The sequence below is a fragment of the Carex rostrata genome, chromosome 5, assembly GCF_964058835.1.
Source record: "Carex rostrata chromosome 5, lpCarRost1.2, whole genome shotgun sequence".
Taxonomy (NCBI): domain Eukaryota; kingdom Viridiplantae; phylum Streptophyta; class Magnoliopsida; order Poales; family Cyperaceae; genus Carex; species Carex rostrata.
Window position 1 is genome coordinate 818796 of NC_135922.1, and position 60948 is coordinate 879743.

At 36.7% G+C, this 60948-nt stretch overlaps 6 protein-coding genes across 11 annotated transcripts; 2 read left to right on the forward strand and 4 right to left on the reverse strand.

The window, feature by feature from the left end:
* Positions 1 to 8384: 8384 nt before the first annotated feature.
* On the reverse strand, positions 8385 to 14853 carry LACS1 (AMP-dependent synthetase and ligase family protein). Of its 4 annotated transcripts, none has more exons than XM_078302331.1 (20): positions 14708 to 14853; positions 14182 to 14356; positions 14018 to 14081; positions 13843 to 13932; positions 13671 to 13727; positions 13412 to 13460; positions 13233 to 13306; positions 13098 to 13137; positions 12699 to 12793; positions 12412 to 12579; positions 12139 to 12249; positions 11279 to 11366; positions 10962 to 11028; positions 10664 to 10739; positions 10190 to 10307; positions 9712 to 10097; positions 9386 to 9568; positions 9172 to 9291; positions 8797 to 8869; positions 8385 to 8678 (listed from the first exon to the last, which is right to left on the reverse strand). In XM_078302331.1, exons 1-19 carry the CDS (start codon positions 14826 to 14828, stop codon positions 8825 to 8827), a joined length of 2127 nt encoding a protein of 708 aa, XP_078158457.1. In that variant the 5' UTR covers positions 14829 to 14853; the 3' UTR covers positions 8385 to 8678; positions 8797 to 8824. The 4 variants fall into 4 exon arrangements, with proteins under 4 accessions (XP_078158457.1, XP_078158456.1, XP_078158458.1 ...); XM_078302330.1 differs by having other exon boundaries at positions 8385 to 8686; XM_078302332.1 differs by having other exon boundaries at positions 8629 to 8669; positions 8784 to 8869.
* Positions 14854 to 20731: 5878 nt separating this feature from the next.
* Positions 20732 to 22441, reverse strand: LOC144554431 (uncharacterized). Its single transcript, XM_078302750.1, has one exon. The coding sequence runs from the start codon at positions 22439 to 22441 to the stop codon at positions 20732 to 20734; it is 1710 nt and encodes a 569-aa protein (XP_078158876.1).
* Positions 22442 to 29636: 7195 nt separating this feature from the next.
* Positions 29637 to 31946, reverse strand: LOC144554574 (protein AGENET DOMAIN (AGD)-CONTAINING P1-like). 3 transcript variants are annotated; one of them, XR_013511652.1, is made up of 4 exons: positions 31452 to 31946; positions 31093 to 31338; positions 29793 to 30959; positions 29637 to 29761 (listed from the first exon to the last, which is right to left on the reverse strand). XR_013511652.1 is itself a non-coding variant. In XM_078302888.1 (4 exons), the coding sequence occupies exons 1-4, from the start codon at positions 31914 to 31916 to the stop codon at positions 30011 to 30013; spliced, it is 1152 nt and encodes a 383-aa protein (XP_078159014.1). In that variant the 5' UTR covers positions 31917 to 31945; the 3' UTR covers positions 29637 to 30010. The 3 variants fall into 3 exon arrangements, 2 of the variants coding, with proteins under 2 accessions (XP_078159014.1, XP_078159013.1); XM_078302888.1 differs by having other exon boundaries at positions 29637 to 30025; positions 30534 to 30959; positions 31452 to 31945; XM_078302887.1 differs by having other exon boundaries at positions 29637 to 30959.
* A 329-nt stretch (positions 31947 to 32275) lies between these two features.
* Positions 32276 to 37169, reverse strand: LOC144554097 (ATP-citrate synthase alpha chain protein 3-like). Its single transcript, XM_078302334.1, has 12 exons — positions 37008 to 37169; positions 36124 to 36254; positions 35837 to 36013; positions 35511 to 35753; positions 35364 to 35415; positions 35057 to 35171; positions 34453 to 34534; positions 34246 to 34341; positions 33849 to 33950; positions 33247 to 33363; positions 32609 to 32725; positions 32276 to 32505 (listed from the first exon to the last, which is right to left on the reverse strand). The coding sequence occupies exons 2-12, from the start codon at positions 36220 to 36222 to the stop codon at positions 32416 to 32418; spliced, it is 1290 nt and encodes a 429-aa protein (XP_078158460.1). The 5' UTR covers positions 36223 to 36254; positions 37008 to 37169; the 3' UTR covers positions 32276 to 32415.
* A 9715-nt stretch (positions 37170 to 46884) lies between these two features.
* On the forward strand, positions 46885 to 50345 carry LOC144554569 (uncharacterized). Its single transcript, XM_078302883.1, has 10 exons — positions 46885 to 47160; positions 47250 to 47480; positions 47588 to 47884; positions 48059 to 48124; positions 48586 to 48752; positions 48847 to 48997; positions 49116 to 49206; positions 49290 to 49657; positions 49756 to 49860; positions 49963 to 50345. The coding sequence occupies exons 1-10, from the start codon at positions 47032 to 47034 to the stop codon at positions 50221 to 50223; spliced, it is 1866 nt and encodes a 621-aa protein (XP_078159009.1). The 5' UTR covers positions 46885 to 47031; the 3' UTR covers positions 50224 to 50345.
* A 418-nt stretch (positions 50346 to 50763) lies between these two features.
* On the forward strand, positions 50764 to 60654 carry LOC144554099 (Carbohydrate-binding-like fold). Its single transcript, XM_078302335.1, has 23 exons — positions 50764 to 51033; positions 51156 to 51299; positions 51394 to 51458; positions 51857 to 52026; positions 52319 to 52380; positions 52473 to 52556; positions 52796 to 52952; positions 53325 to 53440; positions 53670 to 53798; positions 54047 to 54118; positions 54371 to 54466; positions 54549 to 54626; positions 54822 to 54953; positions 55466 to 55642; positions 55946 to 56128; positions 56873 to 56986; positions 57355 to 57584; positions 57891 to 57936; positions 58446 to 59020; positions 59178 to 59406; positions 59784 to 60140; positions 60245 to 60318; positions 60422 to 60654. The coding sequence occupies exons 1-23, from the start codon at positions 50860 to 50862 to the stop codon at positions 60531 to 60533; spliced, it is 3576 nt and encodes a 1191-aa protein (XP_078158461.1). The 5' UTR covers positions 50764 to 50859; the 3' UTR covers positions 60534 to 60654.
* The last annotated feature ends 294 nt before the right edge of the window (positions 60655 to 60948 follow it).

Genomic DNA, 60948 nt, shown 5'->3' on the forward strand with positions numbered 1-60948 from the left:
TTCTTCTCCATATTAATATGTGTTTGGAGACCAAATTTTACATTTTTTGAAATTTTTTTACTATTTCTTTATATTTATTGAAAATCGCTGTTTTTTTATGGTCCAGATTTGCTGAAAACAGCGATTTTCAATAAATATAAAGAAATAGTAAAAAAATTCCAAAAAATGTAAAATTTGGTCTCCAAACACATATTAATATGGAGAAGAAGATGAACGGTTCGGATCGACCATTAGAATTTTGAAAAGTCAAAATCCAAGCCGTTGCATGGAGGGGCTCTATGCTATGCATAGCATGCTAGCATATTCCATATATATATATATGAGTAGAACTAGGGTGCTCTTAAGCTCACCAAAGTTTTGGTGAGCTTAACTCTAAAACTCATTAAATCGATTTCAAATGACGAATCCGAACCGTTGAAACCCGCCTACTTTACGTGTGATGCATCTACATGTGAAATTTTTAAACATTCGAATTAATTTAGTATAAAGTCAAGCGGTCAAAATTAGAAGGTTAATAAATTAATTTTAGTGCATTCATTTTTGAACGTTTTTTGACCGCTTGACTTTATACTAAATTAATTCGAATGTTTAAAAATTTCACATGTAGATGCATCACACGTAAGGTAGGCGGGTTTCAACGGTTTGGATTCGTCATTTGAAATCGATTTAATGATTTTTAGAGCACTGATATCTTCATATTTGATCTATTGTTCCGACCAATTATTGTACCAAAATCTGCGTTTTAAACCACCAAATCGCGTATTTTACATTGAATATCCATAGAATGTGGTACTGCTGCGATTTCATTCTTATGTTGCAGAAAACGGGCGAAATCAGGGAAGTTACTGAATTCTGAGACATCTGATGCGACCCTCATCACATCTGACGCGACCCTCCTCACATCTGACGCGACCCTCATCAGAGTCGATGCGGGTAGCATCAGGGTCGATGCGGGTAGCATCAGACCTGACGCTGGTCGCATCGCGAGCTTCCAGAGCAGACAGCAAAGGCCCAATAAAGGCCCAGAATTGAAGCACCCGTTTTAAAAAGCCTATAAATAGACCACCTCTGTCACCAGAGAGAGAGTTCCGAAATTTGAAGATTCAAAGCCTCAAGAATTGGAGTGTTGATCAAGAAAGAGAGAAAGGAGGGAAGATCCTTGCAAGATTGCTTCAATTGGTTCTATCATGATCCTATCTCTTCTCTCTTCTTTTATGATGTTGTTTGAGTAGATCCTTCTTTGTTTCTAGGGTTGATGTACTCTAAAGCTTTGATTGTGTGTATTTCACTTGAATTTGATTTGTTCTTGTGATCAATTGATTGTGTATCTTTCTTTTAAAGCTTGATTGAGATTGTGTGATTGCATTTTGTTGACTATTGTTGAATGAATCTTTCATCTCTTCTAATATCTTGATCTAGATCTTTCTTGCAATTTAATCAAGCACTTGAGGTAGATTAGAAATCTGAAAAGATAGATCAATTGAACCGAAAGGTGAGATTTCCATTTATTGAGAGATAGTGGATACCTTTAGCAAACCGATCAATTGACTTAGATTGAATACAAATAAACGAGAGTTGAAAGTTGTAGATCTAAGAAGGTGAAATTGCAATTCCCTACTAGGTTACTGGTGCTAATAAACGAGAGTTGAGGCTCAGGAATCGTGGGTAGGGTCAGTAGAACCTTGCACAATCGAATAACTCAGAAACAGGTGAAATGCTGCATTCACTCGATGGCCATGCGAGTCGCATGGGAGACCATGCGGGTCGCATCACTAGGGTCGCATCAGAGATGATGCGAGTCGAGTGAAGGTCCAGAGAGGCAAAGCTGAGGATGAAATCTGAAACCCTGGAAACATCCTTTTAAACTTGACTGAAACAAACATTTACTTTCTTTTGCAATCTTTTGTTATTGAATTGAGAAATTGAAACGAATTCAAACCAAACCTTTTACACTTCTAGTACTTAACTCGGATTTGTAGAAATTTAGAATCGAATTAAACCGTCCCTGAGGATCGATACCTTATTATGCTATACGGATAGGGTTGTGCACTTGCAACCTTAGACGAGAGTAGATTCAAGGTTTAAACTGGTACAACTTGTTGTACCTGAGACTTTGTAGCATACCTTTGTAAGCGAACAAGTTTTTGGCGCCGTTGCCGGGGACGGCTATCAATTCTTTTCTAGATTTTTGCTTTTCTTAGTTAATCTAGATTTTAATTTGTATCTTTTCTTTTGCTTTACTTGCTTATTACCAAAAACTGGCTTTCATTCCCTCTCCTGCAGGTAAATACAAGCTGACTTACCAACTGAGGAGCAAAGGACTGATTTTTGACGAAACTCCTTCTACTGACATTCAGAGCTGAAGCGGGTGGCATCAGAGCTGAAGCGGGTGGCATCAGAGCTGACGCTGGTAGCATCACAACCGACGTGACTCGCGTGGAAGAGACAGAGAAGCTCAAGACGCCATGGCAACATACCAACAGTGGTCCGGCCACAACAATTCTCGAGGAAGACGAAGTGGTCGATACAGGGTTGATCAGATCACAGCTCTATATGCTAGAGCTGCCGAGCTGGAGGAGGCCATGCAAGAGGCTTTAATCAAAATGAGCATGAAGGCAATTGGTAACCATCAACCACAGCCATGTGTCATGTGTGGGGACATGAGGCATTCTTACGAGTCTTGCCCATTGGCGAAATGGGATGAGGAACCCGAGCAGGTCAACTATCTAAGCAACTACAATCGCAATTTTTACAACACTGCACCATTCGACAACTCAAACAACTGCTCATTCTAATCCGATCCACCCGAGCCATACATTGATCCCGTTGTGAGCAACTTCACACATGAGCAAGGGAAGATGAACCAAATGATGTGGGAGCAAATGCAATCAATGGCAACTCAAATGGCCGCCCAAAGTAAATTGTTGGAGCAACTGAGTCACATCGTCACCTCGAGCCAACCTCAACCTGGAAAGCTGCCCGCACAGCCAGAACCAAACCCCAGAGGAGAAACTAAGGCGATCACACTGAGGAGTGGGACCCAGTACGATGAACCAGCCTTCCCAACTGATCAGATCCCAACTGATGCGACCCGCACCACCACCATGCGACCCGTATCAAAAGAGTCTGACAAAGAGAAAGGGAAAGGGGTTGAGAAACCTGCACCTTACAGACCACCGGTACCCTTTCCCCGACGATTAGCTGAACCAAAAGCATGCTGCACAATCAACATGGAGGATCAATTGGCTAAGGGACAACTTCGCGAGGGATACGGGAGCTCAATTAAAAATTACCCTGATTATTTATCTGAGCTGCAGGTTAAAACAAGCGAGTTGGAATCAGTGTATGGAGCAGATGTGAAAGCGGCTGACCTGGGAGAACTTGGATGCGACCCGCATCAACCTCATGCGAGTCGCATGCCATGGTCTGAAGGCCTTGAAGCTGGTCGAAGCGAGTCGGATGGAGCAGACGCAAGGTCAGAATGCGAGTCGAGTCCACCCGATGTGACCCGCTTAGACCATGATGCGACCCGCGTCAAGGACCAGACAGAGAAACCCACTCCTGAACTCAAGCCTCTTCCAGTAAACTTCAGGTATGAGTTCCTAGATCCAGATAAAAGTTGTCCTGTGATCTTAAATGCAGATCTCAACCCTGATCGTACTGCCACACTCTTGGGAAAATTGAAAGCTCTCATAAGCGCGATCGGGTGCTCGATCAAAGACTTGAAAGATGTGGGGTGGATTTTCCTTTTGCAAGTGTTTGAGAACACGACGCTCCACTCAGATTTTCTCCCGTATTGCACCGCTGGACACTTTGAGGACTTCCAAACTCAGCAAAATGTGATCGCGAACTTTATCGAGAAGCTGATGGGCACGAACCCAGCCACATGCATGCACAAGACCTTACCAGCGGATGATCACAGACACACGGATCATGCAGACCATCATACGGGCCATGCACAACCAACCTGGTCGATGCATTATGTTCCTTGGTATGTTAGAAAGAAAAAACCACCCGACCCTTATGAGGATAGAATGGTGTATCCCTCCAACACATTCGACACGGCGCTCCACCAAAAACCACCCGATCCACCTCCCACCAATCAGTGAGGCGCCCCCGCCTCACCCTTCACTCCATGTCTGGTTAGTTTCCATATTTTCTTCTATTTACTTTTTCTTGTGTGAATTCAAGCATTGAGGACAATGCTTCATTCAAGCTTGGGGGGGTGAATAGAAGAAAACTGTATCTGCATTTAGGTCACGTTTATTTTTCCAAAATTTGCATTTTTAGGTGATAAATTTGTGTGATTGCTTGGGTTAAGGACTTGTTTGAACCATTTTGGTTGTGATTTGGATGACTTTGAAAAATTAGAACTAACCTCATAATTGATCAAAGAACTGATTAGGAATGGATGTTTTGAGAACTTGAAAGGATGAAAACTTGAATTGTATCAAAAATCAATTTTTGAAACTGAACTGTGTCTTTTAAATAGGGAAATGGGGATTTTAAATAAAGATAGATTTGGATATTCATTGGTATGAATGAATACCAATGGATGTGTGTATTCATGGTATGTGCAAAAGAAAAAGAATAAAAAAATAAAAAGATGGAGAAAATAAGAGTACTGGCAATAAGTCCTATTGGGCGCCTTTGAGCTCGTCTCCCAAATTTAAAAAAAAAAAAAAAGAAAGAAAGAAAGGATGGAGAAAATAAGAGTACTGGCAATAAGTCCTATTGGGCGCCTTTGAGCTCGTCTCCCAAATTTAGAAAAGAAAAATAACTTTTGCATTTATCAACACACGAAGTCCGCGACTTGCTAACCTAAGCTTGTTCTAAGCTTGGGGGAGAAAAAGGGAAAATCTCCACAAATGAGAGCTTGATTTTAGTAAAAGAATGATAGATTGATCAATTCGAGTATTTAGCTTTGCAAGTATTAAAACATTCTAGAACTTGAAGTTTGATTAGTCAATTTGTGGGGTGAATCAAATTTGATCAAGTCCAAATCATACCATAAAGATTCTCGAGGTTCTTGATTTAAGCAACTCATGTAAATTTTCACATTTAGAAACTTAACTTGCATTTAGAGTCCAACCCGGTGACAAGGAACAGATCTTTGCTTGAGGACAAGCAAGAGTTCAGCTTGGGGGAATTTGATATCTCCATATTTGATCTATTGTTCCGACCAATTCTTGTACCAAAATCTGCGTTTTAAACCACCAAATCGCGTATTTTACATTGAATATCCATAGAATGTGGTACTGCTGCGATTTCATTCTTATGTTGCAGAAAACGGGCGAAATCAGGGAAGTTACTGAATTCTGAGACATCTGATGCGACCCTCATCACATCTGACGCGACCCTCCTCACATCTGACGCGACCCTCATCAGAGTCGATGCGGGTAGCATCAGGGTCGATGCGGGTAGCATCAGACCTGACGCTGGTCGCATCGCGAGCTTCCAGAGCAGACAGCAAAGGCCCAATAAAGGCCCAGAATTGAAGCACCCGTTTTAAAAAGCCTATAAATAGACCACCTCTGTCACCAGAGAGAGAGTTCCGAAATTTGAAGATTCAAAGCCTCAAGAATTGGAGTGTTGATCAAGAAAGAGAGAAAGGAGGGAAGATCCTTGCAAGATTGCTTCAATTGGTTCTATCATGATCCTATCTCTTCTCTCTTCTTTTATGATGTTGTTTGAGTAGATCCTTCTTTGTTTCTAGGGTTGATGTACTCTAAAGCTTTGATTGTGTGTATTTCACTTGAATTTGAGTTGTTCTTGTGATCAATTGATTGTGTATCTTTCTTTTAAAGCTTGATTGAGATTGTGTGATTGCATTTTGTTGACTATTGTTGAATGAATCTTTCATCTCTTCTAATATCTTGATCTAGATCTTTCTTGCAATTTAATCAAGCACTTGAGGTAGATTAGAAATCTGAAAAGATAGATCAATTGAACCGAAAGGTGAGATTTCCATTTATTGAGAGATAGTGGATACCTTTAGCAAACCGATCAATTGACTTAGATTGAATACAAATAAACGAGAGTTGAAAGTTATAGATCTAAGAAGGTGAAATTGCAATTCCCTACTAGGTTACTGGTGCTAATAAACGAGAGTTGAGGCTCAGGAATCGTGGGTAGGGTCAGTAGAACCTTGCACAATCGAATAACTCAGAAACAGGTGAAATGCTGCATTCACTCGATGGCCATGCGAGTCGCATGGGAGACCATGCGGGTCGCATCACTAGGGTCGCATCAGAGATGATGCGAGTCGAGTGAAGGTCCAGAGAGGCAAAGCTGAGGATGAAATCTGAAACCCTGGAAACATCCTTTTAAACTTGACTGAAACAAACATTTACTTTCTTTTGCAATCTTTTGTTATTGAATTGAGAAATTGAAACGAATTCAAACCAAACATTTTACACTTCTAGTACTTAACTCGGATTTGTAGAAATTTAGAATCGAATTAAACCGTCCCTGAGGATCGATACCTTATTATGCTATACGGATAGGGTTGTGCACTTGCAACCTTAGACGAGAGTAGATTCAAGGTTTAAACTGGTACAACTTGTTGTACCTGAGACTTTGTAGCATACCTTTGTAAGCGAACAAGCACCCTAGTTCTACTCATATATATATATATATATATATATATATATATATATATATATATATATATATATATATATATATATATATATATAGGATTTGGCTAATATGCTATGGGTAGCTAAGAGGTCTCCCGTGCTACGGCTCAATATTTGACTTTTCAAAATCCTAACGGTGGATCTGAACCGTTCATCTGTTCTCCATATTAATATATGCTTGGAGACCAAATTTTACATTTTTTTGGAAATTTTTTACTATTTTTTTAGATTTATTGAATATCGCTATTTTTTATGGTCCAGATTTGTCTGAAAAACAGCGATTTTCAATAAATCTAAAAAAATAGTAAAAAATTTCCAAAAAATGTAAAATTTGGTCTCCAAGCACATATTAATATGGAGAACAAGATGAACGGTTCGGATCGACCGTTAAAATTTTGAAAAGTCGAATATTGAGCCGTAGCACGGGAGGCCTCTTAGCTACCCATAGCACCGTAGCCAAGTCCATATATATATATGTATGTATGTATAGTTGACTAGTAATCACAACCTAACTTTCAAAGTAACAAACGAGAATCATGTTTTCTTCTTTAAATTAATAAGATAATAAATCATGACAGACCAAACAACAACAAAAAATTTGCAAGTCATGCTTGTACCAGTATCATTCTCTTGCCTAATGTATATTAATTACGTTCTTAATTAGATGAATCAGTAATCAAATATTGTACCCTGGAGCAAAATAAAGTGCTTTTTTGAGATAATGAGCATCATCAGTTTGGTTTGATATCAGAAGTTGAAAGAGGGTTGAACTCTATGTTACCCCGATACGCTAGTTTAGGCCCCGTACCCGTATCACACACGTATCGGATACGGATACGCACCCGATACACACCCAATACTGCTCCGATACGCCAGCTGGCGTATCAGCTTACGTGGCGTATCCTTACTCAGCCGATACGGTCTCCGATACTCCGTTGACACTCACAGATACGGCTGGATACTCTCAGATACGGCAGGATACGGCTACAAATACGGGAGATCCTGCGCCAGCTCTCGTGGACTGCGCGCCGCGCCTGTGGACCGCGACTGTAGACCACGCGCCGAGACAGTGGACCGCGCCTGTGGACCGCGAAAATCTCTTTTTTTTTCTGCTTGAAGCGGGATTCGATCTTGGATCTTCCCCTTTGGTGTCAAAATTCTTAGCCACTACACTAGAGTATGCTATGTGATAGTTTTAGATAAATATAATATTTAAGTTATACTTAGATTAAATCTTTATTTTTTCTACAAATTTGATTTAAATTATGATTATCTAAATATAATATATAGGAAAAATTTCCAATGTACCCATAAGATAATAAAATATATATATATATATAATAGACATATCGTATCCTAGATTTTTTAAGATTGCCGTATCGCCGTATCCGTATCCATGCAACATAGGTTGAACTAGGAGCCATTACTACAGAGTGCTGGACTGAATTGTTAAATTTGGAAAATAATAATAATAATAATAATAATAATAATAATAATAATAATAATAATAATAATAATAATAATAATAATAATAATAATAATAATAATAATAATAATAATAATAATAATAATAATAATAATAATAATAATAATAATAATAATCAAAATAATCAAAATAATAAATTGTTAATTGTCTGATTTTAAATCAAATAACTCAAGGGACAAATAAGAAAGGTTTGTGAGAGTTACAAGTTAAATAAGATAAATTGAAACATTTAAGGGTACATATATAAGACACGAAAGAGTTCTTAATTGGAGGTTACATAAAAAAATCATACCTAAGCAGGGTAATAAGACAATAAATAATGACAGATCAAACAACAAAATAATTTACACAGGAGCGCCTAAATGTTCGACTTAATTCTACAAACATAAAACAAGGAACAACATATGATATATGAATTAATACACCAATATAATATATAATACATGAAAACCCTCCACTTAATTAGGACCAGAATTATCTTCATCTTACAGTCCGTATATAATATTTGCACACCTCCAACTTCTCAGGAGCATGATATATTTCTTGCATATCTGAAAATCTAAAATTGATTGAGAATTTCATTCAAACAAGTTAATTATACTCGTTGTTTTTATCAGGTCAACTTAAACTAAATTTTGAAAGAAGAACAACAGTACAGTATATACACACCTTGCTTGAAGGTACAAAATGTGATTTCTTAATATTTCCTCTCTAGCCCTTGGTAAAGTTTGTCAATCTCCACCTTCACATTAATTATAACATCAAATTTCAATTAACGTATCACAAATTCAAGGCAGCTGAGTCACAGAGGGGGAGTAAGAGAGAGACAGAGAGATAAAAAAGTTTAACATAAACCAGCCTACATTTTGACCTTAGTTGTACAATTAGTCACCAACTAAAGCCCAAAAAGACAAATGCCAAACAATAAATTAAAATGAGATTGGATCATGAGAAGTGCCAATATTTTACGATCATTTTTTTTATTTTTTTATTTTCGCAATTGCCCGGTTGTTGTTTGTTTATTTACTTTGTGTGAGTTAATACCTGGTAGTATTTAAGCATTTGGGATCGCTTCTTTTTCATTGTTGGTGTGACCAAATCTCTTTCTATGTCAAAAGGCACCGGTTCCACCACAACTCCTCTTATCATCTCAAATCCTTGCAGCTACAATTGAATCAGTGCCAGGGATTATTACCATTATCAGTTATCAGTTAACTTGGAAGGAAAAACAAAAAAACAAAAACAAAAACAAAAGTACCTTATTCTTGTCAGCAATAGCTCTCAACTCCTGAAGAATGTAACTTTTGAAATCATGAAGAGCGCAGATTTGGAGGAAATCACCCTTGTGGCCATTTTTCTCAGCCCATTTCATCGTGTTGCCTTCATGCGGTGCAACCACTGCTATCAACATTGATCTATAACTATCCCCATATACCCATGTCTGACAACCCCAAAAAGTGTTTATAGTTAGTAAGTAATGCTGTAATGGTCGCATGCACTGTCTATTGACCACTGTTTTGAAGTAACCTCTTAAAAATGATAAACCTTTCCTTATTTAAAAAATTAAAAGTAACTTGTGCTTACATCTTCAAGAATGGAACAAAAGCCATAAACTTTCTCCAAATACTCAGCTGCTACATACTCGCCTTGAGATAATTTAAATATATTTTTCTTTCTGTCAATTATCTTAAGCACTCCATCTGACCTCATCTCTCCTATATCCCCTGTGTGAAACCAGCCATTGATGATGACCTGATTGGTCAAGTCGGGATCCTTATAGTAGCCAGTGAAGAGGGTTTTCCCTCTGACACATATTTCACCACGCGAGGGCTTCCCCAGAGGATCGTAGCCCATCTCCGGCACTTCCTCCAGCCGTAGCTCGGTGTAGGTTGCAGCTACTCCCACTGTCCCTAGAAGTGACATGTCATCTGGGTACCCTATCGTGCTCACCCCGCATGTCTCTGTCATCCCTGTCCCACCATGAGGTACATAATAGCCTTTATTAGAGATTGATTCCACAAATTAAGGAGGGAAAAAATGATGATTCAAAATTAGATAATACCATAGCCTTGACAAAAGTGGGCACAGCCGGTGACACGAAGAAATTCCTCGATATCATTACTTAATGGGGCGCCACCTGATATCAGGAGCCGAATACGACCTCCAAGTCTTGCTTTTACCTGAAATTTTCATAATTACTATCATAGAGATAATTTTCTTGTTTACTCTCACAAAATCCTAAATATCAATGTATAACCTACAAGTTGAGAATTGTCTCTCTGTAACCTGTAAACCAAGAAATGTACAGATCAACTCCAACTACCCAATTTTTTTTTAACATAAATTAATCCAAAAGGAGGATGATACTTTTGGATTTCTCATTTTTGCATAAATGTACATGATACTCTTCTATTGTTCAGGGTACTAAGCCGAAATATCCCTACAACATGTGAGATGGTTTCTAGATCATATCTAGTTATTGAGTTATTATATTACTCTTTGGGGGGCATGGGATTGTAGAGAGCAAGAAGCGTACCTTACGGAAGGCTAGGAAATCGGCAAAAGGTGAAGCTTTGTTTTGTGCAAATCCAGATCTCATCCATGAAAGTTTGCTTCAATAATGATAGTTAGAATTAGAGAATTGCAAAACTGTTGAAGTACTCATTTGCTAATTTTCTTACATGAGCTTCTAAGGACACCCTTTCATCTGTAACCTTGGGTCATATGACATAAATAAAAAATAAAAAAGGAATGACGTAATAAACGGAAAATTATTGTTTGAATAAAGGGTACAAGGTTACATATAGAAATAATAACTAATATGGGTAACTTACTGGTTATACAAAGCATTAAAAATCATCCTTCTCAATGGTCGTAGTTCTGACAATGCCTTCAGTATACCTATTTTCCATATAAAATTATAAAAAGTTGCCAAAAGTTTATACTGCATATGGTCCTTCAAAGCATCTTAAATTATACTACACCAACAAGTGCAAATATAAAATATCCCCATTTTCATCACTATTTCTATCTTTTTTTTTTGAGGAGATCACTATTTATATCCGATATGGTTGAAAAAGGATAATTTTTCTTGTATTTAGAGGCTTTGCAAGTGTGGAGACAAGGTTTTGTTAATAATAAAAAAATGTACCTTCATGAATTCTCTCAAAAACTCGAGGGACCCCAACAAAAAGTGTTGGCTTTAGTTCCATTAGATCATCCCTCAAGGCATTTAGATCCTAAACATTGTGGAAAATTAAAATAATAAAATTTATTTGTCTGATTGCATTGAGTAGCTCTTTTGAGCACACAATCGAAATGGGTCCATAAGCATTTAGTGCCGAGTCAGTTCTTGTTTGGCCATGATCAGATCCCTAGGCCTGGGTATCGATACTACTACGAAGAAGGCATTATTTTAGCTAAAATGTTCATATATATCAAGCACCACTTTTACATGAGCATGAGATTGAATAATAACTAGGAATATATAGGAGAGCAGTGTTTTAAAATGCGGCCACATGGGCCGCATATGCGTATGCGGTTGGTAGCCGTGCTCAGAATGCCTATGCGGTTTTTCCATGTGGTTTTGACCATGCGGCCGCATATGCGATTCGAATATGCGGTCATGCGGATTAAAAATGCAGCCATGCGGTCCGAATATGCGGCCATGCGGTCTGAATATGGGGTCATGCGGACTAAAATATGCGGCCATGCAGTCTTCCCATGCGGTTTTGATAATTTTATTATATTTTAATTAAAATTTATATTAAAAAAGTCAAAAAATTATTGTTGGTTATGTTATTATGTGAAAATAAATTCAAATATATGAATATGAATATATATATATATATATATATATGTGTGTGTGTGTGTGTGTGTGAATTTTTATTTTAAAATCCACATATATAAATCCGCATGAAAATCCGCATATGCGGTATGCAATAGCCTTCCGCATGCATGAACAAAACCGCATTTTAAAACACTGTAGGAGAGATGTAAATTGCAAATTACCCCTTGGTAATAGCCAACAGAAGCACCCTTGTGGAAGAAGTATTCTTCAATCACTCGGTCAAGGATGTGTGCCAGGGGCAGAAATGATAGAAACACATCATCCACTGTCATCTGAAATTTGTTTAAAAGTTATGTCAAGTTTAAATAGCATTAGGTACAACTAAAAACTGTACCAGGTCTTACCATAGACTTTGGTACCAATTCCTACCCATCATAAAAAAACTGTATGTACCAGTCATGTCAGTACCAGTACCCAGATAACAGCAAGAGTACCTTATCTTCAAAAAGGTCCATGTAGAGATCAACCCCTTGCACATATGTGGCCAGGGCTTCATGAGTTATCATCACGCCTTTAGGTGTACCACTTGTGCCACTTGTATACATTATTGTGCATAAGTCATTAGGTTTTGGAGAACATGGCTCTGATGGATGCTCTTTTCCCTGTAACCACAAAAAAAACATTTAATAAGTTCATCAATTAAGACCCCTTACAATATAATTATAATATGTACTTAATTTATAATGATAATTTAGATAAAAAGAAGAAGCATATATGCAACCATTTTAAGTAACTCATTCCATGAGTATAGATTCAAGCCCTCTTTACTGCCATCTTCTACATCACCTCTTGTTGCTGAACCAAATGATACAATTGCTGTTGTGATGATGTAAGAAAGGTGAAAGTTAGTTTTTACTAAATCAAAGGAAAATAAGAGTTGATATTAATTAAACAGGTCTGACTGCTAGTCTCACAATTATAACCGTCTTTCTTCTTTTGCACTTTTAAAGGTTTACTTGTATTAGTATTCTACATTTAAGTTAAAATTGGATTAAAATGGAGGTAACATGTACTTCTTAGAGCTAACAGTGGCTTAATCTAGTTAAGTTTGTTCAAACTTATGAATGTTATTAGAGAAAAATATGTATAGAATCTCAGTTCAACAAGAAGAAGAACACACCTCTGAGCCTCTGAGCACATGCACAATCAGAGAACAGTATCTGCACAAAAAGAAATGCAATTCCTGTTCTTTTAAATACCTAATTTTTTTCTCTTCAAACAAAGTAAAATCATTTATGCATTTTTTTGGACTTACGTTGAGTTTCTTCTCATGTACAAAAACTATATCAATTTCGGCATGGTCTACTATGAAATCGATAGCACCAGCACCTAAAATTAAAAAAAATAACAATTAAAGGACAAATAAAAAAATAGTACATGTATTTTAAACTGAAGTATAGACATAGTATTTGTATCAAATTGCTGTTGGCGTACCTAAAGTGTCATATAGCGGTACGCATATGAGGTTGAACCCGTTACAAGCCTGTTATTTTGACAAGTCAGTAAGGAATTATTTTGTGGTCCCTAAAAGTGACCAAAAATCACATTATGTACACTTTTTATGCGCTGTAAATGTTGTCAGTGTTGCTGTATGTTACGTTTTTATAAGGAGTAAGCACAAATTATTTAAGTGAATAATTTAATATTATTTGTGTGCTTGTCTGTAATTAAAAAAGAAACCATTAAAGAGTACCTGCATTGCTATCACCCATTGAGGGCAATTAGTACCATAAATCCCTATGCGTGACCCCTACAGTAGAAGGAAAAATAATATAGAAGAATTTAATTGGTAGAAAAATCAAATTATTCATGTAAAGAATAAAATTAGATCCAGAAATTTATTGACAAGTAATTAATTCTATTACGGGTTGAACACCGAGCTGCCGCAAAGCAGAGCCAATTTGCAACACTTCCTCATACACCTCCTTGTATGATTTCCATATGTAGGGACCTGCCTGTGAAATTCACCACAACTTATTGAGAATAATTAAACTAGAGAAAATCTGTTATTGTTAGATTTTAATTAAATTTTTATTATACTTTTCCTTGAATAAATTCACGCCATCCGAGCATCCTATTTCCTGAATATTTCTCCGCTGCAACCCTAAAATAAAATTTAGAAAATTAAACAATCAAGTAGAAAAAAATGATAAAAACCATAATAAATAATGCAATATGTACACTGACAAGCACACAGACAGTACCTGAAACAATCCCAAGATGTTGTCATGTCGGGTTCTAATGGCGGGAAACCATCCTTTGCTAATGCATTTCGGTAAACGGGTCCTACTGATGGGTTTCCATCCTTACCGGGTCTACCCTCTTCTACTTCCACTGTATATAACTTCTCCATGTTTGCTTTCTTTTCAATTTCAATCCCTAGTCAGTCATAAAACAAACAAATTAATAAAAATAATTAAGGTAAAAAAATTACAAATAAAATAGGGGACATTTGATTTAACCACCTTTTGGTTGTTGCCACAGAAAGCTAGTATATCAGCTAGCAATGACGGTTGGTATCTAGAATTATATTATTTTCTCATTTTCTTTTTAATTCATATTTCAGGCTTAATTTTTAGACAAGAGTTAGTGTGACAAATTAATTAAGACTAATGATGAAAGTTGTAATATAATTAAGAAAAGTTTCAGGGGCACATTTACTATATATAATTGATCCCAAATAGTGAAAAATAGTGGGTAAAATTAATATAAAATATCATATCATCATACTAAGAGGAGGATAGTTGCCCGATGGTTCCTTTTTGAAATAAACAACAGCTGGCCGGTTCCGGTAAGGTTTTCGGAATGATACAAGATTATTGGGTGTTGTGGGAGACCATGCTATTTTCATTTTGGCAAAGATTATTTGAATAACAAATTAATTAAAGTAGTAAATTAACTTGGTTTGTAGCTAGAGAGATACTTAAGGCTAAGCAGTTGCTTAAAGTAGAGAAATTCATAATTAAACAGCAGTTTAATTAAGCGGGTCATGCGGGAATTGTGAGGTACCAGAGCAGAATACATGCATGCATGCATGAAGTGATTGAAATTAGAATACTGATTGCATTGCGTGTGGACTTGAGACCCAAAATGATTTGTGTGTTCGTAAATTGTAATGCCTGAAGCAATTAATTAGGCATGAAATGCATGCATCATAAATTAGTTAGTTTAATTATTTTCCTTTTGATTAATTTAATTAATTAGTACCAAATTAAAACTAGTAAGTAGTAACTGAGAGAAGGAGGGGAGAATTAGAGATCGATCTTACAAAGAGATGGAGGTGGAGATGGAGATGGAGATGGAGATGGCGATTGAGTAGTGCATGTGGTGGAAATTAAGGTTGAGGTGCAATTTGTAGTAGCGGAAGGCGTACGTCTCGATCGAGAGAGGTGAGAGAGGTGAGTATTAGGTGAGAGGTGAGAACAAGGGCGTTGGAGAAGTACATACCATTAAATGCGGAGAGAGAGATAAGAAATGCAATGCATTATGCATGCAATTCATAGTCCATGAAGAAGGAAAGAGAGACAGAGAGAGAGATGGCGCCAAAATCTGTTGGCCGGGGTTACGTTGTTTCCGGTACAGTTTCCGTACCATTCAGCGTCAAATAAAAAATCAACATTTTTTTACTTTTACATAATTAATTGCATTGCTACAATATATATATAGATTGTAAGTACTGTTAATTAATTATATATATATATACTTTCATCATTATTGTCCAAATTAATTATAGATAGATCGATCGAGGTGCATGGACAGCATATATACTTATAACTTAATTATTTCTTTGATACGTTAAGATACGTGCGATAGATTCAATTAATTAAATGAAACATGCATGAAAATATATAGTAAGGCAACGGATACCACATTTTGTTTATTTACAGTTGCGTATGACGGAAATAGAAGAAAAACTAATTATTAATTGCCGAATTTTTTATTAATAGAAATAAAATAAATTAAATATCGAAAAAGAATAATACTTTTGAATTTTTGCGAAAACTAGGTAGATCGGGTCTTCAGAACCCGTCCCTTAATATCCGATTACGCGATGGTGTTTAGCGAAATTAAAAAAAAAAGCCGGACGGGTTAAGGAATCCCGTCCCGACCCAAAAAAAAAAAATCTGGACTGGGTAAGAGGGCCCGTCCCGACCCAAAAAAAAAAAAATGCTGGACGGGTTAAGAGGTCCCGTCCCGACCCAAAAAAAAAAAAAAAAAATCTGGACGGGGTAAGAGGGCCCGTCCCGACCCAAAAAAAAAATAAAGCTTGGACGGGTTAAGAGGACCCGTCCCACAGCTGTTTTATCTCCCTCACGCTGTCTCTCTGTTGGTGTCTCCCGTCTCCCCTCCGCACGCAGTAAAAAAAGGAGACAGCGAACGAAGGCGACCCCGATCCGGAGGTGATCTGTAGGACGGATTGAGACAACCCGTCCGGCTTGGTTAATTTCGCCCCCCCCATCAAACCCGCTCCTTCAGGTTTTTTTTTTTCAATTTAATTAAAATCAATTAGTATAAAAGTATGTTAATTTTGTTAGTTTGTAATAATCTAGAAGTCAATAATACGATAAGTTAATCATAAAGCTTTGTTCATGAATTGAATGTTTATTTATATATCATTTTGTTGCCTTGAGTATTATTGCATTTGTGGATCATTTCGAGTTCATGACTGAAATTGTGAAACTCCATAATATAGATAATATATACTCTTAAAAGGTCACTGACCAAGGTAATTAGCAGGAACACTAATTACCGCTATAAGGTTAGTATGTGGATTAAAAGATGGTTAAGTTTTACAAACCACCTGACACGAGATGTCATTTTAATCACATAGATACATGTTCTAGGAACATGGTATTTGACAGACCCCGAATGAAACATTAAATAGAATTGTGTTCGTGTCATTTATGTTTTCATTCAGTGTCAAAGTTCTACAGTATGAGGTATTTATCGTTCCCACTAAGAAATATATATGAGTGAGTGTTATCTAACGCTGTCCGTAAAAAGCAGCCATAACGGTAGCATTTCCATATGTATAACTTAGCTGAGGAAGTGATAGTCTACCAAGAATACTACTTGTCCCTCGTATCTCTATACGAGCTATAGCATCACTGGGCCCCTTGATAGAGTTAGATTATCTGCATGCGGTATAATTACAAGAGTAATTATATTTGATAATCTACTCAAGATCAAGAAAAGATACAGTTACCAAGGATGACACACATCTACCTTGAAACTGATCTGATAGCTATGAGACAGAAGAACTGACACAAGTAAATTGTTTACTGGATCGTGATATTGTACAGTACAGCATCATCTGTGTAATTGGATGGTCATGATGTGTTGCCAAATGCCACCCATGACTAACAGAAGTTAAAACAGTTTTAACTCTGTTTACCAACATAACACAGATCCTATTGGGTCACACCATATAGGAGCTACTCGGAGAATCTTACTGATTAATTATAAATTGATTATAATTAATATTAAGATGGTTATAATTAATTATACGTGATATAATTAAATTATAAATGTCATTTAGAATGACAAGCAGAAACAACGGTTAATTTATAAAGGTACACGTTACGTTGTATAAAAGTTACCGAACAATAACCGAAAAGAAATATAATTGTACATGACAATTATATATATATGATTTGGAATTTTAATTGTTAATTATGGGTTTGAATTATGGATTTAAAAGCCCAAAATAATCAAATCCTTAATTAAAATTAAAGGCCCAAAGTCAAAGCCCAACACTATTCATGCCTTAATGGGCCAAGGGCAAAATGGTCTTTTTCCCTTGGTGCCGACTTCCCATGTGTTGACATGTGTCATGTGAGGTGGCAAGGGTATTTTGGTCATTTCACATGATAAAAGGATGAGGTGTCAAGGGCTTTTGGTAAATAGATTTGTTTTGAGGGGTATTTTGGTCTTTTGCAAACCTCCTCAAAAGTCTATAAATAGAGGGGTAGGGGTAGAGAGAAAGACTCACTAATTCACGTGTTAATCTGATTACTTCGTTAATCGGTTTTTCTCTCTTCCTTGATTTCGGTTATTTCGAGATTAGGAAATAATATATTTTGTGTAATCCTGCGGTTTAGATTTTAAGCAAAACCGAGTTACTTCGGGACACAAATATATGTATTTCATCATTTTCTCGGTGAATAGTGTTTCTACAGAATTCCGCGGTTTACGGTATTTCTGGCAGAATTAAATCGCTCTCCGGTTAGTCCTGGTGGATAACCAATAGAGGTATCACACGTGTGATACTGCGAGTCGATTCCATCCCTGGTGAGGCTCTACTCGCTCGGTCTGCATTCCAACTGAGATTTGGAATCAAGGTATAAATTGTTATATTAATCTATTTAATTTGTAAATAGATTTAATGCTTTAGAAAATCAATTATGGAGTAGATCTGTAAATGAATTAAATGAGGTTTTGATGCCGAAGGAATAGTGAAGGTGGACCGCCTTGGAAGGTTTCCTGACATACCTCGTTTAATTTTTAGCTTAACTTAATCGTAAAATTTTTGTTTTACACACTTCCGCTGTTAAGCTAAACTAATGGGTTTGAACCGTTCCAATAAGACCCAATGTGGGACTAGTAAATTGGTCTAATGTGCACCAGAATTACGTAAATGAGGCATCTAATCCAGGAGACCACTTGGTTGTTCCAACCGGGTATTGGAGTCATTACGACATATTGCCATATCGAAGTTGGTTCCAGGAAAATGGCATGTTCAATATCTTCTTAGGAAAGCGGTGCATAGAGGGTCTTGATGATCCCATTCCAGAATACAGAGATGAGATTGGCGAAGTAGGGTACATTCCCGGTGCCCCGAAATCGACACGTGATGTAAGTTTTATAAATTATAAAAATTTATGAGATGTTATTATTCTTTCAATGTACTTATCACTTTTTTTTATAGACATTACGAGGGATAAAGATAATATCAGCAGCTATGGGATTGACGAAATCGAGGGCACTCAAGAAAATAGGGAAATTTTTCTGAAAGCAAGTTGTGGCCTTCTCAGAGACAACGGTATGGATGCTAAATTGCAAAGTGTGTTGAGGGCGGCCGATCTTCCAGACAATATCGATGACATCTCAGACGGTGATAATCCAGAACACATCCCTGACTTGCCACAAGACATAAATCCCAACTATCATGAGAGATGGATAGAAACAAATGACGGATTAAATGAATATCTCAGAAGATTTCAAACTGGACCTAGTCAGGTTGATCTGGTAAGTATAAAAAAAATACTGTAATTAGTTGTCGATTATATTTATTAAGATAGCAAAATGTTAATTATAGGGAGCGGAGGATCATGGCACGTCCACACAAGGCAACACGGGATCTGACCAGGCCTATCAGGTAATTATTTAATACTCCACGAAATTACAAATAATCGTCGAGTTTGTTTATTACAATACTACATTATTTTTATAGAGAACGGATGACGCTGGGCAGTTCATGTCAGAGTTGTTAGACAGCTCGGTGTACCAGCAAGCCCCAGTTTATCACATAGGGCCTAGTGAGGTCCATCAGGTAATAATTTCATCACTTATGATGTTCAATTTTAATTATTTTTGTAATAGTTTATTGAATATTAAAATAATTATTGTAGGAATTAGAGGTTCCTATCACGCTCGCACAAGACAACACAGGACCTAGTCAGGTCTATCAGGTAATTTTATCTCTCTTGAAATAATTATTAAATAATTGTTTATTATGTTTCTTACAAATAATAAAATATTTATTACAGGGAGTTAATGTGTTTGTCAATTGGGACCAGACATACGATCAGGCCTATCATCAGGATGCGCAATACACGGGTGACACAGGACCTAGTCCGGTATATCAGGTAGTAATTTCAAAATTTTAAATTTTATTTAAATAGTAATCGATCATGTGTACTAAATACTAAAATGATTGTTGTAGGATTCGGATCATATTAGGCTGGCCCCGCTAGATGTTATTGGTGCAGAAGACAACACAGGACCTAGTCCGGTCGTTACGCCACGTACACAAGCAGTGAATCACTTTTTCCCGTCGTACAATAATGTTTACGTCAGGCGTAGGAGAGTGGACCAACAGGAAGCTAGACCTGAACAAAGATACCCACGACGAGAGCACCGAGCACCAGACTTGTTCACTTTTGACTAGGTATTTAAATGGACTGTAATAAATGGACTGTTGGATAAATGGACTATTGGATAAATGGACTGTTACTTTAATTTAGTTTTTGTTATTTGTATGAATGATACTTAGCTTCATGAATGCTACTTGAGAATATTTGTTTTTATTTTTATGTTTCTTTAAATGCCAAAATAGTTTTTTTAATGCAAATAAGGATTATTATGATGTAAACATGGATATATTACTTACAACATAGAAAAAAATTCAATGCATAATACAAACTACAAACATAATCTCCAATGACAAACCAAATAACAAAAATAAACTACTTAAAAAGAGTCTTGAACGTACGACTTCATCTTCGAATGTAACCAGAAGATGTTCCTGATTTAAAAGCATTAATTAGAATACACAATTTTTGGATAAGGAAAAAAAAATTAATCAATATTAAAATATTAAGAAATCTGTTGTATATATGTCAGACACAGAATGTCTAGCTTGTTGTTCCTGATTCCTATTGAAGGAAGCCTCTAAACAAATAACACAACAACAAGGTCATTAATATATTATGTACATACATTTCAAATGAGAATGACACAAAAATAATGCAACTAACCTGCTGCACGTCTGTCGGACGTCGAACGTCTAGCCTGGTGTCCCACTCTCCTCCCTTGCATTTCATCCATCGTCATGACTATACGAGCGTGCTTTCTCCTACCCTTCTTGATTTTGTTATTATCCGGAACAATAGTTAGACCGTCATAGCGAGGCCATTCACATTGGTTGGCATAGCCGTGAAATTGGCCACTCCAAGTCTCGGCAAGTGTCTTTGCGGAATACAAATGATTCACGAATATGTTGTGGTTGTATCTCCGTTCTCGACACACGGCAAGTACATGAGCACACGGTATACCGGTAAGCTGTGGTTTGAGACATGCACATTGTGCTATGTTTCCATTGCTTATGATGACCTTATACCGGAAAGTTTCTTTTTTATAAGTAAAATTTCCATCTCGTTCTTTGTAAACGACCCTCTCATCATTCACCTTGACCTCGTGTTCACCGTGCACACCGATTGGCATGGGATACATTTTCAGACACTTTTTGATTCTTTTAGCCAATAGCTTTTCAACTCGCTCTGACCAAAGTTGTTGACTAGCTAAGCGAGCCATTGCTTTCTCTTGTCTATCCCTAAACCACGCAAGACACTTGTAATATGTGTCTTCCACTAGTGCAACGACTGGTAGTTTCCGGCTAAATTTGAATACATTATTCAACGATTCAGATCCGTTAGTAGTCATAATTCCCCAACGAGCGCCGTTGTCCATACATTGATACACCTTCCATGGTTTAGGGATCTCATTATGATTGGTATCTTGATATTTACCGACATTATTTAAGTATGCAACTGCATCTGGATTTTTCTTTCGTAATATTTCAAATAACTCCTCAAACCTCCGTGGCTTCTTTTTGTTCACAAGTATTTTAAATAGGTCACAAAGTTTTCTATTGTGTACTTTTTTCATCAAATTCTCGGCAATGTGTTGTGAGCACAATCTGTGAATGCACTCACCACCATCCTCGTACCAACCACCGTATCTATCGGTGAATACTTTCTTGATTCCCATGTGCCGATCAGAAACAACGCACATGAACTTATTACCAATTACCTCCAGACGAAACCACCTCATGAACCATCCCCATGTCTGGAAACTCTCTTCCCCGATTAATGCAAAAGCCAGAGGAAGCAACTGGTTCTCAGCATCGTAACCGCAAGCTATCAGCAATCTCCCTTGATACCTACCAGAAAGGAAGCATGCATCAATACTAATGATTGGCCTGAGATGAGGCACTGCAGCAATGCACGGACCATAAGCCCACGCAGCTGCCTTAAACAACCTTTCTGTTGGATCTCCTGTGGGTTCGTGCGCAACTCCGAATTTTGTTCCTGGATTGTCTTTTTTAATTGCTTCCAACAATGGAGTGAGAAGGTCGTAAGATTTTTCCCAACTACCGAATAGTTGTGCGATTGCCAGCTCTCGACCACGCCACAACTTATTATATTTGGGAATGATTCCCTTGTATTTTTTACGGACTAGCCCTTTAACGCTTTTAATGGTTAAGGCAACATTCTCCCTAATATCTTCTCGTATAACATCGGCGACAATTTTTGCAGTTAATTGTGCATGATCGGTACGAGAAGCATCGGCATGGCATGTATGTGGTCCTGAAATTGTTCTAATTTCCCACTTAGATGAAAATAATCCAGACTTAGCATACAAACGCCACGTACACCTGGTGTCCTTGCAATTGACTACCATGCTAGTTCTATTGCTCCCAGTAATTTTTACTTCAATATTCTTTTTGATGTGATAACTGTTTATTTTCAATTGTAGAGCCTCTTTTGAAGAGAACTCATTATACCTACAGCAAGTGTATCATGAACATGATTCGGCCTACTGAAGAAGTTGACATCTGCGGGTTGAAATGCTGAGGTGTCATTGAAGCTTGCCACAGGGTGACTTACACCGCGGTCACTTATGGGAAAATGTTCAGCCTGAACGTGTGGTGTTTGGTGTGATTGTGTTGAGGTATCATCCCGGACATCTCCTTCTGAATCAGCTTCATTATCCCAGTCGGCATCATCCTCACATGAGTCAGCGTCCTCTTCATCATCACTTTGCGGCACATCATCAAAATCAGTATTAGGATCAGCTGCCTCTGGTGGATCGATCCATGGGCTATTCTGATTATTGTATTATGTCTGAACAGACGGCGACAACTCGTTCATATTGGGATAAGGATGCAGATAAAGGTCTCGCCTCGGTGTTTGTTGTGTTGGATAGGGTTCGAAGAAACTGGGACCCGCATAGTTACCACTATATTGGGTTTGTTGAGGGTCTTGCCTCGGTGTTTGTTGTGTCTGATAGGGTTCGAAGAAATTGGGACCCGCATAGTTATCAGTATGTTGGGTCTGTCGAGGTTCTGGATTTGGTTCTGGTACCATACTATTAACAAATAACTGCGGTTGTATTTCACCGATGATTGGAACCAACTCAATGTATTGTTCACACAAAAGTATGCACAAAGTTTCAGTACAGCAAGCTGTACCTTTTAACCTTGATTACACTTTCGACTCAGATTGCAAGTGTACAATCCTAATCGCGTAGTATTATCAGGTATCGATCCACAGGGACGGTTGAAACTTAACTGGACTTTACTTAAATTAAATAAACTCTAGAAGTTACAAATGTGATTTTGGTGTTTTAAAAAGATTAATAATAATATTCAAAACAATAAATCTTTTTGGGGTTTTGTTTAATAAGAATAAAAAGGCGTTTTCAGGGTTCAGATTTCATTTCTGTCCAGCCCCGAGGCATACGGCCCGTACGGACCCCCGTACGGCCCGTAGAGGACCCCGAGTTAATGCTGCAGCTACTGTTTTCTGCGTTGGTGCTAATGTTTAGGGTTTCTATCGACCAGATCTAGATACCTAACCTCAACTTTCGCATTTTGGCCTAGTACCCGATTACCGGACTCAAATACTTCCCTCTTAGATGCGTTAAACCTCAACTTTCGCATTTTGGCCTAATTTATCTAAGTCACTTGTCGGTTTACTAAAAGTATCCAAGGACTTTCGCCTCAAGGAAAGTTTCACCTTTCGGGTACTCCTTGGTTTCACCCTACTTCATATACTTTATTCGGTTGGATTAAATGTCATAGACTTGGCTCCTAACACTTAGATGTGCGCATTCATCTAACGGGATGACTAATCCATTCAAGCAAGCACAAATAAAGCAATCAAAATATTACACAACAAGGTAAAAACAAAGTATTTAACACAAAATCCAAGTAGCATACAAACAAAACCAAACTAGAAACTACATCTTAGCCCTAGAAACTAAAAGAAAAGAAAGCAAATAAAACAAGTAAAGATAATGATAAGGGAGCTCATGGCAAAACTCGAAGAAGGAAGAAGATCCGTCGCAAAACTCTCGTTTTCCTCCTCTCTACTTGCTCTCCAAGCCGAGCCGTCGCTCCCAAACCCTAGGTTGATCCCCCCATGATGAGGAATGATCTCTCTCTCATGCCTCATTAATCTCTCCAAGAAGGATTCTATTTATTCCATGACCTAATCCCCCTTTTTCTGGTGTGTAATATCTCCTTTAATGACCCAGATTGTGTCTGCAGAGGCTTCCTTTTCGGCCTCCTTAAATTAAGCTGATTTCAGATTCCAGCTGGATTTTCCAATTTAGCGTCGTACGGGCCGTATGGGACTCCGTACGGGCCGTATGGGACTCCGTACTGGCCGTATGGGACCCCGTACGGGCCGTATGCCTGTGCTTTGTCTTGGAGACTTTGTGCTTCTGTTGTGGAACCTTATGTGTGGTTGGGCAGATCTTGTACGGCCCGTAGGGAATGTCATACGGGCCGTATGAAAAATTGTCAGATCCAGTTTTTCGCCATTTTTCCTGCAAAATACCAAACAAAGCATAGCAGTACCACATTTCATCGAAATATAAGTAAAAAGTCCACATTTATAGGCTTTAAAGCACAGGTTTCAGTGTAAATCAGGGCCGTAATTTAGATATAATATGGAGATATCATGTATAAATCAAGAAAAGTATACTGGGTTTGGGCACGCATACTTTGGATATAAATACCTCTCCAACTCTGATCGCACACGATTTCAATTTTCTCATAATAACGTCGGGTTGTTGTACCAACATTAACCCGTGCATGTGCTTTTAGGTTATACTCATTCTCGGAATATCCAAGTTGGCGATAAATTTCACCTTTCACATCATACCAACCGTGTTCATCAGTCACACTCAATGAAAATTGAGGACTAATACTATACTCTACTCCTTTACGACCCTGTCGTATTTCACCACCAAAATAAATCCTCAACATCAACATGATTAATTATTTTTATAAATTAACCTGCACAATAATGAATAAATCACATATTATTATTATTATTATAATAATAACTAATATTAATTAAATTATTCTACAAGAGTTACTAAATGACATAGCAGAAAATAACAAAATCATTTAATTGAAGAAATATAAAGTTCAATAATTACGTAAAAACAAATTAAATTTGATAACATTTTAGTGATACCTTACAAAATTTACCTATTGAAATATATTCGTAACTAATATTAATTAAATAAAAATTACATATTATTAACTTACACAATAATGAATAAATTACATATTATTATTATTACATTAATAAAAAAAATATTAATTAAATTATTTTATAAAAATTACTGAATGATATAACATAAAATATAATTAAGGAGTTACCTATTTAAAATTTGATTTCGCTATCAACGGCAATTACTTCTCTCTGTCTGAGTGTGATGAGCTTCTTGTCTGAACGCCTTCTGCTGTCTCTGTCTGACGGACAATGGAAAATGATCAAGCATTCTGCGTGGGGAGGGTTAAAAGAGTACCTGGACGGTGTAAAATAGCCCGTCCTACTTTTTTTTTTTTCCCGCCGGGACGGGTTTAACAAAACCGTCCAGATTTTTTTTTTTTAAATTCCGGACGGGTTGTCTAAACCCGGCCACGTTTTTTTTTTTTTTTATTTCGGGACGGGTTGTCTAAACCCGGCCACGATTTTTTTTTTTTTCGGGACGGGTTGTCTAAACTCGGCCACGTTTTTTTTTTTTTTTTCGGGACGGGTTGTCTAAACCCGGCCATATATATATTTTTTTTCCTTTCACGAATTTGGTTAGCGGGATTAGGGGTGTAACCGGGACAGGTTATCATAACCCGGTCTATCTAGTTTTCGCAAAAAATCAAAAGTATTATTCTTTTTCGATATTTAATTTATTTTATTTCTATTAATAAAAAATTCGGTTATTAATTGGGTACTGTACTGTACTGTACGTACCATTGATTGCATTTTGAATTTAGAGATTTGAATGAATGAATGAATGAATAGTAAAAAAAATAGAAATTAAATCTACCGTGGAGATATTTGATATAATTTTAAGCAACAGGATCTGCGCGCGGCTCTAAAGCAATAATATATCATTCTGAGTGCATGCGTATCTATCCTTTGACTCCGCCAAATCCTCTGAGATGCCACCGCGCGATGTGTCCGGTGCCTATTCGGGGGGTGACGTAGGGGGGCCAGTATTATTTGACCTTTGAGATTCGTGCAGAAACGTATTGCAACGGTTGAGATTTTTCAAAAAGTCACGCAAAATTAATGTGAGATATCTCAGACGATGCCAATTCTATCATTCTCACCCTTTTTAGGTTAAGTATTATATTATATCACCTTTCATCTTTCAACCAACCCCCAACTACTTCATTATTATGTTACGTATGCTGTCGTGTCATCATTCCATATTTCCATTCTCAACTGTACAAAATTAGTAAAACACAAAAAAACACAAAAAAAACACATTACATCTCATTATATCCTCAAATTGACATTTGAGGGAGACGGCATGATATTGGCCTAGCTCGAATCTCTGGTCTCTGGATATTATTTGTAGGAGATGCGATATAGAAATTATATTGGGATCTTATGTGCCGAGATGGATGCCTACAATTAATGTATATACCAACCACCACTATATATATAGTAATAAGATTTGAAGCCAATTCGATGCGATATGTTTTGGAGGTAAGTTCACCAAAAAAGTTGGTGAGCTTAAAGAACACTCTATAGTTTTACCCATATTCTTAATAAATAATCCTCTGAGTCTGAGACTCTGAGGTGAAAGGGTGCGGGACTTGTCCGAAGCCCTTTGGACCATCTTTGTCCAAAGGGTGATAAGCACCGTGTGATGCTAATCGATTCATACTGCAAATCAAATCAAATCAAATCAATTGCTCTTTCATGAAGCAGTAAAGTGTTTTTCTTTTTATTGCAAAACGGTTGAATTCCATTCATTATTTGTAACACTTTGGAGGAAGATGGTCCAAAGGGGTTTGGATAAGTTCCACACCCACACCCACACCCACACCCGAGGTGAAGGGTAGCATATGCATAGGCTGCTGTAAGCACTAAATGGAATTAATTAGCAAAAAGTTGGAGGGTACAGAAAGCAAGTAGAGTACAGTAAAGTAAATAAATACAAAATAGTAAAGTAAATAAATACAAAATAGTGAAGATGAAACAGTTACCAAAAAGGTGAAAGAAAGTTAACGCTGCCAGTACCAATTTATTAATGACACGGACCAACTAATCTGATCAACCAGCTGCCGACTGCTACTGCTACCCTTCAGTTCCAGTCCACCATAAATCAAAGGGGGAAAATGCATTGATGCTGATGCTGATGCTGTGCACCACCAAATTTACTTTCTTATCAATTAATAATAATTTAATATCAATGCAATGCCCAACAATTTCTCAAAATAAATCAGTAAATTAATCAAATAAAATAAGGTTATGAATGCACTGCAGAGTGATTACAAATTAAAATAATTGCAGCACATCAAGGAATTAAATGGGGAACATGTTCCTCAATATAATGGAATGTTTGTACTAGAATGAATATTTAGAATGAATGATATGATAATGACTTGTCAGAGCTCAACCATATTGTGGTCTCGAGATGCATGAAACATCCAGCTCATGAATTTAATTAATGTTTTTTTTTGTTTGCAATGATATTTTGTTTTTTTCTTTTTTATTTGGTCATTGGGTTGTTGATTAAAAGTTAATTTATATTTGTATTTACATTGATAGTTTCAATATATATATGTTTATATTAACAAGAGGAGGAATCAAATTACATCCTTTTTTGGTAACACCGAATTACACTCTATTTTTAAATTTTTCAAATTCCAAACAGTTGATCCAAACCGTTCAACATAATGGATATGTTAAAATGTGCTTGCAAATCAAATTTTACATTTTTTTAAATTTTTTTAACTATTTATTAAGTATTTAACAAAATCGTTATATTCAGACCATTGAATTTTTGTACCCATCTTAATAAATAGTAAAAAAATTCAGAAAAATATAAAATTTGATCTTCAAGCACATTTTAACATATCCATCATGTTGAACGGTTTGGATCGACTGTTTGAACTTCGAAAATATAGAGTGTAATCCGGTGTCGCCAAAAAAGAATGTAATTGGATCCCTCCTCTTTTAACAATTTTATTTCTCTACACCTAAAATATTTTTCCTCAATATTAAATTTTTAGCACAGCTTGACACTTATGTATCTAAAAGCACTTTATGCGTTAACATGATACTATTTGTAAAGTGTCATGTACTATAAATACCTTAACAACAACTGAATGCCTGCACAAGCACAAGGCACAGGCAGACAAGCTCCCTATGCCAACAGTTTTTCTCAGGAGATCTACAACATTAATTAATTAATTTTGAGCTTGAGGAGATGTGGTCTCCTACCTTTGATGGATTTCACTTTCAGAGAAGATAGTAGAAATGGACAAGGAACTGCTTTATTAATTTATTGGTAGAGAAGGAAGATATGTATGTAGCCCGGCACCTAGCAGAATTGCAATTGCACAACCACATGCACTTAATTTAACTTGCATGATTCAACTACATTACATACTAGACTAGTGATTATTACATATGCATGTATATATTGTATGCAATGTAGTTGTCCGCTAACAATCAAATCACAAGTTACACAAGGTGCCATTTGCTTCAGCACACGGACTTGTTCTCACCCTCACCCTCACCTATTAATTAATTTGTTAGCAGTTGCACTAATCCCATCCATCCATCCAAATTAAATTCATTCATTCATAATATGCAGATAGATAAGAGTAAGACAGTGATGGTAAGGGATGATGAGTTCAAGGCAAAGGCGGAAGTGTATCATGGTGACGAGATATGCAGAGAGAAGTCAAGAGAGCTGCTGCAGCAAGTAGGGTTGCCCAAGGGCTTGTTACCCCTCCAAGACATTATCGAGTGCGGTTACATTGAGGACACTGGCTTTGTCTGGCTCCATCAAAAGAACAAAATTGAGCACTACTTTCACAATGTAATATAACATAACATACAAAGCATTTACCCTGTATGTACATAATATTGTATGAGTCATATATTTAAAAAAACACTGCAGGTGGGGAGATGGGTGTCATACGGGAAAGAGATAACAGGTTACATGGAGAAGCAGAGCATAAGGAAGCTGACCGGGGTGAAGGGCAAGGAGCTCATGATGTGGCTTACCCTATCCGATATCTCCATTGACAATTCCGATACCAGGCTGCTGACATGTCGAACCCCATCTGGCATTGTCCGCTCTTTTCCTGCTTCTGCTTTCAACCTTACTCATGAAGATGAATGATGATCTATCACATCATATCGATCATCCCAAATCAACTCATATACACTTAACTTGTACATTGAAAAAAAAATATTTATTGTTGTACTTAATCATTTATATGTCCAGTTACTTATATTTATTTGAACATAAAGGATGCATTTATATGAAAACAAATATCATGCATGAACAGGTTCTCTGAGTTAGAAATGTTCATATTTTGGAATGTGGAATTGAGAGAATCCATTTTCTTTCATGTGACTATTGTAAGATTTAATTTTCGACAAGTGGAATGAAAATAATGGAACAAGAGAGAAACACATAGGAGCTTAATATCCAAACTAAGAAACCAGCCATTAACTTGCGTATCTTTCCAGAAGGGAGCAACTACATAAAGAGTGAGTTTAGCTAAAGGTAAATAGACTACATAATATAGCATTCCTTCCAAGTTAGCATCCTGCTCCAGAAAAACAAACAAAAACAGCCAAGGAATGCAATTTCTTTCTTTCTTTTTACTTTTTTTTCCCTGCCTATATACAGACAGATGATGTTACCAAACTGCCCCCATTAACCTGCATTGCCATGATAAATCATCCAAACATGGAAAACCTACAACTCCAGAGCCTTGTCACAGGAGAAATATAAAGTCAATTTATTATCATATTCACCAATCAATTAGTTAAGAAGATAAAAATATGAAAATCTTGACCTATAACTAAGCCTAACACAGATTGTGATGGACCTCGCCTCTCTACGGAGAGACACGGCTTCAATTTCCACAAGGGGCATCTAGGTCTAACTGCAAACTCATAATTTTGGGCTCAATAGACAGCTTCATTTTCTCAATCAAGAGTTACCACGGTTTAATAAGGCTAATTTTGAGCTCGATTGCTAAACATTTGTGTACTGGTATCATTGAGGTAAAGTGCAAAATCACATTGTTCCCAACTCAGCTAAAACTAATATAGAGTTTTTTTGTGTTTGCTTTGGGGGAAAGATGCATGCTCACAGTAATTGTGCAAAAGAGAAACCATGACCTCCTGCTTAGTACCATACCATTTGATGCTGTCCATAACAAGAAACTATTAAGAATGCACACTTGAAAAAAGAAAAGATAAATGAGAAGGCGTACCAGTGAGAGCCGTACCCATCTGCCACCGACCCAATCAAAATGGGGCCTCAATACATCATGCCCGAATTCCATTTCCTCTTTCCACTGCCTGAAATACACCACGTATCGATTCTTCCCTACAACCTTGGACACAACACCTGCCCACCATCCGTCATTATGATATGCATCCACCTCTTCTAGAAGTCTTAAAGGGTCAGGCCCGCAGCGGGTCTCAGGTGGGATAGGTCGGATGTGAATTGGATCTACAGTTTCTTGCAACAAAGCTGTTTCATCATCAGTTCTGAGGTCGTGGTACTCTACACAAAACCTTGTACCAACTGGCCTTATTATGGTGGCTGTAAACCAGGCGCCCTTAAAACCGTCCTCGTCACTGCTTACCTCCACAACCATACCTTTTTGAAACTTCACACTACAATCAGCGTTCTTCTGAAATACAGATTCACAAAAAATTATGATTATTTTAACAAAAAAACAAGAGTTAGTTTGTACAATCATGTTGGGGAATTACAACTAATTGATTGCAATGAAAAGAAAAGAAAAGAAAAGAAAATGGGGATACCAGTGAAGGGTGATCAACAGTGGTATGGCTGGGGCAGGGTCTGAGATGCTGTATATCAACAATCTCTTGCACAGGCTGATCAGTTTTAGTAGAAGGGAAATGGGAATAGTGGACGAGGTAGTTGTTCTTCCAAATTCTTTTGGCAACAACAGCAGGAGAACAGGAAACGGAAGTTGTAGAGTCGTCGTCTTTGAGTTGGGCTACTTGTACTCTGGAGCCTTCCTTGTAAATAGATGCCGGCATTTCCTGGGAAAACATTTTGGTTTATCATTCATGGCCTAGCTAGCTAGCTAGATGAAATTAATTAATTAATTAATTCCCAAAAGAGAGGAGAGAGGAGAAGGAAAAAAAAAAGGAACCAGGAGAGAGGGCGGGACCCAGCGGTCAGAGAGCCATTCGAGGTGGGGTCGGATCTGAGAGGGATCGAAGGAAAGCACCTCCCGGTAGAGAGGGAAGCAGACCACCACAACCTTGGATGATGCTGATTCAGGAGGAGAGACGACGACGCCGGACCACCAGGCGTCGCTGTGGAAGGCGTCGACGAAGTCGTGGAGGAGGAAGTTAGGGGGAGGAGAGGAGGAAGAGGGAGGACGGGGGCGCACGAGTCGAGCATCGACGGTCTCTCGGAGAGGGCCTCCACGGTCAGAGAGGAGGGAGTGGTGGGAGATGGTGTAGCGCTTGACAATGGGGAGGGAGCGGGCCACGGAGGCGGCGAAGTAGGCACCAGCGAAGCCCTCCTCTTCAGAGATGACTTCCACCTCATCTCCGGTCACGAATCCCCCCGTCATACTCGTACTCTTAGTCTTGGTCTTATTCTTAGTCATTCCCCTTTGTTTTCTCTTCTACCATGCATCTACCTGTACCATTCCATTCATTGTTCGGATGAATTCATACATACATACACGCAAGCACTCAATCCGGACTGGAATTAAGAATCTTTCCTTGCAACTTGCGCAACACTCTCACTGTCTCACAGAAAGAAAGGAAAAAATAAAAAAATTAAGAATCTTGCACGAATCTTGAAGAAAAAACTCGTCGTATTCATATCCAGCCAGCGCACGTGACACTTACATTTAATTATTAATTAATTAATAAAAGATACAATCACAGGAAAGGAACGGAACGGAACGGAAAGGAAACTAAAATATAATTAATCAATCGATCGATCGATAACACACAACAGTTTGTAACAAATTCAAAAATTGTTATGCTTCTATCTCTCATTCAAATCAAACAGTTGACAATTTTGTCCGATGAATAAAAGAGGAATGAATGATTTCTATTGATTGCTTTCAGAATTGAATAACAAACAACAATCAATGTCTATGCAGATGCAGATGCAGCAGCACCCATGATGCAGTCGTCGATTGCCTGCTTGCATATGCCCGTCATTGTAGCCTCCGGTCCATATACCTACATTTTCATTTTTCCATTTAATTCAAAATTAAACAAACAAGATAATAGATAATGGTTATTTCAAGTTAGATACAGAAATAATGGTGGTACATAAACATACCTCAATGGGCACACCGAGTTCGGCACCAAGCGTGCGCATTTTAGCAAGACCAGTCTGATAGTTCGGGCCTCCTCTTCTCACATATATGTGCATCCTTGCAGCTTTTAGTTTTGATTCCTATATATATATATATACATATATACATGGTTAATTTGTTCAGGCTAGGCACTCTTTTTTAAAATCTATAAATAATTTAAATTTCTTCTTTTTGTGAACATCTTCCTCATTTAAGCTCTTAATATCACAAATACCCCACAACAGAAGCAAGTACAATTTGGACTTTTATTGGAAGAACAAGGGAGGTTTACTTTTATGTTACATTATTTTTGGGTCAGGAGGGTGAGTTCGTATCCTCTAAGATATCTCAAACTTTCAGTTCATCTAAAGCCGGGCCAAATTTTTTTCGGTGCCTATTCAGAATGCAAGGGGTCAGTATTATTGTACTTCGAGATTCATGCAGAGAGGGTTTCAATGGTCCGGATTTTCCACAGATCAACTCAAAAATTTGAGATATCTCAAGGATGTGAATTCCAGGAGGGTAGGGAGGAGATGGTATTGTTTCCTGACACAAACAAAATAAGGTGACAATTCCTGCACGATAATACATTTGAACAAAAAGGATAAAAAAAAAAAAAAACCTTCTCCCTCAAGGCACGAATGATGCCATTGAATGTAGCTGCCACGTCAGTAAAATTAGCGATACCCCCTCCAATTAACAGTGCTCTCTTCCGGCCATCAGGATTAGCAGTTGCACACTATAAAATGATTAAATATAATTTAAATTAATTCATAATCAAAACACTTTAACATACTTTACAAAATAAATAATAGATAAGTATTATATGAGCTTGAGGTGAAAAATAGGTAAGTTGATTAAAACTGGTGAACAATAAACAGCTGCAAACAAAGATCAACTCCACAGAAGTCTCACTAGGTAGATAATTACACCATACCTCACTGGTATAAAAAGGTACAACATGGTACAAGCTTAGTTTTTTCGTCTTATGGTATTATTTGGTATATCAATTATAAGAAGAGGCCAAGAAAAACAATATAACAATGCCAACAGAAGAAAATAACCTACAACGGCACTTGACTAGAGTGACTCACTTATGAAATGATACCACAAATACCAATATGGTTCTCATGAAAATGAACCTTTCAATATGTGCATTATCACATTCTATTTTTCAGTAAAAGAGTCATTAATTTTGTTAAAAGAAGTACAAAAAAGACTTACATCAAGAACAACTCTAGCATATTGCAGAACCTCTTCTTCATTAGGGGCTCCACTGTACTCTGCATAATTGCCAAGCTCTGATGCATAACCCAGATCTCCCACCTGGTAAAGTTAATTACTTAGATTAATATAACTGTATTGCTCAAATAGGATAACAGTATAACACTAGACAGTACTTCTCCTGCACAACCAAGTACTGTATCTATCCGGTGCCTATAAATTAATCAGGTTGCCTCACTCAATTTTCTAACACACTTGGCTGATACTTCATATTGGATTAATCTGTCTTAGTACCAGACCAAAGTGGCAAGGCATTAAAAAAAAAGCAGTTTAAGTGAGAAAATTAGCAAAAAGATAAAAAATAAAAAAAATAAAAAAGTTGGGGTATTTTCATTACTGTATCAGCATAGATAACACTAGCACCACCACCAGCAACCATGGTCCAAATGCGGCCTTGGGGGTTCAGGACTGTAAACTTCAGAGATGCACTTGTCTAATCACACAAAAAAGAAGATTATAAACTGAGCAATAGTACAAAAAGAAATTAAAAATAAATTATTCAACTTTATTTTTTTCAAAACATATTCTAGGTCTGAGTAACTACCTTCTCATCCAATCGATGAATGAAAGTTTCAGCGGGGTTCAGCACTCTTCCAAAAGGAAGTGGGAACTCTACTCCTCCCCACCTATACACAAATGAGTAATAGAACACTGATCAAAAGGTTGAAAGAGTACTGATAGTTTATATTAAACCAAGGGCTATTAATTCAACCAGTGTAACTCAAAATCTTTGCCAGTATGCTAGATAACAGTACTGGTGTGGTATGGTACCTGTACCAACAAAGGGCCAGCTGACCTTAAATTAAGCTCAATTAAGTTTCAGTTAAATGTTTATTGTTTATTGTTCAACCCTGACTCAACTAGTCCCATAGACAAACAAGCAAGAAAAACCCAGCACACTGAAACTAACATTCTGCTACCATACCTCATATAGCAGTGTACAAAGGATGCCTTTGATCATATATTCTCTAAAAGGCATGATTAATGGTAATCATACAACTGAGGCTTATACTATTTAGTTATAGAATTAATTGGGTTAAATCTAAAAAAACAGCAATACTGGGGAAGCTTGTACTATTTAGTCAATAACAGTGGTCAGAAGAATATCTCTCTTATGTTAAAAAGAATAGGAAGATATTGTTACATACTTTTTAAAGTTCTTGAAAGCAGCAGTGTCATCCAATTCTCCCCTCATGTCAAGGGGGAAGGGCTCACCATTAACAAGGGTGAATGGGTTCATCTCAATAAATGAGAAATCCAAATCTATTACAAGAAAAAGAAAAAAAAAAAAAAAAAAAAGAAGTGAATATTTGTGATCAAATTACAAAAGAAGATGAAAGTCATATCCTAACTAATGATATGAAAACCCATTCTCACTGATACAAAAATGTTATAATGCACAAGCACCAAAGTCAATATGTACTGAAGGACAGATAAAATAGAGAGATAAGAGACCTTGGAAAACAGCAAAGGCGCCTTGTATGAAGTTGGCGATTTTGGCACGAACCTAGAAGCAAGCATGGCAACAAGACAATCAGTATGTAAGCAATAGAAAGAGGTAGTAGGAGGAAGGAAGATGCATTGTACAGTGAGTGTACTGACCTCGAGGGGAAGAGTGGCTACAAGGGGGGCACAAATGTCAAGGGAGAGGGACTTGTCAGAGGGGAGGAAGATGGTTTTGACCTTATCCCAGTTCTCCTCTATCTCCATTCCCCCGCATTCTGAGAAACTGATGCTGGACCCCAGCCTGTCAGATACAATGTTCAGGTAGTACTCATTCTCATGCGGCATGAATGGCTCCACTATGAAAGTTGTTATTGGTGCCTTGCATCCTCCCATCTCCACCTATTATTTTTACATGCATTAGATTTTAAGATGTTTTCGGTTCATGTTGAATTCAAGAAGTGAAACAGAATGAAATAATTTACCTCAACACCCAGACGCTTCTTCACAAACTCAACAACCTGAGCAAAATCGAGGTTGAGTGCAACAAGGCCACTCTTGCCTCTCTTCCCAAAAAGCATATCGGGTTTGACAACCAACTTCATTGACGACAACCATGGCTCCTTATCTAGGAGCTCTGTGAAGTCGGTCGATTCAGTGATCTACACAAACACAGGAATTGTTTACTTTAACCTTAAAATTTGATTAAATCGAACAAACAGGATGATTCGAAGACAAATTTTTAAGAAGAAGAATACAGAGGATACTATACCTGAGCAGACAGCATCTTAAGGTCAATGCCAGCAAGGCGTTTGAGGTGCTCCTTCAGCAACCTCTTGGAATCATACTCTCGGATCTTCTTTCTTGCCATTTCTCTCTGTCACAATTTCCTTGTAGCAAGAACTGAATGAACCATAAGCAGTAGAATTGCATAAGTGACCTTATATCTTCTGATATAACATAGTATAATATTTTTCGTCATATCTGCATTTATATTTTGCATGGAGACTCTTTAACTTGTGGCTTCCTGATTTCCATCTACCCAACTTAGGTGCAAATTTATTCTATACAATTCTACTCCTCATACCACTTATCTTTAATTGAAACAGTGAGTGGTGATTTTAATTGTAAATCAATATCAATTAAATATAATTGTTGGATGTACTGCCTATATTTATGCGTCGGTATGTCAGTAGAGCAATAACAAGAGAATATGTTGAAAGCAATAGGAGTATGATAATTAGTGATTTGAAATTAAGTTGAGGCTGAGTCATATGAATGTATTTGATTGTGAGAGAGGAATTGGTTATATTAAGATAAATGGGGGGTCAATTGGGGATGAATGGTGTTCTCAGGTGACTGGTGAGGGGATCGATTTGAAGATAGTTTGACTTTAATTTTGAAGTGCAAGTGTTTGGATATGGATATAATTGGGATAATTAAGTTAAATTTTGAAGCGATTGGGGTGAATTGCAGCAGTAGAGAAGTTGAGATCTAAGCGACAGTGATTGAAGAAAAGAGATCGGATGAGAGACTGCATTGTAACTTACAGATCCGAATGGAAGAGAAGGAGAGGAGAGGAGCGGTGATAATTTATAATTTGTATATAGAAATGAAATGAAATGAAAATAAAAGATAGAAAGAGTTGTTTCTAACCTTGATCTTGATCGGAAAGAATTGTTTATGATTAGATACTGCGGAGGAGGAGGAGGAGGATTTGATGATTTATAGTTAGTAAGATTTTTAGAGATGATACGGTTGTAGCTCCCAACTACCCCTCCCCCGCTCTGTCGCAGTCTGGCTCATGCAATTAATTTCAGAAATGAGTTCATTTGCGAATGCGAATATGCGATGTGTTATGTGTACTTGTGTAGCCACTAGCCAGCTTTTAGAAAAAGAGCGATGTAAGAATTTAATGGTGAGGCGTGTCTATCCGGGATGGGATGGGATGGGTTTGTGAGATCCAAAGCCGCCAGAGGGCATGCGAAGCACGTGCGGGGGTTGTTAGAATGGAATAGAATTTGAGCGTACAAGGAATCAATGAATCAATGAAAAGTCTGAAAGTATCACATCATCAATATGCTACTGCTACTGCTATTAATACTGTTAGTTTATATTAATTTATATATTTTATGTTTATTGTTAGTATTGGAACTTGGATGAGATTGAATTGGTAGGTGCACTACGACTAGTCGACTAGGAGGAGGAGGATCGAAGAGTCAAAATTAAGTCTGAAATGGTGGGAGTTGCAGTGAGAAGGAAGAAGCAGTCTTTGATGACTACGTAGCTTAACATTAACCACCATACATATATATATACATATCATATATTATATATACAGTACTTGATGGTCAAAATGGAACCAACCATCAATTCTCAATTTTTGAACCGGAAAGTACAAGTAAGAACAAAAGTAATAATGCGGTCAAGTCAAACTGCATTTGCTTATTCCATCGGCCCATTGAGTAAAAGAACCCAACCCATTTGTATTTTGGGCCCAAATTGTATACAAAATTATGTAGCCATTCATCTTTTATGGAATATGGAAAGGTGACAGAAATGGGTGGGATGAATGGATTGAGGAGGAGTGAGGATGTGACAGCACTGCAGTCTCCCAACACAACACAACACAACACAACACAACACATCTAATCTATTCTATTCCATCCATCCATCCATCCATCCATCCATCCATCAATCTTCAATCAGTTTCCTTCTTTCAGGTCACATCACATCTCCTCCCTCCAATCACCAATCACCAATCACTCCCCTCCTTCATTCATTTTTTTTTTTTAATATAGTTTTCCTTTCTCCCTCGTCTCTGTTCAAAATTAAACTAGTGCCAAATTTCTCAACTATTTCGGTTATCTAAACTTAACTGTTTATTTTTCTAAGATATGGAGAGAAGTGATTAAAAAAATAAATTATATTGTAATTTTATATTTTCTTTTTACAAGTGTCGTTATTAATAATTACAAGGCTATATTTTCTACACGGCACTACTTTTTATTCTATTAAATAAACTACCTGCTATAATTTGAATTTTATTTTATATTTTAAAACGCAATTGTGTCCAAATTTTTTTAGAACTCAACTGATTTTTATGTCTTGATTTATCAACTCTCTGATGCAGCACACAGTGTATACCAGTATGTATTATGGCCCATGTCTCTATTTTAAAAGTCTAAACGAATGATTTTAACATCATCTCCATATAAAAATAGATAGATTTGGTGACTAATTTTTATATTTTTCATAATATTTTTACTATTTTTTTAGATAGATAAAAAATTACTACTTTTGAATGGCCCTAGATCTTAGATCAAGTGATTTTTTACTTATTTAAAAAAATTAGTATTTTTTTAAAAACAGCATTGCAGCCTCCAAGTACATTTTCAAATAGAGATCATGTTGAATGGTTTGGATCGACTATTTAAATAAAAATATCAAATCATAATACGGACCAACGTGTGCAGGGCCAGTCCTGAAGATTTAGGGTCCGGGGCAAAAGAAAATTTGAACCCGGGTCATTTTTGCATTTTCAAAGTCCAAACAGTCAATCTGAACTATTCAATATAATATCCATATTAAAACGTGCTTGGAGACCAAATTTTACATTTTTTTGAAATATTTTTACTATTTTTTAAGATAGGTAGAAAATACATTGATTCAAAAAATTATAAACCATAAAAAAAACAATGATTTTCTACTTACCTTAAAAAAATAGTAAAAAAATTAAAAAAAATGTAAAATTAGGTCTCCAAACACATTTTAATATGGATATCATGAACGGTTTGGATCGACTATTTGAACTTTTAAAATACAAAAACTACTTATAAGCATATGGTGTTGAAGTATTTATGGAAGCGATTAGGGGTGTTCATTGGTTCGGTTTGGTCTCAACTGAACCGAACTAGGCAAACCAAAGTTTTAATTTGGTTTCAAAAATAGAACCAAACCGAACCGATTTAGCATTGCAACTGAACCGAACCGAACTAAAATTTTATTTCGATTTGTTCAGTTTCTTCAGTTCAAACCGAAATATATTAATTTGTTTATTTAAAACAATGTTATCAAAACCAGACCGGACATCAACCCGATAAAACTTCAGGTCAATGGTTTACTGGTCGAATCAATAGGTCAACCGATTTGATTGCTGATTTGTAAAACAATTATGTATTGGATAGATATTTATTAGATATGAAATATATATACAATTAAACATAACGTTACATACTTTTGACGAAAATTCACACATACAATAAGTAATATACTATACGATGACGATACAAATCAATGATTCGATTGAATTCGAAAAAATAGTTAATCTTTAAATCAACTGAATAAATTGGGCTACACGCCTACACTACACTGCATCTATTTTTAATTGCATAGTTGAAAAACTTTATACTTGTACATACAAGTTCCAACAAGAGACAAACAATGGCACATATATACTTTAATTCCAACTTGCCCACGATAAATCTGAAAAGCATTCCAAATTCTCATGTAGCTAGACTTCTACTTAAGTTCATGTTTAGTGTACAAATCATAATAAACTCATTATTCCACAAAATAGAAGAGAAATGTTGATTTAATCATTTTATCAAACACCTTGAGGGCAATGCACTATTCAATAAATGTAAATCAAATATTAGCATTTCAGCTCCCGTTACAAACATACTAGATGAAAAATAAAACTGGACATGAGAATATAAACAAGCTAGAACCTTTTGAAGATGTGCCTCGATCGCAGCTAATTCCAAAGATAACTGATGGAAAGGTTGAATGAGAACCTTTAAGGAAGAGCTCAAAGGGTAATCTAATTCGACGGAAACTCGTTTTGCAGTTTTGCTACCAAGATTAGATTAATATAATTTTGCACAATTCCATCAATCTCTCTAAATGTTTTTGTATTTTTGTTAGAGCATCTACATCCCTGAAACTATTAGAGTTTCTAATCTGACGTGGCAGTTTCTAATCCAGTTTAAGGGATGTGAGAGAGTTTCTTATTTAGAAACTATGCAGGAAAGTTTCTTATTAAGAAACTGTTTATAAACTCTATGTTGGCTAAATGATTGGCTCAAATTGTTTCTCATTTTTAATTTGTTACTGACGTGTCTTAATAGAAACTCTAAAATGAGTTTTAGGGATGTGAGAATTAGAAACTTTAAAGACCATAATTTCTAAAAAGTAGTTAACAGTTATTTAGAAATCCTTTTGAATTTTAGGGATGTAGATGCTCTTAGTTTCGTGTGAGAAGAGAAGAGAAGAGAAGAGAGAGAGATTCGAAGAAGCCATAAAACGAAGAAAAAAAATCTTAACCCAAGCCGTTGTTTTTACCGAATAGTTTACTGGATTTTTAAAATACCAGTCAATAAATCCGGTTTTGACCGGTTTGAATGCATTTCCGGTCCTATTATTGAACCAACTCGGAATGACCTCCGGGTCCGATTTTTTTCGGTTAAACCGCTAATCCGGTCTGGTTCTGATAACACTGATTTAAAACCATTGATTTATAGTAAACCGAAGTGTATTAAGAGATAAACTCGGGTATTAAGAAATAAACGAAAGTATTTTAAAGCAAATTGATTAAGAAATAAACCGGGGCAGTCCGTACCAAATTCATAATATATAAAAATTTGGTCGGTTCGATTATTTCGGTTTTGAAAATTTCCAAAACGAACTGAACCGAAGTTATAATTCAGTTTTAAAAATAAAACCGAACCAAACCATTAAACCGAAAAAAACCGAACTATTTAGTCCAAACTAATTCGATTTGGTTCAAAATCGACTAAATCGGACCAAATGAACACCCCTAGAAGTGATTAGCCGGTCTGGTATTTTATTGATATACCAATAGATCATACATATTTATAAAGAAATTTGAGCTCTTTATATGTACAAAATTTGAGCTCTAATATTGTATTTATTTTTAGTATATACAATTTTTTTTTCCGAAGGCCCCTTACACAGCACCAGAGCTGGGCCTGAACGTGTGTTATGTATAGTACCATAGATTTATAGCCTCACTCATTTTACCAGTGTTGTAAATAATGGTACGCACTCGGACAAACGAGATAACTCTAAGTGTTTACTCGGTATACGACCGATTAATCGAAATTTTACGAATAATTTTTCATTTTTATTAAAGTTAAGTACATATACTTAAAATATGTTAAAAAATATTAATTTAATTCATCAAACATATCAAATAAATTTATTTTAACTTGATTTCTTTATTAATAAATAAAGTTTTATTAAATTGTCTTTTTGGAAAAAATTCAAATAAGAGAAGATAAATAATGCCATAGATTAATTGAACAAATCGACCCATTTGAAACGGACTAAAGATCCAATATATAATGAACCATGTCCCAATAAACAACCGACTAAAATGCCTACGATTCTCGTAATTGCAAAAAGAAAATCAATTAAACGAGAATAAACGGCTGATTAAATAAAAAAGAGTGGAACAAGAAAAATAGCAAACACACCCGTCAAATCTATTCGTAACGATTTGATCGGAGGCGATTAATCGACCATTTAATCTGTTGTTCACAAATCACAACACTGTATTTTACAATATATTAAACATTCCCATGAAACGAAATACAAATTAAGTTCATTCTGTTGTTGACAACGCTGTAACAGAAAGCACCTAAATGCGAGGCGCCACTACCCACTACCCACTAGGCCACTAACAAACAAAGTTAATGTTTTCAGTTTTCACTCTCTCGTAATTAAGTAATAAAATATGAAGCCAAAATTCTTTTACGAGGAGAGGAGAGGAGAGGAGAGGAGAGGAGAGGGGAAAGTAAAGTAAAATAAAAAGTAGTTGGTTTGGTTTTGGTGCAACGCCAATCTGCATCGAGGTGAGGGAATGAATTGGGGAAGAGAGAAGAGGGAAGCATTCCGAGTTACGAGACCTAAATTTGATGGAGCCTCAGCCATCAGCCATCAGCCATCAGCCGAGCCGGTTCGGAAAACGATACATCTCTCCGTAAACACCCCATCGTTTATATAAAATATTTATGCTGCTACCTAGTGCCTTGTGCCTTGTGATGTAGTATTTGCCTTCATCCTTCCCAAGGCAATCTCCACACAATACTTCAAACTTCTAAGCTAAATTATTAATATATATATTATTGAATAATATAAACAAATACCAACACTAGCTAGATTTTATTTATATATATTAATCCTAAAAAATACAAATAAAATAAACATCCAACTTTTCATTTACTAACAAAACAAATTCTAACATGCTTCGGTGTTGGTTCTCACCGGCGGATCTAGTGGATATCGGCGGCAGCTGCTCTCCTCAATTTTGAGTTTTAGTGGTAATCTATCAGTACTCATCGATTTTGTTTTCTCTTTCAAAATTTTTTTTGCCTCCTCTAAATATTTAATTTATAATTCATATTAAATTTAATATTAAAATCAAAATAATTTTTTTGAATTATAATTGGTTATTAGAATTATAAGTTAAAACATCAAAAATTACAAGTTAGACTGTCAGAGCATTGAAAAATATAAATCAAAGCATTATTTTTTTTATCGAGTAGTCAATTAGTTAATGAATTTAAATCCGATTCGCCCCTGTTGGTTCTGTTTTTCGGATCTAAAACTATCAATTGGACTTTTTATGCCGAAATTTTTAAATATAGCATAATCTAAAAAATAATAAACTAAAACACTGTTTTTCGGCTAAAATTATAAAAATGATATGGTCGCATTTAGGAAAAGCGGGCACCTTTTTGATGGCCGCATCTAGGGAAAGCGGCCAATATTTTGAGCCGCTTCTATGGGATGCGGGTACGGCCGCTTCTAGAGGATGCGGCCCTCCCCTAGAAGCTATAACTACAAATATTGAAAACAAAAAATCAAAAAAAAAAAATTAAATAGCCAGGGTGGCCGCATCCCCTAGAAGCGGCCGTGCCGGCATCCCATAGAAGCGGCCCAAAATATTGGCCACTTTCCCTAGATGCGGCCACCAAAAAGGTGCCTGCTTTTCCTAAATGCGGTCATGTCATTTTTATAATTTTGACCGAAAAATAGTGTTTTGGTTTATTATTTTTTGGATTATGCTATATTTAAAAATTTCGGCTTTTTATGACCACCTCAGCATTAAGCTGTGTCCATCGGAAACAAAATGAAGCTGAGAAAAAAAAAATCGGATCCAAAGTTTGGATACAAATTTTTTTCTCGAATCCATTATTCAATTGAAAATTTCAGCCGCTCTTTCTGTTTTCTTGTATTATTTAATAAAAGTTTCTATAATAAAAAATTCTCCCTCCTGATAATTAATTATTATTATTATTATTATACAAGTAACTAATATAATTTAGTATTATAATTAGTAAGATGGAATAATTAATTAAATGAAGTGCCTTTTTCATGAAAGCAACCTTAATTGTCTACCTACTTTTTTTTTTTTTCTGGCAAAATTTAAGCTCACTCAACAACACAATACTACCATAATCATCATATTACATCACATGACATCACATTACATCTATAATTTATACCCTATAAAATTAATAAAAAATAGTGTCAACGGTCCTGCAATTAATAAGCAACAATATATAACATATCCTTGTTTTTTAAGGGCGTGTTCGGCAGACGGACGGGAATAAGAATAGGAATGGAATTACAAAATTTTTGAACTAAATTTTACTGTTCACGTGGGAAAAAAATTTCAGTCTGAGTGAATTGTTTTTTTCCTACGTAAACAGTAAAATCCGAACACGCCCTAAGGCTGGTCACCTGGTCCCCTCAAGACCTCAACTCCCTTTCTACTTTTATTTCAATTGCAACTGTACAAAGTAACCAAACAGTAAATTTTTAAAAAGAAATTATTCTGCCTTTTGAGTATAACTTACAAAAGTTATAACTTCCCTTTGAATTCAGGAGGCTTCAATTAGGGGTGTTCATCAGTTCGGTTCAGTTGAAACCGAACCGAATTAGGCAAATTAAGGTTATAATTTGGTTTCAAAAATATAATCAAATCAAACCGAACCGAACTAAAGTTTTGTCTCAGTTTGTTCGGTTAAAATCAAAATATATTAATTTTTTATTTAAAACAATTGATTTATAATAGATCGAAGTACATTAAGAAATAAACCGAAGTATTTAAAATAATTTATTAAGAAATAAACCGAAGCAGTCCGGATCAAATTCATAATATATAAAACTTCGGCTATTTTGGTATTGAAAATTTCCAAACCGAACCATTAAACCGAAAAAACTAAATCATTTGGTCCAAACTAATTCGGTTCGGTTCGAAACTGACTAAACCGGACCCAATGAACACTCCTAGTTTCTATACCTCATCATATATCTCATATTTTTATGTTCATTTTCAAAGTTTAAATTGTCGATCCGAACCGCTTAACATGATATTCATACTAAATTATGTTTGGAAATCAATTTTTATAATTATTGGAAATATTTTACTATTTTTTTAAACAGATAGAAAATCATTATTCTTGAATGGCCCAGAAAAAATAATTTTGTAACTGTCTACAAAAATAGTAAAATATTTTCAAAAATTATAAAATATTTAAAACCTCAATTATATATATATATATATATATATATATATATAATTGAGGTTTTAAATTTGGGAGTTGATAATAGTACCCGTGCTACAGTACTCGCACTGTATCCGCAGGGGGACTACCGAAAATTAAATATTAAAATATAACTTCTTGTGGGGATTGCAAAAAATGTACAATTCGAATTTTTTTTCCTAAAATATTAATACCTATGAACGGAAGTATTTATACCTATGTACAGAAGTATTTATACTTATGATATGAACAATTATTTATTGTGTGGATTATGTAGCGCTAAGATAACAATACCCGCGCTACAGTACCCGCACAGTACTCGCGCTACAGTACCCGAGGACCACTGAAAATTAAATGTATAAATATAACTTCCTATGGGAACTACAAAAACTCCACAATTTGATTTTTTTTTAAAAGTATTAATATTTATGCAATTTTCTCTTTCAAATGAGATCCATGATGACGTACTTTCAGGCTCGTTGTCACGCAAGTGTTTATACCTCGCCGTACAAGTATTTATATCTACACTTGCAAGTATTTTTTACATATGACACTGAAAGTATTAATATATAAATATTGAAAGTATTTATACTTATACACTGAAGTATTTATACCTATGAGGTAAACTATGTTTATTAGAGGAAAATTGACGCATGAATAATTGGGGAACTCGAAAAGAGATTATCATAACAAGTTACGCATCAAAATATTAACATCTTACTTTTTTAAGTGATAATAACTTATCTTCTAAGTATTTATATCTACGAAGGTATAAATATATAAGTATTTGTTACATATGACACAGAAAGTATTAATATTTAGACACAAAAAATATTTATATCTATGCCCTGAAGTATTTATTTTTATGAGATCAATTATTTTTGTTAGAGAAAGGTTGACGCGGAATTAGTGCCGGGACTTTGAAAGGGGAACCATATAATTAGTGGAGACCATAGAGAAAGGGTACTGCTGGAATTTTAGAATAATAATTAGTGGACACAATATAATTAGTGGAGATCACAATACATTATTTTTTAAAGTCCGGATACTGTAGCACGAGTACATTGCGGCTACTGTAGTGCAGGTACAAGAATAATTATTCTTTAAATTTAACGTGAGAAAGAAAGATGATAAAAAGAGTGGACGACATGAGACGTAGGAGCAGAGAATAAGAAAGAAAAAGGGAGATGTGATTTTGACAACAATATCTGAAACTGGAACAGAATCGGACAAAACTTGTTATGAAGAAAATAAAAGAAAAATGATGTGTTCGTTGATGAGTTGAATGGAATGGATAGTATTGATGTAAACATATACATATACATATGTGTTGTCATTAGCAAGCGTAATAATGGTTGTTACTTGTTAGTAGTGCGGCTGCGGCGTAATAATAAGAATAAGAATTAAGAATTAGGAATTAAGAAAATGACAAAAGAGTATCGGACTCAGCGAGATTGCAGAGGGAATCATTCCCCAGGCGGCCAGGCCAGGAACGAACGCAACTCTCCTCTACTCCTAAAATTAATAAATAAAAAATATATAATAAATATTGGAGACAGAGACCGAGACAAGAGAGACAGAAGTTGGGGTGTGTGATGTCGCACACATCTCCATGCACTCTTCCCTTCACCGTCAGATCTCAGATGAGATGAGATGAGATGCCAACAGCCAACTACAACGATAGTTAAATAGTTTATTTGTTGGTGTAATTAAAGTTTTGGTCAGGGGTCTTTTTCTTATATTTCGCTTTCTTATCATTCTCTCTATTTCTCTTTCATCCTTTCCATCAATCCTCATCACTCTTTCTTTCTTTCTTTCTTAAACAAAAAACAAACAGTTACAGTGAGTGGCACTGTGCCAGTCTAGAGAAGACTGCTCATTTACTAGCAATAGCAAGTGTTGTTCATGTTTATGTTTATGTGTAGACTGTAGACTAACTTATTATGTTGGGTTGTGACTGAATGAAAAGGACCCAACCTTTCACTGTCTCTTCTCTTCTTTCTTCAAAACACCCAACCTCTCCTCCTCTCCTCCTCTCCTTGCTTCTTCTCTTCTAACTAGTCATCAAGTTCTAAGTAGTTGTAACGATCGATAGTAACTAGGAAATGGAAGGAGGGAGAAGGACTAAGAAGGCAATGTGGCTTTATCCCAAACTTTCAGCCTTTAATCCTCCTTTTTCTGAGAGATGGGGTCATTCTGCCTGCTTCTTTGATCGCTCTCTTTATGTTTTTGGGGTACCTACCTACATACCTACCTACCTATAATCCATCTCATTCATTTTACTTACTTTCCTAATTCATTCATTCTTTCTTTCTTAACGCAGGGCTGTTGTGGGGGGCTGCATTTCAGTGACATCCTCACCCTCAATTTGGACACCATGGCATGGACTTCCCTCGTCACCACCGGTCACCAACCCGGCACCCGCGACAGCCACAGCGCCACCGTCGTCGCCCAAAAGATGATTGTATTTGGAGGCACCGACGGTTCCAACAAGGTCAACCATCTTCATGTGCTCGATTTCAGAACCAGAGAATGGACCAAGCCTATTTGCAAGGTTATATATATATATTCATATATTGTGCTATATATGCTACTGGTACTGGTACTGGCACTGGCACTGGTAATGTGATTACTGAGATTCTGTTATCTATGTAATACTAGGGGGTTCCGCCCACACCTCGCGAAAGCCACACTGCAACTGTGGTTGGGGAGGGCAAAATTGTCATTTTTGGGGGCAGCGGCGATGGAGATGGAAATTATTTAAATGATGTTCATGTTTTGGATGTCAAGACTATGACTTGGTCTTCTCCTGAGGTCAAGGGAGAGGTGCCGGCCCCAAGAGATAGCCATGTGGCTGTTGCAATTGGAAACAAGATGTTTATTTTTGGGGGAGATTGTGGGGATCGATATCATGGTGAGGTCGATGTGCTTGATATGGATACCATGACTTGGTCACGGGTATTTTTCTATCTGTTCTGTTCTATATAATTAATTTGCTTCAGGTTTACACCAGTCGTTACCTTTCTAGTGAAGTTGGCACGTATGTGTTACAATTAAATTACTGGTACAATAGCAAAAGATGCAATGTGAAGTTGTGAACAAGCTAATATATTATTATTATTATCCTGGTAGCTGGCAGCGAAAGGACCCTCGCCTGGAGTAAGGGCAGGTCATGCAGCAGCCTCAATTGGATCTAAGGTATTCACTTTTGCCTTGTGAACGGTACCAGATCATTAATGAGTTCAATTTACTTGGTCCATCTATATAGAAAGGGGAAAAATTCATGGCACCGGTTCCCCAAATATACGATTCCGACTGATTTTAACCCTTTTAAGCTTTTCTTTTATGAGAGTCGACCCAAGGTTTACTTAGGCAGGCCTCAGTCAATCCTCAATTAAGCCTTACTAACTTTGACATTTTTTATATTTAAACCCTAATTAGTCTCAATTGGCCGTTGGGTTGCTCACAATGACTCTGTCTCAACACTATACTCGAAAGAAAAAGGAAAAAAAAAAGAACAAATGAAAATCAAGTAAAACTTTGGTTATGATATAGCATGATGAGATTGGATTACATGAAATCATTGTTCAATTTTTTTAAAATTTGATCATCCTCAAGCATCAAATATCTAATCCTGGACTGAACTTGATTTGATGTAGATTTACGTAATAGGTGGAGTGGGTGATAAGCAATACTATAGCGATGTATGGGTTCTAGATGTTTCTTGCCGGACATGGTACCAGCTTGATATATGTGGGCCCCCACCTCAAGGCCGATTTGCACATACTGCAGTCGTTACCAATACTGATATCTCCATTTATGGAGGGTAAGTCACAGTACCTCTTCTTCTGTGAGTGAAACTAAGTCATATTAATCCACAGCTTGCTGATAATTGGGTGTGAATTAAACTATTTTTTCAGATGCGGGGAGGATGAACGGCCTTTGAATGAGCTATTGATTCTGCAGTTAGGATCTGAGCACCCAAATGGCCGCTACAATGTGTCAATGTGCAAGGTTTTTAGTAACCATTGGAGCCAGGAGAAACGCAAGTTCTTGAGATCAGAAAGTGCGGTATGTAGTACCCAACTGTTATACTCAAAATTGCTCTTAATTTGCTAAAACTGTGATAGTATGATCTTGCAATTATATGCTTGGCAGCTCATGAATTTCGGTGAATTATTAATTGCAGCAGCGAGATGCTATGACTAAGAAAAGGGAGTTTCTCGAGAGAACGGGTGTTGTCGAATCAGAAGCAAGAAGCCCCACCATACAAAGCTTAGGTTGGTACCAGTTCTGTCATCTATCCTTGTAGTCGACTACTTTAGTAACATTTCATAATGGGTTTTCACTTTTATAATTTAAGATAACATCAATGCGAAAATAAGAAGAACGGGTGATACAATGACAAAGGCATCTGAGGTTGAGAATGAACAGGAGGAGCATTCTCTGACCATTTCTCAGCGCTCTTCTCCTTCTCAATCTGACCAAGAACCAAACAATCTTCGCAAACTATCAGCATCTCCCAATGGTTCAACTCTTTCGGCTGCACATCTGTTCATCCCTATCAAATCACATCAAGAAATGGAAATTGCTAATAGTCCCCAAAGTGCTGCTACACAGAAAGGACTGCCTTTTCTGAATTCGGATTGCACCAAGCTTTGTATGAGACGTCACGAGCCATTTGTACCAGTTGATCCCAAACCATTGTTCCGACCGTGTGGGTCTCATTTTGTAAGATGTTTTCTTAACCACAATTTTGACAATCAATCAACAATTTATATAGATGTTAACTAACTGGACGAATGCTAATTTTGGTGTAATGAATGTAGATTGGTGCTGAGGTTCGCGGAACGGTAGATGGGGCATTCGACTCGGGATATCTCATGACTGCCATTGTCAATGGCCAGATATTTAGAGGAGTCTTATTTGCACCTGTATGGAATTCTATCTCAAATATTTACTTGTGTTACAATTTTTTTTTATTTGATATTTTGAAGAATCACTAACTACTTGTATGTGTGTGTATATATATACAGGGTCCAGGAGTAAATGCTCCAAGACCAGCGATCCATCCTCAAGTCTTGACCGGTTCTACTATTTCCCCACAGCACCGCCCGGCCGGAGCAGCCCATACCAGGCCGCCGATTCATTCTACAAATTCAGTACCAAATTGGGGTCACCAATTCGCACGGCACCCGCATAACGGTCAAGTCCTGAGAGCTGCTAAATCGGAGAGGATGAATAGCGACCTGAAAGATGTAGTTTTAACACTAGGTGGCCCTGGAGCCGGCAACTGAACTGAACTGATATAAAATAATAGCTTTAGTTGGATGTTTCTAATTTCTTTGTTTTGTAATGTGTGTGTGTTGACTTGCTTATGTAAATTGGTACAAGGAGGAATAAGAATCACGATTTTGGCTCTTCTCTTCTCTTCTCTTGCCAGAAGAAAAAAAGATATCTAAGAATTGATGAAGTTGTTTTTATCTTTTTGGAAACTTACAAAGAAAAGGAAACAACCAAGTTTGGGAGTTCAAAAATGAAAAGGAGAACACTTGTTTTTTTTTGGAACGGCCAAATTTGGGAGTGCAAAAATAGGTGAAACTAAACATAAAACAAATAATCTGGACCGGTGTTTTGATGAATTCAATCACCTGAATTAACTCAAATTTTGAGTTTAGATCCGATCCGTCCGATCTTATCTTGCACGAATATTAAAGAGACCCGGATTGATCCGGATTCTGATCGAACGGTCCGGATCTAAACTAAAAAATTGAGTTACTTTAGAGGATCCATCCAAAGAAGTCTCCGCTCAGAAAGAAAAAAAAAGCTTTGTAGCTCTATTAACAGCTCTTGTTTTATTATCGGGAGGACTCGGAGAAGAGTCGAAGAGGCGAGAGAGAGATTTGTTTAGATTTGTCTCGTCGAAAGTAAAAATGGCGAGATTAGCTGTCTTCTTGGTTTGCCTGTGGATCTCATGGATCTCTCTCTTCGCTGAGTTAGCCGTTTCCGATGAGATCCATGGCTGCGGCGGATTCGTCCAGGCAAGCTCGGGATTGGCCCAAGGGAGGAAGACCTCAGATTCCAAGTTTGACTTCTCTGATATCACGGTTTCTATCCTCTATTCTTTTTTTTTCTTTTTTTCTCAAACTGAATAGGAATAGCACACTACCAGTACGAGTAACTTGTTTGTATATGGATCGGATCGTAGCTAATAGTAAGTGAAATTCAGGTGGAGCTATGTACAAAAGATGGCCTCGTTAAAGAGAGAACCCACTGTGCTCCTAATGGCTACTACTTTATCCCAGTCTATGACAAGGGATCTTTCATTGTCCGAGTAAAGGGGCCCGGTGGTTGGTCCTGGGACCCAGAAAAGGTGAGACTATACTACTCTGGACCTCTGCCTGTAAAGCTTTTTTTTTTTCAGTTTCTTTTTCCTTATCATCTTCTTCATGTATAATATAATGTAGGTACCAGTTGTAATTGACCACAATGGCTGCAACGGAAATGCTGATATCAACTTCAAGTTCACAGGGTTAGTGGAGGGTTATTTAACTTCTCCCCGGATTATCTTATCAAACCATCTTATAGCTGAACCAATGGCAGAAGCATCCCTCAAATTAACCTGGCCTTAATTTTCCCTGTGTTAACTACATATGATTAATGTGGCTGTCATGTGAAAGTAAGCATCTGAATTGAATATACCAATAGAAGGCAAAAACTGTTTCGGAAAATGACTAATTGGTCAACCGGGGAGCCAATCTAGCATTGGTTGAATATTGTGACTTCTTACCAGTATCAAACCTGACAGAAGTGGTACAAAATCTTGAATGGCTCTCTTCTTATGATGTCATAGCATTTTCAAACTTAGCTACTTTCTGTCTTTTGCTTTTCTGATATATTGTTGTTTGTGTGTGATGCTTAATTTTGTAGGTTCATGATATCAGGCCGGGTTGTGGGGGCAGTTGGTGGTAAGAGCTGCCAATTGAAGAAAAGTGGCCCATCTGGGGTGAGAGTTGAGCTACTAACAACGTCTGGTGACCTTATCTCTCATGTCTTGACCTCTGACACGGGCGATTATTCGTTTCCAAATGTGATTCCAGGTTAAACATTTTACTTCTTTAATCAAGAAACAAACATGTTTTAGATGCATCCTCGTTACAATGATGGCTGTTTAGTATTGCTTGATACATACCTCCATTCATAAATATACAATTCATTTACACTGATATGCATAGTAATCCTCTTAACACATAGAGGTAATCTCATGCATAATCCGTTTTAATCATCAGCATTGCACAATTCCTTTTAAATGTTTCTATCTTCTTATCTTTCCTGTAGACATATAATAACATTGATAGTTTTTGACAATTTTGCTTGATTGTTTTGATGTAGGGAACTACATATTAAGCGCTTCACATCCTGATTATGAAATTGAGACGAGAGGTTCAACGGAGGTTAGATAATTTGTTCTTGCACACTTATTCCCTGAAACAAACTTTATATATTGTTATTATTTTGAAGTTACACTTGTTAATTTTGTGTGCAGGTGAAGCTGGGGTTTGGAAATGCAAAAGTTGATGATCTCTTCTTCGTGTCTGGTTACAATATTCACGGGTCTATAGTTTCAAAGGTAAAATTAATGGATCTTGTCTTTGTTCTACCATATTAGTTTTCGTAACTAAGCATCTTTTGTAAAATAACTAAACAGAAATGTTATCGAATTTTGAATACCAGTCAAAGAGGGCAAGGGCTGAGATAGATTGTCATTACATTATTTTAATACAAAGGAGTAGCAGGGGGATATTGTAAACCTTGAATTATTTTCTTTAATATGCTCTGAACTCAGACTTTGGTACCGTGTTGGTGTAGGGAAATCCGATTTTGGGGGTTAATGTATACCTGTATTCAAATGATGTATCGGAGGTGCGCTGTCCAAAAGACTTTGGGGATGGGCCGAGACCAGGTGCACTTTGCCATGCAGTCTCTGATGCTAATGGGAACTTTGCTTTTAAATCACTCCCTTGCGGTAATTTCTTTTATTTATAATTTTCTGTTGTTATTTCTGTTATCATCACTTGGTATTACGATTTATGTCTCGTTATTTTTTTTTGTGGCTGCCTTTTATACTGCTAAATTAATACGCACTTGAAGGTTCACTGAGGAGCTGTTTACTTGAGGCTTATACAATCGAGCATGCTGAATTGTAAATTTGATGGATATTATAGTCTTTTTGTCCCTCAAAAGGTCGATGGTTAATTAAGTATTCATTGTGCCATAGTTCTTACCAAATAATGTTGTACCAGTATCAAAGCTATACCTGAATGGGAATACATAGAGGCTTCGACTAATATGTGGTGCATTGTTGATTTACTATTGTATGTTTCTTTTATCAATATAGGTGCTTATGAGTTATTGCCATACTACAAAGGAGAGAACACAATTTTTGATGTCTCACCTTCTTCTTTAGTTGTTTCTATCGCGCATCAGCACCTGACAATTCTTCAAAAGTTTGAGGTGCAGGCTCCTCTCGCTCTCATCTCCTTCCTCAATCTTACACTCCTTGCATTTATTCAAAGGACTATGTTGAAGAATTAATTAGTTAACAACATAGTATGATTTACGTAACTATTATCTGTTTTTACTTTTTATAAATATCTTTAGCATTGTTGTATGCATGTATTTTACAGAGATGAGCTTACTATACAAATAACCTTGTTGATTTAACTCATGTTCTTGATTGCAGGTGACAGGCTTCTCTGTTTCGGGACGTGTTGTCGACAGTAGTGGTGCTGGTATTGAGAATGCTAAAGTGATATTGGATGGCCAACTAAAAGCTGTAACTGATAGTCATGGATACTACAAGCTTGATCAGGTATGTTCTGGGCAATGACTAAGAAATTCAAGGAATTGGTTGGCTGGAAACAATAAAACAGAATTAATGGTTAAATTGTTGCTTTCATGTTCTTTTTTGTTTAGCTTGGAATAACCATATAATGACAAGTCATTTTGTACGAACCATAACTTCAAACCTTTTTAATTATATGAAGTTCTTATTTCTCGTGAATTTTTGTAAGTTCTCTTTGTCAACTTTATGCAATACTTTTGCTATTCTTTGTGTAGGTTACATCGAAGCAATACTCAATTGCCGCTGAGAAGGATCACTACAAATTTAGCTCTCTAGAGAATTTCATGGTACCACATTACATTTATGGACTGGCACCATTTAATTTGCCTTGTTAGAATTTCATGGTACCGCATTACATTAGTAGTTCAAGCTCAGTTAAGGCTTAGCAGTCATGCTATTGTTATGTGACCTTAAAAAATAAATAAAAAGCAAATACCCATATAGGTACCTCAATGCACTGGTATAGGTAAGTACTGGCCTAAAATAGCAGTGATCACTTTTTATATAATTATGAGGTGTTTCCTTTTTTCCTTGGACAGGTTTTACCTAACATGGCTTCTGTCGAAGACATAAAGGCCATCTCCTATGATGTATGTGGTGTTGTTCACATGATAAGTACAAACACAAAGGCCATGGTAAACTCTCTTAAGATGTCTTGTGTTTTTGCTTATTTGCTTTCTTTCAGTTTGTAGTTATAACATAATATTTGGTGATTAGGTGGCCTTGACTCATGGACCTGAAAACGTGAAGCCTCAGAAGAAGCTCGTAGATCAAAATGGCAGGTTTTGTTTTGAGGTAATTATTGTTCTCTTTAAGCTGGTTAATACTTTTCTACTAATCCGATAGTTATTTGGAGGTAACTGTGTGTGTGATCGATCAAGAAGTGTTGTTAATAAAAGTGCAGTACTGTTTTGATACTGTTTTGGTCAAATGCAGCACTGGCTGCACCATTGTTAAGTTTATTGAATTGACATTGGAAATTTGGAATAGGTGCCACCAGGTGAATACCGATTGGCTGCTGTACCAGTAGCTTCCTCAGGCAGCTCCCCCTCTCCTGTATTTGCACCAGTATATATTGATGTAAAAGTCGAAAGTCCTCTGCTCGATCTGGAGTTTTCTCAGGTACTTCCAAACATATTGCTGTTTTCCTGTAAAAGCAACCACAAATTTAAATCGGAAGGGTTCTCGTGTTTTCATATATCTCATTGCAAGTCAGAATTGTAAACATGCATTACTTGCCCATAGTAAGTACAATGAAATATCAAAATGTCTCTATGAAAGGAGAACTACCAAATATTGTTCACCTTCACATTTGTGTTAAGAGATGTCTGTGCTATATCCATCCTTTCACAATTTCCTGCCTTCATCAATGCCTGTGCTACATATATCCACAAATTCCTACTTCATGTATAACTGAGAAAAGTATAGCAGTTTGGTCAATTTTCGGAAAGTTAAGGTACAGCAAGGTCATTGGAGACCTTGTCCTTGGTTTGAATGAATTGATAATGTCAAATACTATTGTTTGTGGTATATACATTTGAATTATCCTAAACTGAACGCGGGCACATCTCAAAGAGGAATTTACCTTCCCTGTATTTTATTTATTGAGATTTGCAACACTTAAATGAAAACAGTCGCAAGTTAGCATCCATGGTGAAGTACTTTGCAAGGAGAAATGCAGTTCGGATGTTTTGTTGTCACTGGTGAGTCGGACTGATGGGTCGGGGCAAGACAGAAAGATTGTCAAGTTGGGATCTGACAGTGGTGAATTTGTGTTTTCCAAGGTTCTTCCAGGAAAATACACTCTGGAGGTATTCAACCACTTCTATAAATGATAGTGAATTTATGTATTGACAGATCCATTTTTTATTGCAACTAGACTTGGTTAAATCAAATACAGACAATATGTTTTTAATGAAAGATATATTTCATGGAAATACATGGAGAAAAAAAAAATAGAAAATGAATCATGTAATTAAATAAGAATACTATCATTTGGTGCAAGCTGACCTGAACAGTCTTAATTTGATCCAGCTGTTGCCCCTTCTAGAATCACTATCATTTATGTTACTTTCATTTTTGGTTAATTTGGCATGATTTTTTTCTTTTATCAGATCACACATACAGAAAATAAATGGTGCTGGGACCGTAACAGCATAGAGTTGGATGTTGGCCCAGTAGATATGAATGGAGTTGTCTTCACCCAAACTGGTTATTGGATCGACATAGTTTCGTCGCATCAGACTGATGCCTTTATAAAACTGCCTGACTCCTCTAAGTTTGACTTGTCAATCGTGGTATGATTTATATAAACATCTGAAGAATAATATTTAAAATATTTAATTTGGGGTGGCAACTGGCAAGTTCCACTGATAAGCTTCTAGTGGTTGGTTTAAAATGAAGAAGTGACACTAGAGTTAAATTTAGGATTTAAGGTTAAATAAACCAGATACTATTTTCTTAGGCTGAGTACTGAATGTACTTTGTTTTGTACTTAGCACTGGATTCTTTTTTTTATCTTCCCAGTTGCTTAATATTAATTGAAGATGGTGATTTAAGGTAAATCGGGTTTACTTTATGAGAAATTGAGGGCTAATTCAAGTAATCAAGTTAAACTTTTTGGCTGAATTAACCATTTGTGTGAACCAACGAGGACTTTCATGTTGTAGTTTCACAAATCAGTCAAAGGTGATTTGAAGTAGGAAGCATGGCCTTAAACATATTTCAAGTGAAACCTTATACCTGCATATGAGAATACAATGCATGTCTAAAGAGTTGGTTCTCATTTCATTCAAAAATTAAAAAAATTGTGAAATAGTTGCTCTCTTTCCCTTGTGATCATAGGGAAATGGTTATGAATTATGGGGCATGTTTTTAGGGCATTAAATTGCATTTTATGATGTTTAGAAAGGCCTCTTTTGATATTTTGAATTTTATTTAGGGCTGCATATGAAACTAACACTTGAACTTTTGACATTATTCCATTGCATAAAAGAAGAGGTAAAAAGTAAACTAAATTCTTTATAATTTAACAAATGCAGAAAGGCTCACAAAAAATATATATAGAGTCTCCGGGACAGCACGAGCTCCATTTTGTCAACCCTTGCATTAAGTTTGGAGATGCACCTCATCTCTTCGATACAAGAAGCCCTGAGGTATACCTTATACACCATGCACCATCTTTTTCTGTATTTTGAACTGCTTGTAAAGAGCTATATCTTTGTTTTTCCCCTTGCATGGTTTTGTTTATGGGTTTCTCTAGTTGAATTCAGTTCTAATTAAGAATCCAATATTTAAGTTAGCCATGTGCTTAAAGCAAAGCTCACCAGAAATTGCTAGAAAATGAATCGTGATGGTATCTGAATAAATCATTAAGATTTTTGTCTCTAAGATAAAAAGGACATTCAGAGGAACTTTGTATGCACGTGTATTTCATTTGAGTCAGCCTGGTAGTCTGGTACATTTACCAATGAGTTGTAGTTTTTAAAAAATGTTTAATTTTTTCTTCCCTGCCCTTTTGTAGCTTATACATGTGCAAGGTCAGAAGTACCTGGTTACTGGAGAGATCCAGTTGGAGAAAGGCTTGGATGGAGGAGAAGAAATAAGTGTGGATGTGTTGAACAGAGAAAATACCCATAAAGTATCAATCTCAGCTAAATTTGTTGCAAAAGATGGGGATGGAAAGGCAACTTATGAGTACTCGATCTGGGCAGGGCTTGGAGATGACCTGGTCTTCATTCCGCGTGATTCAAGGTACTTTTTCATAATGCTTCTACTGGTTTTAAAGAATAAGTTTAAATTTTTTGCCAAGGACACAGCAATTACATGTTTTAATAAAAAATAAAGTTTAAATTTTGCTGAGAAAATTAATAAATAAAGCTCAAATTTTGCTGACACATCAATTACTAACTATGTAGTTGCTATAACCTGTTTTATATCTCAATCAAATCCTTGTCATGTGATGTCGCCCCATGTTTACTTGCTTGATCTCATGTTCACTTCATACTTTTTGAACTATGACTTTTATTTTAATATGTATTTCCTTTACTAAAATTGCAGTGCTACAAGGGAAGAGAAAATCCTTTTCTATCCAACACAGCGTCAGGTAAGCAAGCTCTTAAATTTTTATAGCATTCTATTTCCTGCCAAAAAGGATAAAAAAATAAGCTATTCCTGCCAAAAAGCATAAAAAGATAAGCTAGAGAAATAAAAACAAAGGAAAGTTTTCTTGCTTGTCTTTTCATAGTTAAAATAAAGACTATGTATGCATGCTCCTTAATACTGAGAAATGTGATATTTAGTCCTAAAGCATAGGAAATCTTGTATTCCAGTAGGTAACACTCTCAAGTTCTACATTTTCTAGAAGTTCCTCAAACTCTCCTTATCTATCTGCATTAAGTGAATAGTGAATTTGGGCAGTATGATCAACTTATGAATAATCAAGAGAACAAGAGTCTCAGTGATGCTTCTTATCCTTTGTATGGCTATTTTTTATGCTTCTTGATTTGGAGGTGTTGGGTACAAAAATTTGAGGTTTCGAGATTTCTAAGGATACAGAAATATTCAGAAAAAGAGGGGGCTTTACTATGTACTTAAACATTTTACTATTTTCAGTTTTCAGTTGCCACAAGTGGTTGCCAAAAACCTGTTGCTCTTATTGTGGGCAAAGCTGGTCTATACCTTCAGGGGTCTGTTACACCACCTCTATCAGGAGTCAAAATCCAGATCATATCCTCAGGCAAGAGCAGTTATGCTCAATTGCAAGAAGGCGATTTGGCGGCTGAAACAGAGACAAAATCAGATGGGGTTTTCTCAGCAGGACCATTATATGATGACATCAATTACAAAATTGAAGCTTCAAAGTCTGGGTACCACATTCGACAAACGGGTGACACCTCATTCGAGTGCCACAAACTGGGACAGATTGAGGTCAGAATCCGTGGGGAAGCAGACTCAGAAACAGGAACAGTTCCAGCTGTGTTGCTGTCTCTGAGCAGTGACAATGGATACAGAAACAATACTGTTGGTGGTGCTGGTGGTGCATTCACCTTCACCAACTTGTTTCCTGGCAGCTTCTATCTCCGACCTGTACTCAAGGAGTATTCCTTTTCACCTCGGGCAATGGCAATTGATTTGGAGTCCGGGGAGACTAAAGTGATTGATTTTCATGCAACTCGTGTTGCTTTCAGGTTTGTAAGAGCTTCCTTCTATTTTGGAGCATGATCAAAGCTGCAACATCTGTAGTTCCATTCTTATGTCGGGTCGACCTGTTATATAATCCATTCGCATTGTATCTCTCTCCCTCTCTCCCTCTCTCTAAAATGTTTTAAGTTTTGTTTTGTGTAGTGCAATGGGTAAGGTTACATTGCTCTCTGGTCAGCCAAAGGAAGATGTATTGATTGAGGCCCGATCTGAAAGTGAAGGGTTTTATGAGGAGGCTACAACTGATAAAATAGGCAATTTTCGGCTTAGGGGCCTTATACCTGACACCACTTACTTAGTAAGGGTGGTATCAAAGGAGACGCCTGGTGTTGCTCCCATTGAACGCTCCTCCCCTGAATACGTTTCCATTCATGTATGTATAGATTGTACCTTGTAATGCTATGTTGGAAGTGAACCACTGCAAAAAAAACACAAAAAACAACTGCATGCAACTTTAGGGACAACCAGTGCTCTCTTTGTAACAAATAAAATTATATTGATAGTACCAACTGGTATTGTCTCTGTACTGGTATACTGGTGCATTTTAAAATCCAAAAGTACCCAGAGGGGCATAATGGTTTTGACAACTCAGCAAAAAGTTATACCAATAATGGCCTTGCTTTGTTCAGACTTCAGAGTATTGTAGAACTTACTATATTTGCTCACCATACCAGTGTCTCTTCCATTGCATGAAACTATTGTTCCATTTTAATTTCAGACTTACCTATTCAAAATTCTATGACAAATTAGGTTGGATACGGAGACACAAAGGGTGTTGACTTCATAGCTTTTGAAATGCCTGAAACGCCCCTGGTGACTGGCCATGTGGAAGGAGACGATCTTGACACAGCACTGAAGCACCTCTCTGTGGAGGTGAGGTCAGCCAATGAGCCTTCCAGTGTTGAAACTGTAATCTCGCTACCTCTTTCAGGCTACTTTGAGATCCGAGACCTATCCAAAGGCCGACACTTGATACAGCTGAGATCAGGGCTACCCTCAAACAGTTTTGTTTTCGATTCAGAGCCTTTTGAAATTGATTTGGAGAAACAGTCTCAGGTTCATGTCGGGCCTCTCAGATATAAGATCCAAGAGCGTCATCACAGACAGGTGGGTTGGGTTTAGGGTATTTGAATTTTGGGTACTGTTACATGGTTGAGTTGTGTAAAAATTAAAGATGAATGAGTGATTTGTTTATTTTTTGGACTCAGCAGGATCTAACGGCAGCTCCTGTGTTACCTCTCGTGGTCGGGGTTTCTGTTGTTATCCTCTTTATCAGTATGCCAAGGTATACTTACAACGCAATCAATCAAACTTCTCCTTGCTTCTTCATCTTTTTCACTTTCTTTTACCTTGGTGTAATTATAATCAACTATCCTATCTTAATACAGATTAAGTGGTTTATATCAAATGGTTGTGGGGATGACTAATGGAGCCTCCAGTTCTCTGACGAGTAAAAAAGAAGCAGCTCCACGCAGACCTGGATTAAGGAAGAGAGCTTAGAAATTTTTTTAGTATGTTTTCTGCAGAGTAGACTTTTAGATTAGTTTTGTTTGTGTCATTATTTAGTCACCCCCTTTTTCTTCAATGCAATTTACAGTTTTCTTTAGTGGTTGAGTAGTAACTAGGTAGAGTTGAGAGATTATTTACTATTGAGTTTGCTGTTTTGCTTGGTGAAGGAAGAATATAAATATAGGAACTGAAAATGGTGCTTGATGCAAACAAATAGACAGCAAATTTTTGTAACATGGTTAGGGGTGGCAACGAACCGAACCGAACCGAATTTACCTTAGGTTTGAGTTTGGTTTGAATTAATTTCGAACCGAACCTGGTTTGATTCGTTTCGAACCGAACCCATTTCGAACCAAACCCATTTCGAACTACGCATTTTTCGAATCGAACCCGAATCGAATCACGA

Bases quoted from the DNA above. Each gene is read 5' to 3' on its own strand.
- LOC144554431 (XM_078302750.1), bottom strand. From the start codon at position 22,441: ATGGTAGTCAATTGCAAGGACACCAGGTGTACGTGGCGTTTGTATGCT.
- LOC144554574 (XM_078302887.1), bottom strand. From the start codon at position 31,916: ATGACTAAGAATAAGACCAAGACTAAGAGTACGAGTATGACGGGGGGA. The intron at 31,339-31,451 runs GTTCCTTTTTTT...ATGTTTTCCCAG, and splicing joins GGGTCCCGCCCTCTCTCCTG to GAAATGCCGGCATCTATTTA. The intron at 30,960-31,092 runs GTATCCCCATTT...TCTGTATTTCAG, and splicing joins CTGTTGATCACCCTTCACTG to AAGAACGCTGATTGTAGTGT.
- LOC144554097 (XM_078302334.1), bottom strand. From the start codon at position 36,222: ATGGCAAGAAAGAAGATCCGAGAGTATGATTCCAAGAGGTTGCTGAAG. The intron at 35,172-35,363 runs GTCTCTTATCTC...TTCTTGTAATAG, and splicing joins CGCCTTTGCTGTTTTCCAAG to ATTTGGATTTCTCATTTATT. The intron at 33,951-34,245 runs GTAATGAAAATA...TAACTTTACCAG, and splicing joins GTGTTATCTATGCTGATACA to GTGGGAGATCTGGGTTATGC.
- LOC144554569 (XM_078302883.1), top strand. From the start codon at position 47,032: ATGGAAGGAGGGAGAAGGACTAAGAAGGCAATGTGGCTTTATCCCAAA. The intron at 48,125-48,585 runs GTATTCACTTTT...GATTTGATGTAG, and splicing joins CAGCCTCAATTGGATCTAAG to ATTTACGTAATAGGTGGAGT. The intron at 48,998-49,115 runs GTATGTAGTACC...TATTAATTGCAG, and splicing joins TCTTGAGATCAGAAAGTGCG to CAGCGAGATGCTATGACTAA.
- LACS1 (XM_078302331.1), bottom strand. From the start codon at position 14,828: ATGAAAATAGCATGGTCTCCCACAACACCCAATAATCTTGTATCATTC. The intron at 10,740-10,961 runs GTAAGTTACCCA...TCATTATTGAAG, and splicing joins TTTAATGCTTTGTATAACCA to CAAACTTTCATGGATGAGAT. The intron at 10,308-10,663 runs GTACGCTTCTTG...TGAAAATTTCAG, and splicing joins ATTTCCTAGCCTTCCGTAAG to GTAAAAGCAAGACTTGGAGG.
- LOC144554099 (XM_078302335.1), top strand. From the start codon at position 50,860: ATGGCGAGATTAGCTGTCTTCTTGGTTTGCCTGTGGATCTCATGGATC. The intron at 51,300-51,393 runs GTGAGACTATAC...AATATAATGTAG, and splicing joins GGTCCTGGGACCCAGAAAAG to GTACCAGTTGTAATTGACCA. The intron at 60,319-60,421 runs GTATACTTACAA...ATCTTAATACAG, and splicing joins CTCTTTATCAGTATGCCAAG to ATTAAGTGGTTTATATCAAA.